General features: G+C 42.6%; 1 protein-coding gene across 1 annotated transcript; it reads right to left on the reverse strand.

The window, feature by feature from the left end:
* Positions 1–1,536: 1,536 nt before the first annotated feature.
* Positions 1,537–56,496, reverse strand: LOC125467381 (transmembrane channel-like protein 3). Its single transcript, XM_048563148.2, has 22 exons — positions 56,129–56,496; positions 54,915–55,061; positions 44,565–44,640; positions 44,059–44,140; positions 42,683–42,789; positions 41,140–41,238; positions 40,882–41,024; positions 39,316–39,463; positions 38,825–38,868; positions 37,708–37,855; positions 37,515–37,624; positions 35,053–35,131; positions 24,909–25,130; positions 24,213–24,341; positions 24,060–24,127; positions 21,045–21,173; positions 16,853–16,963; positions 16,599–16,724; positions 14,993–15,071; positions 14,851–14,893; positions 12,197–12,452; positions 1,537–3,789 (listed from the first exon to the last, which is right to left on the reverse strand). The coding sequence occupies exons 1-22, from the start codon at positions 56,242–56,244 to the stop codon at positions 2,925–2,927; spliced, it is 3,327 nt and encodes a 1,108-aa protein (XP_048419105.1). The 5' UTR covers positions 56,245–56,496; the 3' UTR covers positions 1,537–2,924.
* Between the last annotated feature and the right edge of the window lie 15,593 nt (positions 56,497–72,089).

The raw sequence follows: 72,089 nt of genomic DNA on the forward strand, positions 1-72,089 counted from the left end.
TGTAGGGTCGGCCAGGCTTTGTTTGTTGGTGTGACTCTCAGTGCCTCATTTGATGTCAGGTGATCTGGTTTCATTCCTTTCTTTAGTTTTTGTAGTGGTCACCAAAATTGCTGAGGGTCTGGAGTCACATATATACTAAACAAGGTAAAAATAGCATATTTCTTTTTGTAAAATACATTAGTAAACCAGATAGGTTTTTACGACAATTAATACTGGTTAGACAGTCACTGACTAGTCATTAGTCACTAGTCATTAGACTAGCTCTTTATTCGGGTCTTTTTCATTGAATCTTATTGAAACCCATGGTGGATTTGAATCCATGTCCCTAGAATGGTACTGTAAAGTCTCCCAGGCCTGCAAAGGACTTCTCCTGTTTTTTTGTTCCCTCTCCCAGTACTATAAGGTTCTGGATTTGTAGTAATTACCTGAATGCTGCCATCTTAGTGCAACAAAGAATGCACCAGATGGGTAATAATTGCTAGTTAACTGCCGATGTTGGTTTAAATTGGTTGACCAGGAGGGTTGACTTTGATTGCCCTGAGAAATTAACCAGACAATGGTTGCCACATGGTTTGGTGAATCGAAGCTGGCATATGGGGTATAGTGAGAGGTGTATAAAGCACTTCAGTTCTGCAGAAGTATCTTACTGGAATTGAAACATTAACTGTGTTTCCCTCTCTACAAATGCTGCCAGGCCTGCTGAGTTCTTTCAGCTTTTTCTATAAGAGGTATTTAGACCTTGACTGAAGAGGTGCAGGGTCTTCTGTATTAATACAAGTAGCTTCTAGTATGTTCAAGCATGTCCTGCTGCAATCCTGACTGATAATTTTAAGTTGGTTGTCAAGGTCATTCTTCGCCTGGTTCAGCCATTGTTCAGTAATTCAGCAATTGTTGTCTAAATATGTAACATTTAAATGAGATTTGTAATCGGGGCGGGTTGGGAACAGTTAGAACTTGCTTGAGGCGAACAGCTAAAGGGATACCCTGTTTGACTGGATCCATAAATCTCTGGGATGTACAGCTTACATCCCTAGCATTACATGCACTGAAATTCATATTCATACATTGTGGGAGTTTCCATGGCAATTCTAATCAGAGTCTACTAGCCAACAAATCAACAAACTCATAGCCACACAGCGTGGAATGTTACTTTCCCTTTGCTTTGGTATTATTGTGAATTGTCCTGATGAGTACAAGACAGAAAATTTTGACACAATCTGACATTTTTCAATAATTCTCAGGTTCTGTCCTCCCAAATGGCCATGTTGTGTTGTTAACTGTCCTTTTAGTTTTTCTCCGAGACGCTGTTTGTGTTTCGAGCTCTCCATTTTTACCTGCAGCTGGTTCCCTGTAATCCAAACCCCAACGCTCTCTCTCAATGCACTGGGTACTACAGACAGCAGCAGAGATCTAAATGTGTAAGTGAGCGGATCCCAGGGTAGAGTCAAACACACTTCCCTACCATCACCATTGTGCCACTCACGGAACAGAAGATGAGACGCTCAGCTTTTAAGGAATTTGTTTTACTGACCGTGTCTGAATTCAACAATATTTCTGGATCTTAGTTATGTCTATTAGCAACAGCAATAAGTCTGAAATTCAGAGAGAGGGCTCCAAACATGTAATAAATAATTTACAAATACATTCTAAGTTACAGACATGGTTGATGATGTGACTGTCAGAAGATTGAGTGGTTAAACAATACATTTTCATTTGCTTTACAACTGACATGTTGTGAAGCCAGATTTATTTTTTATACACCACCAAGTTCATTAACGAGAACAAGCCAGCTCAGCAAGGAAGTCAACAACCTCATCAAGTTCATGTTCAAATTCAAAATGCAAAACCAAAAGATACTGTACCCAAGCCTCAGTTAAGTTAAATTTTGCCCTTGTCCCGGGCTAATGGGGGCTAATTCTGGAATTCTACCCCTGCTTCTTCCTACTAAACCTGCCTTTGTCCATAAGACCGTACGAAGTAGGAGTAGGACATCTGGCCTCTTGAGCCTGCCTTGACATTCAACAGGATCATGGCTGATTTAACATTCCTAATGTCTACTTTCTTATGTTGTCTCCATTACCCTTGATTCCTCTACTGTCCTAATAAAGCTTTCTGTTTCTCACTTCTGTGAAGCATCTTGGGAAGCTATACTAAAGTAAAAGGGCTGTATAAATGCAAACGATTATTCTGAAGGCGTCTCAAGTGCCAATTTCTGAACGAATGTTGCGACTGCCCAGAACAATGTCCTTTTAAATGAAAACTGAAAAATGCCAGGGTCTTTTTTTCTATTTTTTAATCTAAGGAATGACATTTCCAATTTAAGGCAGGACACCTACTGATTCACCGTTATCCAGAACTCAGCAGTTCTAACCTCTTTACTTGCAACGTGTCTAAATGTGAAGCTTAGTTAATGATGGGTGTGAGTTAATTAAATAATCAGCACGATCTCCCGATCTCATTAAATTATCTCCAACTGTTGTTAATTTTGAGAATGCAATATTGGAATAGGAGGAGGCCATTCAGCCCTGCCAGATGCTTCCATCATTTAATAAGATCATGGCGATCTGTATTTTAACTCTCTTTAACCTGTCTTTGATCGTTATTGCCTCATGCTCTTCATCCGACAAAAAGCCATCTATGTTTGGAACCCATCCTTAAGTTATAAGCAATCAACTAAAAGAACATACAGTATTTTTTAAAATTGTCAGGCGTCCCACTACAAAGTAGATCACAGACATCAGATTTACATTGAATTTCATCAAATAATCCTAACAGCCCTCCAAATAAGTAAACTCTCAATTCTTCTAACGCTACCAGCATATCCTTTTACTTTTCTCTCTTAATTCTACCCATCTAACCTCTCCTTAAGTCCCTCTCCTATATATCTCACAACTACTACTGTTGTGCACATGAACACACTGATTCTAGACATTGGAACAGATCAGTTCATTAGCCTCTGTCTCAATCAGTTCAATGCTTACTCTTGACTTGCTCCTGCTTAGATTCTCATTGGAAGTTTTCAAATACTTATCCTTGGTGTGAATGACCTGAATGTACTGGTCGGTGCTGCTGTTCTGCTGGTCACTGCTTGATGCGATTGAGGCAGAGTCCGATTCCGTCAATGACTGATCTGCTTTGTGTTTCGTTTTCCATTTGATGGAAGCTCCAGCACCTTGCTGGCTTGGTGCCAGACCTTTGCTGTTCCACTGAACGTGAGATGACCCAGGGCCTGCACAATCCTGCTGCGGCTCAGAGTCCTCGTACTCATACCGGATCTGGGCCACATCCTTGCCGACCAATATCCGGCTATCTTTGCTGTCCCCGATGTAGAAGCGAGTGGGTTGGTGGAGATCGGAGAGCGAGTGCGGGCGTGGAGACCTGCTAAACGTGCCTTGCTCCAGCTCGTCCTCATCCTCCTCCTCTTCGCTGACGTGCAGCTGTGGGTTGGTTCTGTGCCCTGCGTGAACCGCATACCTTTTCAGATTCCTTGGCAACATTTCTACTGCGCCCCTGGTCTCGTCCACCTTGTAATGCCTCGGGATTCGAGTGACTGAGCGCATTAACCTCTTCCTCGGCTCACGCTCATTGACTAATATGTAACGTGCCGTGTGCACCCTGCGACCTAGAATCATCTGCGGACCCCCTTCTGCAGGTGAGTAATGTAGTGGTCTGACACACTTCCTAAAAGGGGCATCGAGATGAATATCTTCCGGTAATTTGGTGGCACGGCTGGAGGATGATTTTCCTCTGTGGTGCCCACTTGTGGCTCCCTGTAATCCACCTGGATTCCTAGGGAGAGGGAGTAAAGGGAAAGCATCAATAATGTCCAAACTCATAGAAACTGAGAGATTGTGAACAAAGATCTCTTCCACACGTGCATTAGCTTTGGAATGTGTTTGGTGGTACCACGGTAATGTCAACTAATCTGTAAACCAGACCCCCAGTTTATTGTTCTAGGAACATAGGTTCGAATCCCACCACGGCATAGTGTGAAATTTGAATTCAATTAAAAAAAAAATAAAATTAAAATTGTTAGTCTAATGGTGAATGTGCAACAATTGTTAATTATCATAAAAACCCATCTGGTTTATTAATGCCCTTTAGGGAAGGAAATCTGCCATCTTACCTGGTCTGGCCTATGTGACTCCAGACCCACAGCAATGGGGTTGACTCCGAACTACTCCCTGGGCAGCTTGGGATAGGTAATAAATGCTAGTCTGCCTGTCCAAAAAACAACATATTTTTCAGGGATATTCTCCCAGACATGACCCCCAACTGAACTTCTTGTGCCCAACTGGAAGGGTATTTGCTATTTTAGTGTAAATATTTCAGTGACCATTGACACTAATGGGTTAGCTACTGGAATGAGACTGTAAAAATTTTCTTTGAGTTTGTTTTATTGCAAATGATAAACAAAATCTATTTTACAGCAAACAAAGTTGTCAGGCAGAATCCTTTTGAGGCTTTGGGGTCTTACCTGCAGACTGGAGACCAGAATCAACGAGATCCCAGCAAAATGGAAGGCAATATGGGCACAGGATTCTTGGATTGATAGGACCGAGGACAAAGAGAATCAGGAGGGTCTGAAGCAAATATGGGGGTTACTGAGGGATGACACCTTGTCTCTGTCTCCACCCTCTTCCCCCGGGTAATATGGTGCCAGCAGCATAGGGACGTGGCCCTTAAGTAGTCCATTATTTTATTAGTCAAGTGCCTCAATTGGTGATAGAGCAGGAAGGTCACAATGGTCCTTCTCAACCAAAACCTAATTCTGATGGAGGCAACAAAGTGGTGGGGTTCTGCTACATTACCATCTCGCAAAGTGAAATTTCTGTTGTATATGGGCCTGAAAAGCTCAGAAAGGGTTAATCTTGAGGAGTGTCTTCATTATCACCCACTATCATGTCATTCCATGGAGTTGTGGGAAGAATGGTGTAGGATTTTGGAGTAGTGAGACAGAACATTCAGGTCCACCTTGTCATTTCTGGAACAACATCTATCCCAGTTACATAACCTGTAACTAGCATTTAACATACATTAAACAACTTGTCTGTGTGGGAGTCTCTTCTGGTTAGATCTGTAAGTGGTTTACATTTGCCACTATAGGCCAAGTAGGCCCTACAGATATCTATGCCGAAAGAGGTTTATAATAACAAATTACCCACAGTGAGGAGCAGACGCTGTTTAGCTGCATGTAGACTCCCCATTTCCGAACTTGCCACTGTTGGGAGCTGAATGTACAGTAAACAGAGTCTACTTTACAACAGTGATGATGGGAAATGAACAGGTGATCAAAACTAAGACAGAAATCATCTGATAAAAGCAGACTCATTTCTCCAGCAAAGTGTAATGACTGCACAACAGAGACAGAGAATCAATGATATCTGTAAAATCAGTCCCACTCACTTAGAGCAAAGTAGTCTGCTCATGTGACTGACGTGGGAATTTACTAAATATCACTATTCTGGCTGGGATTTCTCACTGTCTCTGTATGTAGCTTGAATACAAACGCTAAGTTTTGAAATAATCTTGGTCATCTTGATATGACACAGGCTTCACTTTTCTGGATTGGTTCAACAATTACTCAAAGTAAGGACAAGGAGATCCCAGGGAAGCTGTACAGAGTGGAAAAAGGAAGCGGCTATATTGTAACATCAGAGACAGATATCTCCTGCACTACAATACAATTCAAAACAGCCCAGGAACAGGTCCTTTGGCACACTAAGCCTGCTCTGATTCTAATCTTTATTCAGACTTGCCACTGCTTGCCCATGCATGGTTTCTATCTCTCTGTTACCTCGTGTTCATGTGTCTATCAAGTTTTGAACTCTTAAATGGGACAGAGAAGAATTTCCAGCTTTATTCCCTGGCTAGGATTTTAACCATTTTTGGGTTCTTTCTGGAGATCCCAGAGTTTTGGATGGAATCGGGAGCCTGTATGTTGCAAAGCACAAGGTGTTGCAAGTTATGTGGGAAACACTGGATGGACCAGAGGATCTTTGTACAATGGTCGAGGTGATTATTTGGACTGTCTGCCAGGGAATCCAATTGAAGGAGAGGATCCCCAGTGTGGATGGACCACTTGCATGCCAGGGACAATGTGGAGCAGTCAAAACATATACCAGAGAAGGCCATATTCACACCTCATAGTTGAGATGATGAGCACACTGGAAGATCCTGGCCCACTTCCTGACCCTTGTGTCAAACTCCCCTTGGACTTTCACTGAGAATGAGGTCAGCTTTAAATGGTACATTTTCAAATACATAAACTTGCTGATATCTGCAAATAGTTTATCCACCGTCTTTTCTTGGCATGTTGTTTATTGTATGTTAAATGCCACTTACAGGTTATGTAACTGGGATAGATGTTGTTCCAGAAACGACAAGGTGAGCCTGAATGTTTTGTCTCACTCCTCCAAAATCCTACACCATTCTTCCCGCAAGTCCATGAAGACTTCGATTAGATCACCCCTTAACCTTCTAAATCCTTAGAGAAAACAGACCTATTACAGACAAAGTTTTACTAAGGAACTGGACACTACTTCATATAGATGAGGAATGGGCAGTTGTCCATCAGGTGATTGTTTCATCTGAGTATCAAAAGTTAGTGTGAATGAAATGCATATAGCAGATCATTTTATTATTAGGATAATGCAGACTAAAATATTAAAACTGGTTTAATGGCCAGGTTTACTTAAAGTCATTATTAAGTTTTGCCAGGTAGTGGGGAACCATCAACCCGAAATTAAAATTTCCAATACTAGCTTTTGAAGGACTGTAATAATGGTAAAACATTAAAGCTTAAGGTTTGATATTTGAATGCATGCAGCATTTGTAACAAGGCAGATCAGTTACCTACACAAATAGAATTAAAGAAATATGACTTGACAGCTATTACAGAGGCATAGTTGCAGGGTGGCCAGGACCAGCAACCAATATTCAAAGGTATTCAACATCCCAGAAGAATAGACAAAAAGGAAAATGAGGTGGGTTAGGTATATGAATAAAAATAGGTATCAGAATAATTATCTCGGTACAATACATCACGCTGTAAAATCATTTTGATAGGAGGTAAGGAATAGCAATGGAAAGAGGTTAAGGGTGGGAAGTGTGTGTAGAACACCCCCACCATCAAAATTTTCTTAACTGTGGGCCAAAGTATAAGTCAGGAATTAATAGAAGTGTGTAAGAAAGACATGCTCATTGTCATTGGCGATGTACTCTGAACATTGACTGGACAAATCAGAAGGGCAAGGTTAACGTGAAAGTGTTTTTGTAGGGTGTGTTTTTCAGAGCAGTGTATTGCAGAATTTACACAAGAACACATTTTGTAAATCTAATAATATGTCGCAGAATCATAGAATCCCTACAGTGTGGAAACAGGCCATTCAGCCCATCAAGTCCATACCAAACTTCTGAACAACATCTCACCCAGGCTCACATGCTTACCATATCCTTGTAACCTTGCATTTCCCATAGCTAACCCACCTAGCCCGCAAATCCCTGAAAACTACGGGCAATTTAGCATGGTCAACCCACCTAATGTGCACATCTTTGGTCTGTGAGAGAAAACTGCAGCATTTGGAAGAAACCCACGCAGACACGGGGAGAATGTGGTCACCTGGAGACAGATTTAGTTCATGATAAACAATGACATTATTGAAGAGTCACAGTCGCTGGGGCTCGCCTATCATAATGCTGCCAAAACCAGGTGGGGCACAAAGATTTTATATTAATTATCACAAATTCAACATGGCAACACAAGCAGATGTATATCCTATTCCAAGACTGGGACTGCACTGAATGAATGGACATGCTCAAATTGGCAGTCCGTGTTCCCAGCTCAGGAGAATGACACAGTCAGGTGGGTTCTGCAATGGATGGGCGATCCGCTCCTCCAGATTAGTGCCAAGGAAATAAAGATGGGCATTATCAAGCAGACTGAGTCCATTTGGGTCAATGGGGAAATGGGCAATGGCTTCTTGTAGACCTCTTTAACAGGAAGATCAGGATTGGAGTGTAAAGATGTTGATGCTCCATTGTCAATGTCTCTGAGCCACAGCCTATGGAAGGATTCACCTCCGTTATTGTTTCACAGTGAAAGGAAGTTCATTGTGGGCAATTTGCTAAATTATTTTATTGCCTTGTAACTTTTCATTTTATATAAGAGCACCACGGTGGCTCAGTGGTTAGCACTGCAGCCTCACAGCACCAGGGACCCGGGTTCGATTCCACCCTCAGGTGAGTGTCTGTGTAGAGTCTGCACATTCTCCCTGTGTCTGTGTGGGTTTGTTCCGGTTTCCTCCCACAGTCCAAAGATGTGCAGGTTGGGTGGATTGGCCATGGGAAATTGCCCAGTGTCGAGGGATGTGTAGATTAGGTGGGGGCAGGTCTGGGTGGGATGCTCGAAGGGTCAGTATGGACTTGTTGGGCCGCAGGGCCTTTTTCTGCACTGTAGTGATTCCATAAACTGTAAGATATCTGTATATCACTGCACATTTGCAGAAATGATCCAGTAACATGGAAACGGAAGTAAAATTTTAGGTTGGTCATGACAGCATAAAATAGTTATTTCCTCCAATGAAACATCTTTAATATAGTTTATATGCCAATTGAGAAAATCCATCAACGTTTGTTCTCCTTTGTTCTTTCATGGAACGTGGGCATCGCTACACTGATTGGCTTCGAACTGAATGACTTTCTCCACCCTTCCAGAAGGCAGTTAAGGGTCATAAATGTTGCTGTATGTCTGGAGTCACACATTGGCCAGACAGTGTAAGGAGGGCAAATCTTCTCTAAAGGACATCAAATTTCTAAAGAGCTGGCAAATCTTTTAAACTTTGGCCTTAAGACACACGAAAAGAAAAATGCACAAAAGCACAATTCAGCAAAATTGGGTACTTAATATTTAAGTGTCAACATTAACTTGGATGTCTGTAATCATACATTTGTAATCTATTGTATGTTTGTTGATATCACCCATCTCCCTGTTAGTTGAACAGTCAATGCTCAGATATGGAGAGTACTGGCTCACTCTTTTCTGATTGTCTCATTGCAGGAAGATTTATCTTCATCACAAAGCAAAAAGTGCTTTCAAGTTTACAGATCACAGCCAGCACATTCCACACATGAACACTCTGGCCTTCTGCTTCATTAATAGGTCATATATTGTAATAAAACCCAAAACATTTTGATTTGTGTGCTTCTTTGCCATTTCAAATTCCTCTCCTGAAGGATGAATGTTGCAAAGTGCAGTGACAGAGCCCTTCAGATAAACTCAGTTAAAATTTACCCACAGATAAGAATTCCCATTAACTCTGGAGAAAATGAACCTTCACATTACTGAAGGCACCAAGTTCAAAAGAGTAAAGATAATGGCGTGGATAGTGGAGTGGAAGCTGTACTGGAAAGTGTTTCAGAGATATAGGAACTGCAGATGCTGGAGAATCTGAGAAGAATTAGGGCCTAGGCCCGAAACGTCAGCCTTCCTGCTCCTCCGATGCTGTACTGGAAAGTGCAGTGTTAGCTGTTGATGCTGCAATATGGGCAGCCAATGGCGGGATTCATGAGATCCCGTGATGATGGAGATACTGATCGGAGAAAACCATGGCCCCTTTGCAACAGGACAGAGCAATATGGAGCAAGCCATCAGGTTTGTTGAACCTGCTCCACCACCCAATATGAGCTTGGCTGATCCTCTATTTCAATGACATATTCACATTTTCTCTCCATAACCCTTCGTGTCCTTAGCATGTCTTTTCATGTGTATTATCAATCTCTTTTTTGAATATACTCGGTGATGCAACTTTGACAGCCTTCTGTGGTAGCAAATTCCACAGGCTGTCCACCGTCTGAGTAAAGAAATGCTTCCTTATCTCAGCGCTAAACCGCTATCTCCATATCCTGAGAGTGGGACTCCTGATTCAAGATTCTTCAACCGGGGAAAAGATCTCCTTTGTATCTAGTTTGTCCAGCCCAGGTGGAACTTTATATGTTTCAGTGAATACACACCCCCCTTCTTCTAAACCATAGTGAATACAGGCCGGTCAAGACAACGTTTTATCACATGACAGCAGTGCCATCCCTGGTATCTGCCTCGTGAATCTCCGCTGCACTCCTTCTATAGCAAATATGTCTTTTCTTAGGTTGGGGGACCAATACTGCAAACAATTTTCCAGGTGCGGTCTCACCAAGGTGCTGTATAACTGCAATAAGACATCCCTACTTCTTACAATAAAAGCCTAGATACCATTTACCTTCCTACCTGGGGCGGCACGGTGTCTCAGTGGTTAGCACTGCAGCCTCACAGCACCAGGGACCCGGGTTCGATTCCAGCGTCGGGTAACTGTCTGTGCGGAGTTTGCACATTCTCCCTGTGTCTGCATGGGTTTCCTCCGGGTGCTCCAGTTTCCTCCTACAGTCCAAAGATGTGCGGGCTAGGTGGATTCGCCATGCTAAGTTGCCCATAGTGTTCAGGGGTGTGTGGGTTATGGGTGGATGGGTCTGGGTGGGATGCTTCAAGGGGTGGTGTGGACTTGCTGGGCCAAAGGGCCTGTTTCCACACTGTTGGGAATCTGATCTAATCGCTTGCTGCACCTGCTTGACTACTTTCATTGACTGGTGTACAACGGCCCCCAGACCTCTTTGTACATCCACACTTCCCAATGCATCACCATTTAAATAATACACTGCCTTTCTGTTTCTCACACCGAAGTATATAACTTCACATTTATCCATGTTACAGTGCACTTACCATGTGTTTACGCACTCACTCAAATTGTCCAGATCTTCTGGAGGTCTCCTTGCAACATCCTCACAACTGACAATCCAACATTGCTTTATGTCAACAGCAAACTTGGAAATACGGTATTCATTTCCCTCATTGAGTCTTTCTTTTATATATTGTGATTAGCTGGAGTCTGATCCCTGTGAACCCCACTAGTCACTGCATACCATCTGAAAAAAGATCCTTTTATTGCCATTGTGTTCCCAATCCTCAATCTATGTCAATATGTTACCTCGATCCCAGGTGCTTTCATTTTGCCCACTAGCCTCTTACGTGGGACCTTAACAAAAGTCATTGTGAAATCCAAATACACCACATCCACTCTCTTATCTATCCTATTAGTTAGACTCTCAAAAAGACCTCATTGATTTGTTAAGCAGAATTTCCCCTTTGTAAACCCAAAGCAACTTTGTCTCATCCCATTAATGCTGTCCAAATGTTCTGTTATCACATCTTTTATAACAGACTCTAGCACTTCCCCACTACAGATGCTAAGGTAGCTGGACTGTAATTCTGTTTGTTCTCTCTCACCACCACCAACCAATCGAATACTGACAAGTAAAGCCCAGGATGTGCAATGCATGAGTGTGTGTATGCCGGGAGGGGAGATAGGGAGAGCGGGAAGGGACTAAATCAAATTGGAGTTGGAGGGGGAAATAAAGTACCCTATCCCCCAAGGTGCCCACCTCTCTCTAAAGGCATTGATAACACTGATGGACACCACATGCTCCTTCTCCAATGACACATGGGCACCAGTTTAATCATGGAAGAGGGGCACTTTGTTACATCACCAGACTTTTTTCTCTGTCGGAGTAGCCTAAGTTGCAAGTGAGCAAGCAAGTAAACACTCAGAGGAATTGGGTTCACAAGAAAGTAAAAGCTCCCACCTGCTTATTCCTCTGTATCTCGATAACCTCCCCTGGTCCTATAACCCTCTTCCAGCTCTACAACTCTCCAAAATCTCAGCACTTACCCAATTTGGATAACTTGCACACCCTAATTCTCATTGCTCCATCATGTAGCTGTCTAAATCCTAATGTCTAGAATTCTGTCTTTAAAGCTCTCCATCTCTGTCCACCTCTTTCCTCCTTTAACGTGTTCCCTAAAATCTACCTCCATTACCCAGCTTTCAAGCCCCTATGAGTGCACTCTCGATGGGAAATCCAAGGAAACCGGGAAAAAGGGGCAGGCAAAAATTTAACAATCTTTCTAGTAAATGCAGCTCCAGCTGTGAGATCTGAATGGAGGCTCACTCTTTGCTCGGTTATCAGGCAGTTACTTAATATCAGTAGTGGGCTTGGTAGTGAATCTTAGCAAAAGACATTTCAGCAGGCAGACTGCTGTCCTCAGTGCATCGTGAAAGATGGCAGTTAGTAAGTTAGAAAGAGAGGAATTAAAGAGTGATCTGACCTCGGGAAGCCATGCTCACGCTTGTGTCGTGAAGCTGCTGCAGTCGGAGTATGAGTGAGGCTGGGAATCTGAGGCACATCCGCATGGGCCAGCTGTTGTGAAATACTCAGAATGTGGCTCCCTGCGCTGACCGGGGAGTCAACATTCGCAACACTCCCATTCCTTCGAGGTGATGATTGAATCAAGGACTCCTGGCTGTCCACCTCACTCTCACGTTCCGTTTTCTTGTCGCCATCCTCCAAATGTTGGAATCGTGCTGAGAAGGGAAGACAATGAAGCCCTTCAGCAAAGATTTTTCCACTTGGTACTTACTCATTCATAAATGATTGCCCTGTGTGACACAAGGACACCACTGTTTCACCCGATCATAGCACAATATGTAATGTGTGCAAGCCTCTGTGCTCCCAAAAGGTTGGATCCAAGTGAAAAATAAAGTCATGGTTAGATTGCTGAACCACAGCGGGCTGGCTCTGTGCAAATCAGCAATCCAGCCAACTGAGCTAAATGACCCCCAACATACAAGATCCATGTCAAATAATAATCCTTATTATGATTCGGGTTCTGCCACTGTATCTTAGTGGGAGCACTCGAGAGTTCTGCTTCAGGTATCTGAGCATCACCAACAAACATCTGTATTTCTATAACATCCATAAATATCCAAATCTTTATAAAATCCAATATTACACCCACCATTTCCAAATGTAAAAATGAGCAAGGAATCTGTTTTTCTGTGATATGGCCAGGACTTTTTAAAATTCATTCACAGGGTGAGAGCGTTGCTGGCTTGGTGGCATTTATTGCCCATGCCTTTTTGCCCACAGGGCAGTTCAGAGTCAACCACATTGCTGTGGGTCTGGAGTCACATGTAGGCCAGACCAGGTAAGGATGGCAGTTTCCTCCCCTAAAAGAACATTAGTGAACCAGATGGGTTTTTCAACAATCAGCAACAGATTCATGTTTAACAGTAGATGACTCTTTGTTCCGGATTTTTTTAAAAATTGAATTTAAATTCCACCATCTGCTGTGGCATGATTCGAACTTGGCTCCCCAGAACATTCGTGGGTCTCTGGATTAACAGTCAAGTGATAACACCATGAGGCCATCACCTCCCCTAACACTTAATAGAGTTAACTCTTCTTTACAATACTGCTATGGGATCTTGGGTGTTTGCCTGGACAGGCAGCTGGAGACCCCCCTCAATTGCTCCCTCATTTCCTCCAGATGGGTGGGAGCCACTATTAAAGGGGACACTTCTATTGAGTCAGAAAGTTTTGCAATCCACCCTCCCTCCTTCAATGAATACTGAGGCCAAAATGTCAACGAGATGTTGATATTCTAATGAGTGTCAGTGCACTCCCAAGACCAGGGAGAAAATCGGGGGGGGGGGGGGGAAGAACGGACTCATTTTCTTCGAATTTCACTTGGGCAGCTCCAGGCAGAAGATTCTGGATTTCTTGTAATAAAAACGGGGCTGGGATAGGATCCTTTTGAATCTCCAAATTTCCCTTTTGATGAATAAGGCTCTCACTTGGGTGCATAAGATTATGACAACACCCCTTACACTTTGCTGCTACAACGGGTCGAGGACTGGCTACTACCTTTCCTGAGGCTCTTGTTAATCTGAGGTTTCGCTCGCCTGAATATGCAGGAAGATATCTACGGCATTATTTCTCATATGTAGATCTTTCAGGTTCCACAGCAACTGCACACACTAAGCCACATCAACAATGGCAGCAGTCAAACAAAAGCCAGCTAACACAGCTGCTCAAAATCTGAAACAGACACAGCGAATTCTGGAGAAACTCAGTAGATCTGGCAGCATCTGTGGAGAAAGAAACATTATTATAATGTTTCAAATCCAACCTGACTCAGTATTGATTAATGTCTGGAGGAACAGTCATCCCAGATTCAAGATTTCTGTTTCTCTCTCCACAGATGCTGCCAGACCTGCTAAGTTTCTCCAATATTCTCTGCTTTTGTTTTAACACTGATAACAGGTTTGACAGAAAATAGAAACTCTTCAGTCCCTGTGATGAGTTATAAAGGAGAGGCAGGACCTTTTTTGCCTCCACTGGAGTGTAGGAGGTTAGGGGTGACCATATAGAAGTTCATAAAATCACAAGGGGCACAGATAAGGTGAACAGCTAAGGTCTTTTCCCCAGGTTGGGGGAGTTCAAAACTAGGAGGTGTGCTTTTAAGTTGGGAGGAGAAAGATTTACCGGGAACCTGATGGGTGACTTTTTCACACAGAGGTCGGTTTGTGCGTGGAATAAACTGCCAGAGGACGTGGTAGATGCAGGTACATTTACAACATTTAATAGATATTTGGACAGGTGCATGAATAGGAAAGGTTAAGAGGGATATGGGCCAAATGCAGGCAAGTGAGGCCAGTTTAGTTTGGGAAACTTGGTCAGCATGGACAAGTTGGGCTGAAGGGTCTTGTTTCCATGTTGTGTGACTCTGTTAATGGAAAGTCTGCTCTGTTTAATATATTGCATGAAGTGGTAGATTTGTTAGAGTCATAAAGATGTGCAGCACAAAAACAGACCCTTCGGTCCAACTTGTCCATGCTGACCAGATTATAGCACTTGGGTCTAGATTAATTTAAGATATCCACATACGTAAGCCAGATATGAAATGAGAAATTCTCCTACCAACTGCCATCTGGAATACTTTCTTTTTATCCTCTGTTCTTTCCTGCAGATAGAAAGGACACAAATATTGACATCTCTGTTCTAATAGGATTCAAACTGTGCAAAATCTTAAAGGTTTCAAAAGGTCAAATCTGATACATACAACTTGGAGCTGCATCCTGAGCTGATTATTGGTAAACTTTAGCGAGCGTGCAATTGATTGGAGATAATATATCAACATACTAGAAGAAACATTATTTAAAATATACTTGTTAATAACATGTTGCATGAATCAGTACACTATGTCAGGGTTAGTTCTTTGCCAGCTCAAACCGTATTTAAACCAACGTTTTGTCACAGCAAGCATTGGCTGTGTCCATCAAAATCTTCTACCAAACAGTTTTAATAGAGAAGAAAGAAGGCAGCTTTGCATTTACGTAGCGCCTTTCACAAACTCAGCACATCCTAGCAAAGTACTCTCAAAGCACAGTCACTATTGTAATGCAGAAAATGCAGTAACTAATCTAGACCTAGTCAGTTCCCACAAAACAGAAATGTAATTGTCACCAGACAACCTGCTTGTTGGTTGAGTTGGTGAAAGAAAAACTCAATTTTTAAAAAATAGTTTTATGGGATCCTTAACACCAAATTGTAGTGGGAACCATGTTTGTGTAACTGAGTGGGAAGGGCGCTCCGTTTCCAATGAAGTTACAGCAGCAGAGTGGATTAGTGCCGACAAAATCTGTGGACACCTCTGTAGAATGTCGTCCAGTCACCACCGACTGCTAACAGTTGTAACTGAAGCTGACAACATTCTCTAATACCAATCCAGAAACTTGAGTCAGGACTGAGGCTGACAATCCCAAGCAGCAGCAAGGGAACACTACATCAGCGAGACTGCCTTCTTTCAGCTAAGACGTTAAAATGAGCCCCTATCTGTCCTCTCAAGTAGATGTAAAAGATTCCATGGAATCAGTACAGGCATATTGGGCCAAATGGCCACATTCTGCACTGTGACCTACAATCCCGTAGATTAGCAGTTAAGAGTCAATCCCATTGCTGTGGGGTCTGGAGTTACATTTAGGTCAGAACAGGTAAAAATGGCAGATTTCCTTCCCTGAAGGATGAGCTTGTACAACAATGATTGCATGGTCACCATTAGGTGGGCCTTTTGACTCAGATTTTATCATATTCATACCATAGGATTCAAACCCATGTCTCCATAATCATACATTCCCTGCAGTACACAAAGAGGCCATTCAGCCCATCAAGTCCTGCACCAACCTTCCAAACTGCATCCCACCATATCCCCATAACACTGAATTTCCCGTAGCTAGTCCACCTAGCCTAACATTTCTGTACACTACTGCAGAAACCCATGCAGACACAGGGAGAATGTGCTAGCTCCACACAGACAGTTGGCTGAAGGTGGAGTCAAACCCATGTCTCTGGTGCTGTGAGGCAGCGGTGCTAACCACTAAGCCACCTTGCGGCAGAACATTAGCCTGAAGTTCTGGATAACTCCCCAATTACACTTCCACAACACCAAAACATGCAAAAGAAAATGCAATTTGTCGTTGCTTCTCTTTGGTGAAATATCAAATTGTAGAAATAACAAGTACCCCACTTATTCCTCTCATCCTGTCCAGTGACATTTTAATGTAAAGTCACTCCTGGTGTACTTGCACACAAAGGACAATGAAGACTGCAAAGTTTATGATATGTAAAGAACCATAAATATAGTCTCACAGAGCTGTGTTTGTACTTACAAAAGCAGCAGCAGTGCAGGAAGAGCCACCACAGGGCTAGTGACATAACTCATCACAGTGTTAAACCAGACAGGGAAATCATTGACTATTGTCTCTGACACAATGTCATAAATTTTATCTTGGCCACTGTTTGAGAAAGAGAACAAGATCTGGATGAGCATTGCTGTAATGGTGCTTCAATGAACAGGACTTACTGTTCTATCATTGATAAATAAGAGCCTTTATATGATGAGTTTTTAATCAAAGTCTGTTACCTAAATGGTCCACAACTTGGAGAGGGTCTATATCTTGCTATTGCAAAGACGGTTGGTAGCATACACAAGAAAAGCATGAACAGAGTCATAGCTAGGTAGAAATTGTTCGATCTGGGAGGAGAAAAAATGCACAATTCATTACATCTATTAGAGATAAGGGTCCCGACCCAAAACGTCAGCTTTCCTGTTCCTCTGATGCTGCATGGCCTGCTGTGATTCTCCAGCTCAACACTGTGTTATTGTTAAATCTATTTGCTGTTTATCACTACTAACTGCAAAATTGGGTAATATCATGAAGCCTTCACTCTCAATATAAAATGTATCTCACTGTCACAATGTGAAGAACTGGGGGGCAGGGGAGAGAAATCAGTGCTTTTGGATTAGGGAGAGATAGCTATTTGTATACAGAGTTGGCTTGGCTTGAAGGTAGAAGACAGAGGGTGTGTGGTAGAGGGTGCTATCTGGACCGGAGGCCTGTGACCAGAGGTGTGTCTCAAGGATCGGTGCTGGGTCCACTGTTTTTCACCGTTTAGATTGATGATTTAGATGTAAATATAGGAGATTTTGTTAGTTTGCAGATGGCACCAAAGTTGGTGGTGTACTGGATAGTGAAGAAGGTTATCTCAGAGTACAATGGGACTGTGATCAGATGTGCCATGTAGTGGCAGATGGAGGTAAATTTAGATAAATGTGCAGTGTTGCATTTTGGTAAGGCAAAAACAGTTAATGGCAGGGTCCTGGGGAGTGTTGCTGAACAAAGAGACCTTGGAGTGTAGGTTCATAGTTCCTTGAAAATAGAGTCGCAGGTAGACAGGATAGTGAAGAAGGTGTTTAGTATGCTTGCACTTATTGGTCAGTGCATTGAGTATGGGGGTTGGGAGGTCATATTGTAGCTGTACAGGACATTGGTTAGGCCACTTTTGGAATACTGCATGCAATTCTGGTCTCCCTGCCAAAGGAAAGATGTTGTTAAACTTGAAAGGGTTCAGAAAAGATTTACAAGCATGTTGCCAGGGTGGGAAGCACTGAATTGTAGGGAGAGACTGTACAGTCTGGGGTTATTTCCCCTGCTGGGTCGGAAGCTGAGAGGTGATTTTATTGAAGTTTATAAAATCATGAGGGGCATGGGTAGAGTGAATAGACAAGGTCTTTTTTCCCAGGGTGGGGGGAGTCCAAAACTGGAGGGCACAGGTTTAAGGTGAGAGGGGAATGATATCAAAGGAACCTTAGGAGCAAGGCTTTTACGCAGAGGGTGAAATGGAATGAGCTGCTAGATGTAATGGTAGAGGCGAGCACGATTACAACATTTAGAAAGTATCTATAAGGGTATATGAAGAGAAAGGGTTTAGAGGGATATGGGCCAAATGCTGGCAAATCGGACTAGATAAATTTAGGATATCTGGTCGGTATAGGTGACTCTATGACCCCCAATTTTCAGGCAGCTAAAATAATTCATAAATATGAAAACAACAGGCTGTAAATGCTGAAAATTTGAAATAAAAACAGAAAAATGCATAAATACTCTGGCAGCACATGTGGACAGAAAATATTTCAAGTTGATAATCTTTTATCCAAACAGAAAACTCCCACCTCAGAATCGAATTCTCCACTGTACCGGACTGATGCTAGAGTGTGGTCTCAATGAATTTACCCCCAGTCAAGGTACTCAGTACTCACTCACTTTATCCAACTTGATGACCAAAGTTCACTGCTCTGGCCCAGTGAGAACGAAGGCTAAATGATCCCCATCCTATGGAAACAGCCTACTTAATTTAAACCGTGAGGGCTGACATGGAAACAGAATAACAATCTTCTGTTGAGGTAAAAGATTCAAATAAATTCTATTCTTGTATACACGAACTGGAACACTATAAAAAAGAGGCTATTTAGCACATCCTACCAGCTCTTTGAAAGGGCTACTCAATTCTCCAGTTGTTTCTTGTCGGCCCTGCCATTGTTTCCCCCGTTTTTCCAGTGTTTTGGATATGCCTTTGAACTGCTTCTATCATCTATTCACTTCCATTCCAGTTCTGAATGACCTGCTGGGTATAATTCTCTCGCTTTCTCTCCCTTGGTTCTGTGCCAATTGACTTAAATCTGCCTCTTCTGGTTGCCAAATCTATACAAGGCAAGTAGAATAAATTCTGTCCAAAAGCAACTAATATTTTGTGAATTAATTCTCACAGGAAGAGCTGGATTAATATTTGCTTTACACTTGGGAGAAGGGAGCGCAGACACAAGCTACCCTTCAAATCTAAGGATGTTGCTGAAAGCTTGATCTCTGCTTTTGTCACCTGAGTTCTGACAATTCCAAGACACTCCTGACCACTCAGGCAACCTGATGTCACCTCAAACTCTCCCCCGCAATCTCAATATGCACGAAGTCCTTTTTACACCTCTCAGTCTGAGCTCCCTGCTCTGCCACAGCTCCCAGTTTGGCAACTGTTGATTTTAACATTCTCATCCCTGGCTTGAGTTTTATGGAGGTAGCAAGGGTCTTGGATGTTGACAGTGAGAGATACACACATACACACACAAAACACCTTGCCTGAAAAGATCACACTGGTGCTATGTGTAACTCAGGCAGTTGAGACTGGCCCTTCCACTGGATCAGGACCCCATGGTGAAAGTCTCATTTGCCAAGATCTGGCATCCACTCATGACTGACAACAATGTTGCTCTGCTTATAGGAACAAGCAGAACAAGCACTAGGAACCTTGAGGCTTCCCACACAACACTAGGCCCTACTACCACTGGGTTAATGCCAAAAACTATAAGAAGAGGCTAATTGGGCATTAATTGCCTATTTGAGGGATTTCATTAGCATGGGGACAGAAAGACCATCAATGGGCCTTTCCAGCATTTCCAGACCAAGTAAGGAGATCTTGTAACAAAGGAATCCAGGGATTGTAAACTTTGAGGTTCTCCTTTTTTTTGTGAGGGGGGTGCTGGGGTTGGTAGCTTGGTGGGTTGTTTGCCCCTTCATTAAATGAGCCCCAGACTCAAAGTCCACACACTCATCTCACTACATTCACCTACTCTATGCCAATTCACACTTGGCTCAGGGAATAAGGAAGCTAAGGAATAAAAGAAGTCAGGAACAGATTGCAAAGACACATCTTTCTCTATCAAGGTCTTCTGCATCGAAATCTGAATCCAGCCAAGAGTAAAAAATATTGATGGGATAATCAAAGTAAGGACATTCTGTTTAAAGAAGAATCCAGAGATTGCAACTTTTGAGGTTCTGCTATCTAATTTAGTGCCACCTCCTCATACCCTCTCTGCAGAGCCTCTTTCCGAGTTCTACCTCTAGCCTTCATACACACATGGAGCATGACCACCTGATCCTCCCTGTCCCACTGCAAATTCCTTTCCATCCCGAGCAGATGTCCCACACCTTGGCACTGGGCAGGCAACACCACCCCTCGGACTCTCACTCTTTGCTGCAGAGAACAGAGTAAATACCCTGATCTATACTGTCCCATACCATTACTACTACATCCTCTTTTGTTTCTACATTTGAATGGTGTCAACAACAAAATAAAAAGAACAGTACAACGCAGGGGCAGACCTTTCAGCCCATCAAGACTGTGCTGATATATGAAGCCTTTCTAAATGAAAAATCTTTTACCTCTATGCTATCTGTTTCACTCTATTCCATGCCTAATCAGTTTTGTCAAGATGCCTCCTGAACAGTTCCCTAGGATTCATTTCTCTAAGGAAATTAGGTTCGTGGTATTATAATTCCATCATTCATCTCAGCCCTCTATAGACAGTCTAATTGCTGGATTATGGAATCAGGGAATTACCCATGACACATCTTTAACTATTGAACTCGGCTCCAAGACTCTCAGAAGATAAATAGAAGTCATATAAATCCAAATGACTTGAATTGTGTGAGCATTTTCATATTCTGATCAAGGGAATAAGAAATAGAGTTGACAAGCATCTATACCAATTACATGGAAATGAGGGAGCAATGTAATTAGGATGTTATTTTAACAGGAGTGTTTATTGTAACAAATATGCATCAGTCAGGACATGATTGATCACAAAGTATCAGTAGCATTTTACTGTGCTAATTAAACTAATGATTTCTTGATACCTTTTAACTGGATTCAAAATTGAACTAAGTAACAATGTCCATTGCAATTCATTCCTGGTGAACATGGGATTTAAATAGAGCACTGACCTTGAAGCACGGAAAACCTGCTGATGTGGAACATTACAAGTCAAGACTGCCCAACTCCTTAAATACATGAGGCCAATCAGTTTGAGAACATTGAACGCTGGAAGGCACGGGGAGAAGAAAGCACCCATCCTAAAGATTGAAGGAAATAAGAAAAGAAGCTGGAAGTCTGAGGTAAAAATGTGCAAGGAACGTCCAATAGGATAGTCAGTGTCTGAGGAGAAGGAATGCAGGTTACTGTGATGGGTTAGGCCCCTTAATCAAAATCTGTCAGAAGGCCCTACACCCTAATTATTTATGGCCTTCTCTTTTCCCAGATGCTGAATGAGCTGATGCTTATTTCCAATATCATGCATTTTTAGTTCAGAGTATCAACAATAGCATTTACTACACAGAAGTTACAAAGCAGGAATAAATCACAAATTTCATCTTAAATTTTCCTTTCCTGTTTCCGTTTCATTTTAACCCCCTTTCCTCCATTCATTAAATCTAAACCTAACTGTTGGTTTAGTTTGCGATAGTAAGAACTACAGATGCTGGAGTCAGAGATAACACGGTGTAGAGCTGGATGAACACAGCAGACCAGGCAGCATCAGAGGGGCAGGAAAGCTGACGTTTCGTGTTGGGACCCTTCTTCAGAAAAATGACTTATTGAAGAAGGGTCCTGACTCAAAACATCAGCTTTCCCGCTCCTCTGATGCTGCCTGGTCTGCTGTGCTCATCCAACTCTACACTGTGTTATCTGTTGATTTAGTTTCTTACTCAACCAATAACCCTGAAATATATACCACAGAATTACACTCTGTTGTGAAGACATTTCTTCTGTCCTAAACTTCTTGCATCTCTGTTCCCAATATTTTATTGAACCAATCTGCTTCTACATACTTACTCAGTTCCGGTCTTTCATAATTTTTAATATCACCAGAAAAAGGTGCCTCAGACAACAATCGCATTTCTGCTCAAATTGTTACTGTTTTTTTTGTGAAAGTGGGCAAAGGTAGAATCAGATAACTGCTTCACTAATCTGACGTAGCTTCATCTTCTCTGTGTGTGCACAGAATATTGGAGTAATTCTGATATTTGTGCGAGGTACATGATCCAGTTGTTGCTCCAGGGTTGTGAGATGGGAACAGAAGTCACCAGATGGAGCTGTCGAGCTCATCTTCGGATGTGAATTCCCAAGAAAAAGTGAAGCCTTGACTAAGGCATCACACACAAGCCTGAACTAACAGCAAAAAACTCATTACTTTCATAGATTCTTGATGACCAAGGGGATTGAAGATTACTGCGGTATGCAGGAATGGAAAGTTGAAGTTAAAATCGGATCAGCTTATTGAATGAATGAATGATTTTAATGTCACACATATTTTATAATTAAAAATATAGAAAAATCCGGTGGAAAACTTCTACTGTCGCCATCCTTCCAGTGCCATTTTGAACAGTTTAAGAATAATGTAAAATATAAAAAGATATAGCTGAAAGGGAGTCCACTACACAGGCTCACAAACCACTTTTCCACCGTCCAGGAGGCTTGAAGAGCCGAGTGGCCTACTCTTGTTCCTTGCTTGTACGTTCATGTATTAAATTAATTTAGAGTACACAAGCACAGTTCAGGTCACTGTACTTTCAGAAGGATGTGAAGGCTATCAGAGAGAATACATGAATGGTGACTCATTGCCACTTGTACTCGATAATGAACAAGGCAGTAAAACACAGTCAGAAGCTTCAAATGTCACTACAATCTGGCGCCATTTGAATACTTAGAGAATAAAAAGATAAAACTGGAAGTAAGTCCATCTTCGCTCCTCCGCCTCCGCTGTCAGCCCCAAGCCTCGAGGTGGCCGACCAACGACTCCTCCCCCGAACACCCTGTGGCGGTATCACCAACATGGGAGACGCCAATCTTCACACACCATCTCTTCATTGCAGGGGCCACCTCACTAATAGTGCTGGGTCCCGTGCTAGACCCACACTCAGCTTGCAGCCAGGGGTCCCTGGCTCCCCTGACGCTACCTTGCGGATAAATCAGGAGTCCCCACTCCAGGGCCACCACAACCAGGAGTCCATGGCTCCACCATAAAGGCCAAGCCACCATTTTGCTAAGAGTCTTTCTCCAGTTGCTACTCCCCTCCCCCCTCCCCACCTAACCATGATGTCAGCCCTTAGGCCCTGCTGACCGGAAGAAGGCAAACAAAAAGAAAAAAAGAAAGAAGACACGAAAGGGTAAGGGAAAGAAGGAGGAAGTGGACACTGGGCCCAGGAGCCTGAATGCTGCCTAGCTTGCCAGTGCCGCCATCTTGGAAAAATATAGGAAAGGAGAGCAGTTCCAGGGCTGAGGAACCTCAGTAATGAGACAGATTGGAGACGGCTCTTATAGAAGAGGCTGAAAAGAAATATGATACTGTCATTCAAAATGCCGAGGGGTCTGGGCAGTGTAAACAGGGAGAATCGATCCCTACTGGTGGAAGGATTGAGAACCAGAGGGCACCGATATGAGGCAATTGTTTAAAGAAGCGACGGTGACATGAGGGAAAATATATTTTCATGAAATGAGTGATTAGGATTTGGAGTGCACTGACTGAGAGTGGGGTCAACTGAGGTTTATTATCTGAAAAGGCATACCATGCACAGCTACGGCGCAAAGGCACAGGAGAGATGTGAGATACATAGCTTCTTCATACAGCCTGCCCAAGTACAATGCACTGAATGGGCTGCTTCCGTGTCCCAACCAATCTTCGGTTTCAGTGGGAATGGCAGTGAACTCTGATATTATCTAGTCTTGACTCACAATAATCGTAAACTATTCACAATTCTTTGTTCACATTTACAGCAATAGGGCAGAAACAACTCAACCTCTCACGATTCGGATATAGACAAATCAGGATTTAATTGAACAGTGGAACAGGTTTATGGGGCTGAAAGGCCCCATATTCTTCCTGTTTTGGTTATAATACATTTTGGTTTGTTCTAATATCCCAATAAGAACAGATAACTCTCATAGAAGTTTTTGCTACATACCATATCATTCCCTGATTGTATATCAGATGTAAAACATTTTCAGCAATCTTGAATTCTCCATACTCAGGCTGCAAGAAATTGGAAATGAACAGTGAGAACATAATGCGACAAGTGGCGAAGACGGTACCATGTTCAAATCTGCACAATACTCACAAATTTACTCTCTAGATCCCAGCACCAACAATCACTCAGGAATCGCACAAACAGCCCTCGAATGAAGTCAATGAGTAAGATGCTACCCACAGTGAAAAGCATGTCAATAATAGACAGCTTCAGCATCTCCTAAAGATAGAAACAGTTGATTAGTTAACTTGTGTTGGACATATGAATGATGGTTTTCAGGAATAGCTTGCTGTAAAGAATGAAATGAATTGTGAATGGATTTATTGTTGCATTCATGAGACTGTCCCTCAGAACACTCAGCAATGTAACCCTTTACCGTGGTTTTTCAATGAAGTTCAAAGAGTGACAGACTGTGCCTTTTCCTTAGCAGGAGCCTTGCTCACTTTGGAATCAGAGAGTGTAGGGCTCAAACCCCAGTTCAGACCGATAGTCTCAGGGAGTAGCAAATGTGAATGAATAAAAACTGGAGCGGACTGCATGTAGGTGTACTGGGAGGTACAGTCAATGGACTAACTCAAAAGGGCATTGAATGATTATTTAAGTAAAAATGGCAGACAAGGGCACAGGAAAAAGGCAGGAGAATGGTTGGGGGTGGGGGAATGGATATCAATGGTGGGAGTGTGCAGGAGGAGCCGTTCATGGTTTAGAAAGTCACACGATGGAACTTCTATGGACGTATGGAAATCTATAAAAAGGTAATTTGCTGGAATGTACACAGTAACAAACCTGTCCAACATAGGTTTCCCAACATTGATCCTGCTGAGGTAGTACGTTGTAATCAAACAGAGCCGTCCTGTTATATTTAGTTAATGGTTTTGTTTTGTTGTCCTCTGAACCGAAGGAGCTGTTCTGCCTCAGTCTAATCTCAGGGACAATGGTTGAGAGGCTCTCTTCCTCAGGGAGGGCTCGAGTTGCCAAAAATGCTGTGCCCGTATCATTGGAATTATCCTGCAGCAAATGGTTCAGACCCAACAGGAAGATTCAGTAATCTTGGAATAAATTTTTGCTCTATTTCTCCCATATAATTTCAAACTCTATTCGTACAGTCCACAATCAGTCAGATTTGCTTTCATTTTAGATTTCAGACCAATTTTAAAACAGAAAAAAAAACAATACACATTCACTCTGCACCGTTTACATCTACAGGGTGTCTCAATGCACCTTATAGCTGCTGTGCTTCAGAAATGTAGTGAGTGTTGCAACTTAGGGAACACAGCAGACAATTCACATACAACTAACTTGCACAAAACAGCAATACAGTAATGACTAGGAGGGGGAGTGGTGTTTTTTGATTAGGGAAGACATTACTGCTGTACCCAGGGAGGATATTTTTGGGGGATTGTCCAGTGAAGCTGCACGGGTAGGACTGGGAAATAAGAAAGGGAAGATCACCAAGATGGGATTTACTATAGGCCCACCAGGAGTCAGTGGCAAATGGAGGAGCATTTATAGAGAGAGATCTCAGATTTGTGTGAGAATAATAGGGTTGTAACAGTAGTGATTTTTAACTTTCCAAACATAGACTGAGAGTGCCATAGTTTTAAAATCTTGGATGGGGAAGAATCTGTTAAATGTGTTCAAGACTTATTTTTTTAAAATCAATATATCTACTAGAGAAGGAGCAAAACTTGACCTTCTCTTTAGAAATACGGCAGGCCAAGTGACTTAAATGTTAGTGCGGGAGCACTTTGGGACCAGTGATCATCATTCTATTAGTTTTAAAATAGCTATGAGAAGGATAGTCCTTGTATAAAAGTTAAAAGTTCTGTATTGGAGTAAGGCCGATTTTGACAGTATGAGATGAGACGAGAACATGGGCATGGACAGAGGGTTGGTTGACCATAAGAAAGCAAAGAGTAGGGGTAAATGGGTGTTTTTCTGGTTGGCGGTCAGTGGCTAGTGGTGTGCATCAGGGATCAGTGTTGGGACCTCAATTGTTTACAATTTACATAGACGGTTTGGAGTTGGGGACTAAGTGTGGTGTCAAAATTTGTAGATGACACTAAGGTGAGTGGTAGAGCAAAGTGTGCAGAAGACACAAAGTCTGCAGAGGGATATACATAGTCTAAGTGAGTGGGTAAAGGTCTGGCAGATGGAGTACAATGTTGATAAGTGTGGGGTCATCCATTTTGCTAGGAATAACAGGAAAATGGACTATGTTTTAAATGGTAAAAAATTGTAGCACACTGCTGTGCAGAGGGACTTGGGTGTCCTTGTGCATGAATCACTAAAAGTTGAATTGCAGGTGCAGCAGGTAATTAAAAAGGCAAATGGAATTTTGTCTGCCATTGCTACAGGGATGGAGTTTAAAAACAGGGAGGCTATGCTGCAGCTGTATAGGGTCCTGGTGAGGCCATACCTGGAGTGCTGTGTGCAGTTTTGGTCTCCTTACTTGAGAGCAGATATATTAGCACCGGACTGGGCGCAGAGGAGATTCACTCCGTTGATTCCAGAGTCGAGAGGGTTGGATTATGAGGACAGACTGAGTAGACTGGGGTTATGCATATTGGAATTCAGAAGAATGAGGGGAGATCTTATAGAAACATATAAAATTATGAAGGGAATAGATAAAGTGGAGGCAGGGAGGTTGTTTCCACCAGCAGGTGAAACTAGGACTCGAGGTCATGGCCTCAAAATAAAGGGAAGCAGATGTAGGACTGAGGTCAGGAGGAACTTCTTCACCCAAAGGGTTGTGAATCTGTGGACTTCCCTGCCCAGTGAACTGGTTGAAGCTACCTCGCTGAATATGTTTACGGCAAGGCTAGATAAATTTTTGAACAATAAAGGAATTAAGGGTTATGGTGAGTGGGCAGGTAAGTGGAGCTCAGTCTCAAAGATCAGCCATGATCTTATTAAAGGGGCAGCACAGAGGCTAGCTAGTAGTTAACACTGCAGCCTCACAGTGCCAAGGACCCAGGTTTGATTCCAGCCTCAGGCAACTGTCTGTGTGGAGTATGCGCATGCTCCCCGTTTCTGTGTGGGTTTACTCCCACAGTCCAAAGATGTGCAGGCTTGGTGGATTGGCCATGCTAAATTGCCCATAGTGTTCAGGGGTGTGTGGGTTATAGGGGGATGGGTCTGGGTGGGATGTTTCAAGGGGCAGTGCAGACTTGTTGGGCCAAAGGCCTGTTTCCACACTGTAGGGAATCTAATCTAATCTAATCTAATGGCAGGCCAGGGTCAAGGGTCCAGATGGCCTACTCCTGCTCCTTGTTCTTATATTCTTATGTTTATGTTATGTTCTTAACATTCAAGAGTTGCTTGGAGTAGACTGTCCATAAGTAAAGAGATGATTGATAAGTGGGAGGCTTTCAAAAGTGAGAAAATAGAGTTCAGAGACATGTTTCTATTAGAGCGATAGGAAAGGCTGGTAGGAGTAGGGAACAATGCATGAATAGAGCCATTCTAGTCAAGAATAAGAAGGAAGCATATGTCATGAATAGACAACTGAGAAGGGGCATTCTTAACAGGGAAATCAGCAAAGCAAAAAGGGGATAGGAGATAGTCTTGGCAGATAAGGTTAAAGATAATTCAAAGAGATTCTAAAAGAATATTAAGGGAAAAAGATCAATAATGGAGAGAACAGGGCTGCTTAAAGATCAGTGAGGTCATTTATGTGAGAAACCACAGGAGATAGAAGAAATATTAAATTAATATTTTATTTCAGTTTTACTGTGAAGAAAGGCATGAAAGCTTGGGAACTCAGGGAAATAAATATTGAAAACAGTCCAAATTATGGAAGAGGTGGTGCCGGAGGTCTCAGAAAGCATAAAAGGGCAGATAAATTATAGGGACCTGATCAAGCGTAACTTAGGACCAGTCTGTTGCTTCAGGCTCTCCACTATGATCACGGCCATTTCGCAGGCTTTCCATGTCTGGTGGGTGTATTGTTCGCCCTTCTCCCTGTGGTGTCAGAATTTAGTTACCCCTGCTTACCTTTGTTTAATTCTCAACGTCAGCCCGTGGCACCATTCCCATTACTGAGATGCTAGGTTCTCAGTTTGACTACTCAGAGATGGACGTGGGGTGTGTCTTTTGGACCAGAATCTCTTATTCAACAAAATATAAAATATGCTTTGCAGTGAGTGATCCCTGTACAACCCGGTTATGGGAATTACTTTGCAAAATGGCTCATCACATGAGCTGATGTGATGCTGTTTCCTTTACACTACACCTTTTCATTTTTGAGCTTGTTTATCTACCATTATTGCACTCTCCACCAAACAGTAGCGTTAATATGAGACACATAATGAATTAGGACGTTACAGCCACATTTAGCAAGAGCAATGCTGTTGTTACAGTGTCTACAATCTGCATACTGCTAGGAAGGGGAGGTCAAACTCCTCTGATAATTAACATTGAAAAAAAAGCCCCCAATCTGTTACAGTGAGAGTAGAGGTCCCCTCCTAATCATTAAACCGAAAATACCCAGAGAAGCTCATCACATCTGTTAAACTGTTACAGAGAAGGGGAGGTTAAATGAAAGAAAATCCATGATATTGTTGTCTTAAAATAACAAGTAACAATTTATTTATTTAACCCTAACAGTGAACAAATTAGCACTACTAACCAACCGAACAATTCCCCTTAACTGCTAACTGTTTGCTAACGGAACCAAATTCTATTGGTGTGCTGTTCCAATAAACACAAATCTGACTTACGTAAACTCAACTTATAATAAAAAATTAAAACTTAGTCTCTCAAAATCTACACGTCTTTCTTCTGCCGTTCTCAAGTCCTAAACGGCTTTTTTCTGCTGAAGTAACTGTTAGCGATGTTTTCTCTGTGACGTGGGTACTTTATTGGGTAAGGGCCAATTACATCCACATTAGACAGGAACTGGGAAATGTGGATTAGGAGCAGTTATTTGAGGGCAAATCTACATCTGGCATGTGGGAGGCTTTTAAAGACCAGCCGATTAAAGTGCAAGGCATGCTTGTCCCTGCAAAACTGAAGGACAGGAATGGAAGGATCCAGGAACCATGTGGTAATTGTAACTGGGATATTGTAAGCTTATTCAACAGGATGAAGGAAGCATACGATAGTCTAGGCAGCTGCAAACTAGCGAAGTCATTAGGAGTATAGTGAAAATAGGATGAAACTTCAATGTGGAATTAGGAAGGCTAAAAGGGGCCATGAAATGCCTTTAGCAAACAGGGCCAAGAAGAATCCCAAACATTTTTTGCATATATTAGAAGAAAGAGGGCAGCAAGAGAAAGTATCGGTCCACTCAAGGACAAAGGAGGGAAATTATACGTGGAGCCACAGGTAGTGATCCTGAATGAGTACTTTATATCAGTATTCACGAAGAAGAAGGATATGACTGATGTTGAGGTCAGGGATGAGGGTGTGAATACTCTAGGGAATGTCAATATATCGCAGGAGGAAGTTTTGGATATCCTAAATTGCAAAAAGGTAGACAGAACCAGATAGCATCTATCCTGGGTTTCCGCGAGGGGCAAGGGAAGAAATAGCTGGGGCATTAGCAAATATCTTCACATCCTCTTCGATCACAGTTGAAGTTCCAGAGGACTGGATATTAGCCAACATTGTTTAAGAAAGGAAGCAGGGATAATCCAGGAAATTATAAACTGGTGAGCCTGACGTCTATGGAGGGGAAGCGCTTGGAGAAGATACTGAGGGACAAGATACATGCCCATTTAGAAGAAAAATGGACTAATTAGTGACAGGCAGCATGGTTTTGTATGGGAAAGGTCACGTCTCACCATCCTGATTGAATTTTTAGAAGAGGCGACAAAGCTAATTGATGAGGAAAGGGCTGTGGATGTAGTTTATGTGGACTTTAGTAAGGCATTTGATAAAATCCAACATGGCAGGTTGGTACAAAAATTAAAATCACATGGGGTTCAGGGTGGGCTGGCTAGATGGATACAAAACTGGCTTGGTCATAGAAGACAGAGGGTAACGGTGAAAGGGTTTTCAGAATGGAGACTGGTAACTAGTGGTGGTCCACAGGGATCAGTCTGAGGTCCTCTGTTTTTTGTAGTATATATAAACGATCTGGAAGAAAATGTGCGTGGTCTGATTAGTAAGTTTGCAGATGACACAAAGATTGGTGGAGTTGCTGACTGTGCCAACAATTGTGATATAACAGGATATAAATAGATTGGCAACTTGGGCACAGAAGTACCAGATAGAGCTTAATCCAGACAGATGCATTTTGGAGGATCAAATTTAGGTGTGAATTATACTGTAAATGGCAGAACCCTTTGGAACATTAACATACAGATGGACCTGGGTGTGCAGGTGCACAGTTCCTTAAAAGTAGCAACACAGGTGGCCAAAGAGATTAAGAAGACATCTGGCATGCTGCATTCATCGGCCTGGGCATTGAGTACAAGGATTGGCAAACCATGTCACAGCTATATAAAACCCATGTTAGGCTGCATTTGGAGTATTGTGTTCAGTTTTGGTCGCCACACTACTTAGAAGGATATGGAAGCTTTGGAGAGAGTACAGAGAAGGTTCACCAGGATGTTGCCCGGTCTTGAGGGCATTGGCTATGAGGGAAGGTTAAAAAGACTATGAATGTTTTCACTGGAAAGATGGCGACTGTGAGGACACCTGATAGAAGTCTACAAAATTATGAGAGACATAGACAGGGCAGATAGTTAGAGGCTTTCTCCCAGGGTTGAAGTTTCAATTACAAGGGGGAACAAGTTTAAGGTGAGAGGCGGAAGGTTTAAGCAAGATGTACAAGGGAAGTTTGTCACATAGAGTGGTAGGAGCCTGGAACACACTGCCAGGAGAAATTCTGGATGCGGGCACATTAGCGACATTTATGAGGCATCTGGATGGTTACATGAATGGGGAGGTAATAGGGGGATATGGAACAAATAAGAGCAGAAGAATTGTTTTTTAGTTTAGTCAGGATATGATGATGATCAGCACAGTCTTGGAAGGCCGAAGGGCCTGTTCCTGTGCTTTACTTCTCTTTTGTTCTAAGTCTTCTGTGATGGCTCATAGCTAGAAGTGCCGCAGCACCTTTTATGGACAGATGGTGCTTTCTTAGAGATGGCTGTTCTCTTTCACACTAGCTTTCAAAACCCTCTCCTTATATACCTTGGATGACATATCAACTTTCTTACAATAACATTGGTCCGAGGTTGTCAAAACCATCAGACTTAAATTCAATTAGCTTCTAATTGCTAATTTAAATTGGCTAATTCCAGTTCTTTTCCAAAATATCAAACCCACTCTAAAGTTTCCAATCACACAGGCAATTGATACATGTTTCCATTTCAAAACTGGCTATACCCCTTCAGCTGCTTAGACATATTTTCTGTATAGATCTCTAAGCTTAGAAGAGTACTTTACCTCTTAAAAAGGAGCCACACACACTTCTCCCTTATCATTTTTAATAAAAAATTCTAGCTTCCGCTTTCCAATTCACGATTACACTACACAACTTTGTAACAATATTGTCTAGGTAAGACTAACGAAGACAAATGTCGTGTAAGAATAATTCCAGGAATATGTTTAAGAGTTTTATAGATTAATACTTTGAGGAACAACCATACAGAGCCATTTTTAAGACCAAGTATTATGCAATGACGAAGGGATAATTGATAATCTTGTTGTAAAAGAACTGCTGGGGAGTACTGACTCTGGTATGATAGAATTTTCCATTAAATTATGAAAGATGTTATTCAATCTGAAACCAAGATCTTAAATCTAAATGAAGGTTATTTGAAGACATGAGAAGGAAATTGGCTATGGTGGATTGAAAAGAAAAAATAAAAATGTGTCAAATTAGTGAGGCAATGGTTAGTTATGCTTAGTTTCCGAAACAAAACAGTTATCTTAGCCAAGAAAAAATAAAATTCAACAGGAAATGTGGGACACCTACAGATAACAAGGAAAGTTAAAGGTAGCACTAGTGTCATCAAGGTTTACAGACCTTCAGTCCAACTTGTCCATGCCACCCACTTTTCACCATTAATCTGATCCCATTTGTCTGTATTTGGCCCATATCCTTCCATACCTATCCCATCCATGTACCTGTCCAAATGTTTCTTAAATGAAAAAGTTGTACTCAGTTCCACCATTATCTTTGGCAGCCCGTTCTAGACTCTCACCACCCTCTGAAAAAATGCCCCTCTGGACCCTTTTGTATCTCTCTCACCTTAAACCTAGTTTTAGACTCTTGTGCTACAGGGAAAAGCTGTTGGCTATCTACCTTATCTATGCCTATCATGATTTTATAGACCTCTATAAAGCCATCCCTCATTTTCCTACACTCCAACGAAAACAAGTCCCAGCCTATCCGGCCTCTCCTTATAACTCAAATCTCCTAGGCCAGCTAGCATCCTAGTAAATCTTTTCTGCACTCTCTCTAGTTTAATAATATCCTTTCTATAGTAGGGCAAGAACTGCACGCAGCACTACTTCAAAAGATAATATTTATAAAGTTACCAACGAGGTAGAAAGCCTGAGGACTGGGTACATTTTTGAATTCATCACAGAAGGATAAAGACATTGATAAAGAAAGAAAAGAATACAATTTGAATATTAAATAGCGAGGAAAATGATTGTAATAAACAAATAAAAAGTGACTGTAAAAGCTTCTAAAGACATATAAAATGGAAAGAATAAGCAAAAACAAATGTGGATCCTTTACAAGCAGACACAGGAGAAATGGCAGACATTCTAAATAAGTATTTTGTATGTCTTCACGGAGGAAGACACAAGGAATCTCCTTAAAATAACAAAAATCCAAGAATCTGGTTAGAGTGCGGAACTGAAAGAAATTAGTAATAGTAAAAAGTAGTATCAGAGAAATGGAACTGAAAGTTGTCAATTTCCTGGGATGTAAGGTAAGAGAATACAGGGTGACTTGGACAGGCTAGGTGAGTGGACAGATGCATGGCAGATGCAGCTTAATGTGGATAAATGTGTGGTTATCCACTTTGGTGCCAAGAACAGGAAGGCAGATTACTATCTCAATGGAGTCAAGTTAGGTAAAGGGGAAGTACAATGAGATGTAGGTGTTCTTGTACATCAGTCAATGAAAGCAAGCATACAGTTACAGCAGGCAGTGAAGAAGGCTGGCCTTCATAACAAGAGGAATTGAGTACAGAAGCAAAGAGGTCCTTCTGCAGCGTACAGTGCCCTGGTGAGACCACACCTGGAGTATTGTGTGCAGTTTTGGTCTCCAAATTTGAGGAAGGACATTCTTGCTATTGAGGGAGTGCAGCGTAGGTTCACGAGGTCAATTCCCAGAATGGCGGGACTATCATATGTCAAAAGATTGGAACGACTGGGCTTGTATACATTTGAGTTTAGAAGGATGAGAGGGGATCTGATTGAGACGTATAAGATTATTAAGGGATTGGACACTCTGGAGGCAGGAAGCATGTTTCCGCTGATGGTTGAGTCCAGAACCAGAGGACACAGTTTAAAAATAAGAGGTAGGCCATTTAGAACAGAGTTGAGGAGAAACTTCTTCACCCAGAGAGTGGTGGATATATGGAATGCTCTGCCCCAGAAGGCAGGGGAGGCCAACTCTCTGGATACTTTCAAGAAAGAGATAGATAGAGCTCTTAAAAATAGTGGAATCAAGGGCTATGGGGATAAGGCAGGAACAGGATACTGATTGTGGATGATCAGCCATGATCACAATGAATGGTGGTGCTGGCTCGAAGGGCTGAATGGCCTACTCCAGCACCTATTGTCTATTGACCACATTTTTCCTTTTGGATTATAAACTGGATTACAAGTCAGATACTGCCATATAACTGAAATACCAGAAGAGTCTTGCAATTTAGAAGAATCGAGTGATGTACATTTTTACTGTACAAGACAATGTCACTTTTTGAAGCAGTAAGGGGGACCACTTTGAGAAAGTGGCATGAAGACTCGCTCCATTAAAGGAAAGTCTGCCTGATGACAGCCTGCCAATTGGTTCAGCTGCAGTTGGATACAAAGCAGCAAGTGCAAGACAATCACTGGCATTCAGGGCCTGCAAACTGAACATTTCTCTCTCTCTCTTTTGGTAAAAAGTACATAACAACCAAAAAAGCATAAAAGTATGAATCCTAACAAGAACAAATTTAAGTCCAATGCATCAACTACTGAAGCGAAAAATGCATATCACTTTACTGACTACAGGGGCAGCAAGTAATTCAGAAGGCAAACTATATGTTAACGTTTATCACAAAAAGATTTCAGTTCGGCAGCAAAAAAAAAGTCTTGCTTCAAATTATATAGAACATGGTGAGATCACGCCTGGAATACAGTGCGTAGTTCTGGTCCCTTTAGCTAAGGAAGGGCAAGGCCTTAGACAAATGCAGTAAGAGGTTCAGGAGACTGATTCCTGGTGGCACTGTGCTATGAGGAGAGATTGATAGACTGGGCACGTAATCTCTGAAGCTTAAAAGAATGAGAGACAATCTCATAGAAACTTATAAAACTCTTCAACGTAACAAACAGAGTAGAGGCCGTGAGGGTGCTTCCCTTGGTTGGATGGTCTTGAATCAAAGACTAAAGACCAAAGACAAGCCATTTAGGACTGAAATGAGGAGGAATGTCTTCAGTTAGAGGGTAGTGAATCTTTCTCTTCAGTAATACCTCCTGACTCTCATGTTCTTAGTTTAAACCCTCCCCATAAACAAAAGCAATACCCCTCCACACAAAAAAAATATGAAAGGCTCTAGTTGTCTGGGAGACCTTGCTGGAATCTTGCTTTAGCTATTTCCTAACAAGAAGCAAGATGACGGTGAGGAAAGGGGTGGGAGAATTGACTCTAATAGAGAGGTTATCATTCATACTGTGACTGTCAAAGGGTTCACTCCCCTCCCCAGGTCTGCTTCATCTGCTGGGAACACAAGCACAAAGTTCCAACGCTTACCGTCATGCTCATACTGTTCACCTTGTCAAGCAGTGCAATGATCAAACTGTAGAGATTGCCCAAATACAGGACCAACACCCTGTATGACAGAAAAAGATACATTTAAAAACTCAGTAATTAGAAGTAACACCACAGGTCAGAATTAAATTATTTCAGAAAATGTAAAGCTCTAACTCTCTAGCAAACATTCATTTAGACAGCAGCAAAATCTGTAGGTATTATAGGGAGATTAAAACAATTCCTTTAGGGCTAAAAAAAAATTGTAACATAGAATATCAGATGGTTTTATGATGGTTATACAGATAGTTCTACAATTCCATGGTTTGAACTATCTTAAGTTAGTAACTTATGTTCTACCTGGTCATTTATTCAAAACACAGTCAAATCTGTGCTATGCAGTGCCCCATTAACTAGAATACTCCACCACCCAGAATCTCCAATATCTCTACATGGCCCTAGCTGACACAGCTACTTTAAAAAAATACCAAGATTATCAATCTGGAGATTGTACTAGAAGTGTATTCCTTGGTGTATATGGTGAAAGGTGTCAAAGCTGGAGAGGCTCGGTGCCTCTGTCTGTAACATTAAGGTGTGTTTTTAGTGAATTCTAACACCACCATGTGAAGAGAAACCAGGATGGGTAGAGTCCCTCTGGGCTACGAGGCCTGGGTTCAAGTCTGAGTTTTGAGGAAGGGTCACTGGACGCAAAGCGTTCACTCTGACTTTTTTTCTTCACAGATGCTGCCAGACCTGCTGAGCTTTTCCAGCAACTTCTGCTTTTGTTCCTGAATTACAGCACCCACAGTTTATTCTGGTTTTTATTGGGTTCAGGTCCTACCTGCTGCAGGTGCATGCCATGACAGGATGAATAGAAAATATCTACAACTGGGCTTAACAAAGGCAGAAATAAAAAGAAAACCCTCTTGCAGAGCAGTGGTAGTGTCCCAACCCTGGGCTGGGAGACCTGTGGTTCAAGTCCCACTTGCCCCAGAGGTGAGCAATAACATGACTGAATGGGTTGGTTAGAAGAAAATAGAAAAAAAAATCCACTAAAGCTCACAAATGACATACTGGTGCAATGCATCTTTTATAGCTCAGCATGGTGGACCAGTACATTCCTTTTCAAGTAGATGATTGTTTTGTTTTACTGGCTTTCCCATCTGGGATGGGTTAATCCACACACTTAATTCACCAGCACCACTCGTTGCTGGATGTGAGCTGGATATCACAACTTCTCTCCGCAGAGTTTGCAATATTTCACGCGGCTGTTCAGCTTCATCTCCTCTGTTACCCTATTTTTCCAATTAACCCATTCAGAGATGTTATGAGAGATAACACGGTGTGAAGCTGGATGAACACAGCAGGCCAAGCAGCATCAGAGGAGCAGGAAGGCTGACGTTTCGGGTCGAGACCCTTCTTCAGAAATTTAGAGATGTTATTATACACTGCCAGGTCAGGTGAGACTTGAATCCATGTCTCCTGGTCCACAGATAGGGAATTTTTTTAAAATTCATTCACAGGATGAGGGTGTCACTGGCCAGGCAGCATTTATTGCCCATCCCTAATTGCCCAGAGGGCAGTTGAGACATGGCTGTGGGTCTGGAATCACACATGCAGGCCAGGTAAGGATGGCAATTTCCTTCCCTAAAGGATATCAGCAACAACAGATGAGTTTTTCCCAACAGTTGACAATGGATCACGATCATCTTTAGACTCTTAATTCCAGATATTTATAGAATTAAAATTCCACCATCTGCCACGGTGGGATTTGAACCTGGGTTCCCAAAATGTTACCTGGATCTCTGGATTAACAGTCCAGTGATAATACCACTAAGCCATTGCCTCCCCTCACTATCACTTTGCCACAAGAGGGACCTTCTGCCCTCCTCCGAGGCCACAGCAGTTTACAGCAGCTGTAATGTTTTCGCTCTTGACTCAGAGAGTGGATGGCGGGTATGGGTGACTGAATGAGTGCCAGTGAGTGACTGATCGCTGAAGGAGAGTATCACTTTGGGCGGAAGAGAGGGTCATAGCCATACATCAAATAGTTATATAGCACGGAAACAGATCCTTCTGTCCAACCAGTCCATGCCGACCATAATTCCAAACTAAACTAATTCCACCTGCCTGCACTTGGTCCATATCTGTCCAAACATTTCTTATTCATGTACTTATCCAAATGCCTTTTAAACCTTGTAACTGTACTCATATCGATCACATTCTCTGAACGCTCATTCCACACATCCACCACTTACTGTAAACAAGTTACTCCTCATGCCGTTTTGTTTTTAAATCTCTCTCCTCTTACCTTAAAAATATGGCCTTTTGTCTTGAAATTCCCCACGCTGTGGGAAAAAAAATTACCTGTCATTCACTTTTAAGCATATCCCTCATGTTTTTATAACCCATTATAGGGTCGCCCCTCAACTCCAGCAAAAGAAAAGTCCCACCTGTGGTCCTACCTGGCGAGCTGGAAGCGCAGGGTGGTTCTCGGGTGTAACATCTCCAGCTGGGCCACGAGCTCGAACACCGAGGGAGCAATCATGGTGATGAGGGAAACGACGACACTCACCTAAACAGAAACCAGGCAGTGTATCAGTGTATTCATGTGATAAACACTGTCTGTCCAGAACACCTCAAGAACAAGGGCTCTACCTCATTCTTTTCCCAAAGCGACAACTCAGCTTTCGTGCGCTCCAACTCTTGTGAGCGATCGACGACAAAATATATGATGTAAATACTGCCAGCCAGTGAGAGGAGCACCAGAATGTTGGCAAGGATCCTTAAGCTTATTACCACTGCCCTAGAGAAACAAGGTGGGGAATGTTACCATAGATAGTGTTATGTACCAGATCAAACCCCCTGAAAATAAATTAAAAACGTAGCCCGGACCCTAATGTTTTCTTATTTTAAAGACAAACGCCAGTTTTTGCATTCCAGATGCAATTCGATTGGTCAAACTATCAGTCTTGAAGCAAAACATGCTTTATTCATACGCTATACATTAAAATACAACAAAAGAAAGAAGCAATTGGAATAATGTAATTCTACTGGAAAACATAACAGAGTAATAGATTATTTAATCACTGAACAGTAACCTATCTAATACACTAACATCCCATAATCATACCCTCAGCAAAGGTAAATGCAGCAAAATAGATTGCCCCACATGCAATTCTCCAGTCCAGGAGGAAAAAGAAACAAAAGAAAACTCAGAGAAAGTAGCAGGGAGAGATTTACCGCAGCTTTCAAACCTAGCTTCAAGACCCCAGCGACTGAAAACCTAAAACCTTCTGCGACTGAAAATCTAAAACTAAAAATCCTGACTCTGCAGGAGCTTGACCCCACCCATTCAGGCTGCTTCTCTTGTTCCAACTTAAAAAAAGCCCTCATAAACTGTTTACTTTATTGGACTCAAACAGATAGCTCTCCTCCTTAGTCTTAAAATGTCTCTTCGAAACAAGAACAAAATACACCTTGTCACAATAGGCTGGTGCAGGCTTGATGGGCCAAAGGGCCCCATCTGTGCTGCATGACATTACTTCTCACTGAGTTAAAGCACAGTCTGATAGATAGTATCAGAGATAATGGGAACTGCAGATGCTGGAGATTCCAAGATAATAAAATGTGAGGCTGGATGAACACAGCAGGCCAAGCAGCATCTCAGGAGCTCCTGAGATGCTGCTTGGCCTGCTGTGTTCATCCAGCCTCACATTTTATTGTCTGATAGATAGTGTTGGATTTTCACATCTTCCCTCTGGCTGATACCTACAAGCTTCTGTCTTTCCTCTTCACTTGCTCCTCCAGAATTGCTTCCTTCAAAAGAAAAACGGACAAGTGTGATTAATCTGTCAGCAACCATCGCTGACTCTTCCACAATACAGACAAAACAAGCTCTGGGTTGAAATACAAAGATTGAACGACACCAGAGGTGTTGACAGTGAATAAGGAGGATCAGTTACCAGAAAACACAGATTGATGACAACAGCGCAATCATGAGAGGGGAGCTTCTTTTTCAAGTGTAGCAAGTAACTGCAAGCTGGACGAGATTGCCTGAAAGACAGATGGGTGTAGCTTCCCAAATAACTTTCAAAAAGGAATGAATCTTGTAAACGGAAAGGTGTGTGGGGAAAGCAGAGAAGTGGGACTGAGCTCATTCCCAAAGCTGGCACAAGGGGACTGGGATGAATGGTATTTTTCGACGTTGTCTGATTCTATGACATATTTCTGAGAGATGGGGATGGGTCATTAGCAGCACCTTACCCGAATACTGTTGATTACTGCAGCCGTTTTACTCTCTGCAGCTTCTGGATTACCAATCAGATAATCCCAGGCACAGAAGATCTTCCAGCAGAAGGTGTAGTTCTCATCAGAAGCACTAGCCATGCTTAACTGGGAATTTTTCGCCATTCTAAAGAATGAAGCAATTAAGAAATTACTGTGCACTTTGACAGGCAAGTGCACACACACACTCTCACACACACGCAAAAAGGCACACACATACATACAGTCACAAACACAGACACACAAACTGACACAGACACAGAAATATATGCAGACACACAAAACCACAGTCAGATAGACACACAAGCATATACACAAACAGATGCACACACACACACGAACATATATGTATAGATGGACACACACAGAGGTGCGCACACACACACAAACACAAAGACATACATACAGGCAGACACATACATACAGAAACGGCCATACACACACATACATTTCCTTGATTCCCTGCCAATCAGTATTTATTTCAGACCTTGCAAAAAACATAACAATCTGCGTATCTTGTTATTGGATGAAGTGTGATGAAAGGAGCCAGAAGAAATAACTTGTACGAGTCTCTGATAATGACCTCAATTTTAACCCTCCTCCCCACTAATCCCACATAACTTACTGGTTCAAGATGAAACTTAAATTTTGAATCATCAAATTAAGTTTAAAATTAAATAATAAAAAAAATCAGGCTGTTGACCTGGTTCTTACAAATGGCAGTTGGGGCTTGAAGGCTCAAACTAATGGTATTGTTCTTTATTTATTATTCATAAACAGGATGCAGGTATTGCTGGCTAAGCAGCATTTATTGCCCATCCTTAACGGCCCAGAGGGCAGTTCCGAGTCAACCACATTGCTGTGGGTCTGGAATCACATGTAGGCCACACCAGGTAAGGATGGCAGTTTCCTTCCCTAAAGTGAATCCAATGGGTTTTCCCTCGACAATCCCCAATGGAATTATGGCCGTAATTAGATTCTTAATTCCAGATATTTATTGAATTCAAATTCCACCATCTGCTGTAGCAGAATGAACCTGAGGCCCTAGAACATTATCTGGGTCTCTGACTTAACAGACCAGCCATAAGACCACTAGGCCATCACTTCCCCCTTGTGGTCGCCATGATGCACAGTTACGCTTGGCAAGGTCTGTCGAGATCTAAGCAGCAGATCTGAGGCAAAGGGATCTGTTCAGTGAAAGCACTCATTCAAGCTTGTGGCCTGACACCCATTGCTGCTGACCTGACGCCATCCAGTCCGTCCAAGAGCTGGTATTGCTGCCCAATGCTCCTGCTCTCTGGGTGTGTGCTCTTCCCTATAGTCTGGGGTGTCTGTGTGACCCCCCATTGCCCATTCTGCCAATCCAGCTCCTGTGGGCTTGGGGGTTCTAGAGGAGAGCCCTGACGATGAGCTTGGTACGGTTCGAGTTCCCCAAAACCCCCTTTGATTCCTTGTTAGCATGGCAACCGCTGCAAAACCTACAGAAAGTCCATGAGAGAACTCAGACGCTGTGATGGTACATGAATATGTAAGCACAATAATTACTTCCGCAGGAGAATGATGAAGCTATAGGCAAACACAGCCATTCCCACCATGAAGTAGGCCAGAGGCAAACGGTAGCCTGCCCTCCCAATCTTCCTCTCATTGCCGTAGTAACCGTAGAACATGACGGAATATTGGAGGTAGCCCTGCATGATGGACAGAATGAGAGTCAGAGAAATGGCAGCACGGTCTAATTGAATGTTTGAGCAAATCACTGGGGTGCAATGTTGGTAAAGTAATAAAGGACACTGAGAAGCTTGCCCCAAGTGACCAGATGGTGTCCAGATCCTGTGCTGATGCTATGTATCCTGCAGGAATTGTTTTGCTGGGAACACTTCCAAATGGTGCGCCGGCTAAAAGCTTGTAAAAGAAACACAAAACAGATGCAATCTCATTAACGACTTCGCTGAACTGATGTCAATGCACATCAAAGTAATTCAAAAGGGAATTGGATATGTTAATTCCTGCAAGTTGATAACAGCCCATGCCACACAGTAAATTGTTACATTAGAAAATTCTTTGAAGGATCTGCTTCCTTTTCTAGTTATCAATGAGACATACAGACTATTATAAATGCAATCCAAACACGAGATGACCAAGTATGGAATGGGCGTCCCTTTTGGTTTAATTTATAACAACAATTTCTGCTATTGGGCTCTGGTAGCTCAGTCATTAAGTGTGAGAATAATACATTTCTAATGGGCTGCATGGTGGCTCAGTGGTTAGCACTGCTGCTGCACAGTGCCAGGGACCCAGGTTCAATTCTACCCTCAGGGTGACTGACTGTGCGGAGTTTGCACATTCTCCCTGTATCTGTGTGGATTTCTGTCCAAAGATGTGTAGGCTGGGTGGATTGGCTATGGGAAATGCAGGGTTACAGGGATTGGGTGGGATGCTGCTCAGAGGGTCAGTCTGGGCTGAATGGCCTGCTTCCACACTGCAGGGATTCTGTAAAAAAAAAATTAAAGGGTATGGGGACAGCACAGAAAATTGGTGTTTAAGTAGAAGACCAGCCAAGATCAGACTTTGCAGCAAACTGGGATGAATGACTTCCTCCTGCTCCCTTTTCTTTATGCGCTTAGTCTCAACTTAACTTTATGAAATGTCTTTTAACATGGAAGGAGTTTGCAAAAGGGAAGGGGAACAAAGAGAGGGCCTCCCTGGGAGAGCTTGGAGAGGCTTCTTTTGAAGATGGACACTGCGCTAATGAGAAGCTAATGAAAAGTGTTGGGCTGAGACACTACACGTTGATGGGAGACCTTATAGAGGTTTACAAAATCATGAGTGGCATGGATGAGATGAGATTTCCCTTGGGTGGGGAATTTCCAGACTAGAGGGGGCAAAGTTGAGAAAGATTTTAAAAAGACATGAGGGGTAAACATTTTGTGGGTGGAACGAACTTCCAGAGGAAGGATATGGGTGCAGTTACAATGTTCAAAAATCATTTGGGTGAGTACATGAATGAAAAAGTTTGAAGGGATATGGGCCAAGTGCAGGCAGATGGTCAGCATGGACTGAATAGTCTGTTTCCTTGCTGTATGACTCTGTAACAGATGGCAAAGCAACACGAAGCGGGGAGGGGTGGGGTGGGGGGCAGAGTGAGAAGCTGCCTCAGCCTTATGGAAAGGCTTTATAATAGCTTTTATCGAAGGCGATAGTCAACCCCCCCACCCCATTATAAACAAGGCAGAATTGTGATAAACAATGAGAACAGCAATTACAGTCCTGTGTATGGGACAAAATACAGGCAGACAATTTTGACCAAATCAACTGCAAACACAACGCAGTTAGCAACTGCACCTACCTCAGGTAATATAACAAACGCTCCAGTCATTATGGTCAGCACAATGTTGATGCCAAACATCCATCTCAAAAAGATAAAATACGAGGCAACTCCAGAGCCAAAGTGACCTAAAAATGACAACATTAGTCATGAGTATGTACAACAGTTGAACACTTTCAGTGCAGCAATGCTTTTGTTGTGATGATAGAACATTGGAGAGATTAGCTATTTTCCCATAGCACTGCTGCCACATAGGAACTTGGGCTTGATTCAAGCCTCAGGTGACTGTCTGTGTGGAGTTTGCACATTCTTCCTGTGTCTGTGTGGGTTTCTGTTGGATGCTGTGGTTTCCTCCCACAGTCCAAAGAAGTGGGGGTTAGGTGGACAGGCCATTCGAGATTGCCTGTAGTGTCTACAGATGCGCAGGTGAGGTGGATTAGCCATAGAAAATGCAGAGTTACAGGAATAAAGTAAGTGGGTGGGTCTGGGTGGGGTACTCTTCAGCAGATTGATGTCGACTCGATGGACTGAATGGCATCTTTCTGCACTGTAGGGATTCTATGTTCCTTTGTGCCTGCATCGCCATTCAATAAGATCACAGCTGACCTTTTGCTTCAATGTGAAATTAATGTTCAGTGTTAATATAGATTGCAAAGTGTAACCTGCAACACTGCTGTTTGCAAAACATAGGATTATGGAATGGAATCTGGAGCCAGCATCAAACAGAGACGGGGCCAGGGTGAATCAACAGTTCTTTCCACTGTATTTGTGACAAATGCATGTGACAATAAATAAATCAAATCAAATCTTCCTCCATCGATCTCAAAAATTGTGCTTCAACACCAATTTTAAAACCATGCACTTATTACTTTCCAATGCCATCATTTCTCATCAGTGTAAACTATACTCATTGCAGATTAAATTTACCAAGCTCATTTCATCTATAATTGTTTGATTGGCAAAGGCTTCTATCACTGCAAGATCAGAACCAGGGCCCAAGCGACATAACTCATTGCACTATCCAGTTCACCATTATTGCTGTTGGAGTCCACGCTCAGTTCCATGTTGTTAGCCAGTAGTTAGTCAAATTAACATAACATGGCAAGGGGGATACTGGGTGAGAATCTAACCTCTTAATTCACTTAATTCATGCACAAAACATAAATTGTGATACATACATGATCCTGCCTCTTCTTCCTGTGAACACCAGTTTTGGAAAATGCAATGAGCTAGAACTTTACCATTGTGACAAAGCCTTTGGCTCATGTTTCAATCAGTGCCAAAGTGCAACAGGGTGACAGTAGATTGGTTGGTCAACGTTAGCAGCAGGGGACCATGTGAATGCAACTGTGATCTGACAAAACATGCATTGTGAAACTTTTGCACAAAACACATACTTTCTATCTTCTTGATTCTCATTTCCCAGGGGATAAAGAGCACAGTGAAATTACACACGAGTCGCCCAAATTTTTTCCATATCTGCAATTTTAAAAATTGGCAGTTAATTACAATTTAGTAGCATTGAACTGTCAACCATACTTCTGTACAAATTTAAAGCAGAGTGGAGTGCTGAACTAAACAAGATGAGCAGAGTGCTCACTGAGTCAACTAAAATATTAGCATCAAGCCCAAGCTAAAGAGTTATTTTAGCAGAATTCAAGCAAAGGACTCAGACTACATCTTTCAAATAATTAATTACTTAGCCAATGAGACAACAGGATCATAAGATCTTTGTTGCACCATTCAAGACAACTTAATTAAACCCAGGGCATAAGTATGCAACAGATGGGAGAAGATTAAAAAATATCGAATACAGGAAACTCTGATGCACATGTTTTAATGATCTTTCATAGGACAGTCAGTTCCAATATCCTCTGGGTTCCCAGTGCACAAATTAACTCACTTCAGCCCCTGCTGCCTGATAGCCTCTTGTCCTTGTCAATCTGCCTTCATATTTCAATACAATCTCCTTGGCTTGTCTGTAACAAAAAGAAAATTTGATTACAAGCAGCAACTTGTACTGTGCTCCCTTCCAGCCCCAGGTCACAGTGCGCTCCACTCCCGCACTATGCAGAGTACCATCACACTGTACTGCAAACAGTGTATTTTGCAGGAAATACTCATTGACTGATACAGCAATAGGACTGTTTTGTGGCTCTGAGGAAGGGTCACCGGGCCCGAAACTTTAACTCTGTTTTCTCCCTCACAGATGCTGCCAGACCTGCTGAGCTTTTCCAGCAGCTTGTGTTTTGGTTCCTGATTTACAGCATCCACAGTTTTGTGAATTAGAATCAGTCTGGAAGGTGACATGCAATTGGTAATCCTGCAGTGGGAGTCTCAGAAATAAATGTCACTAACAGCCATAAGGCTGCTCCCAACACAAGAGTTCCCATTCCAATAGATATGCCCAGGATGATGATGCCCAGGTTTGAAGGGGTTCCCTTTGAATTCAATTCCTAACTTGGTAGATCACCACAAGGTTAATATAAAAAGGATTCTATCCCATGTGGATACCATCTCTCAATCTAAATATATTTATATTTGAACAAGAGCAAATTAGCCAAACCTTCTAAGTTAAAGGAAGGTAGACTTATTCGCCACTAAGCTGCAGGAAAGGTTATGAAACACAGCGCCTAGGCACACCGATAAGAAATGTGAATTGACTTTAACAGATAAAAAGATATATGAGTTACTATCTGGATCCAGCAAAGAGTATCATAGAATTGAACCATTGAATCCGTACGGTGTGGATGCAGGCCAATTGGCCCATCAAGTCCACAAAGACCATTTGAAGATCGTCTCATCCAGACCCATCCCTCTACCCTTTCCCTGTAAACCTGCATTTCCCATGGCTAACCCACCCAGCCTGCATATCCCTGGACACTGTGGACAATTTAGCAGGGGCACCTTTGGGCTGTGGGAGGAAACTATTGCATCTGGAGGCAACCCACACAGACACAGGGAGACTGTGCAAAACAGTTAAATGCTATTATCATTAAGTTAGAGGAAACTAGTAAGACTGATACTGGTAGTGAGGTAAATACCAAATAAAAACTGAAAGAACTGTCGAAATCAGAAACAAAAATAGAAAGTGCTGGAAAATTTCAGCAGGTCTTGCAGCATCTGTGCAGAGAAATCAGAGTTAACGTTCAGGGTGCAGTGACCCTTCCTTAGAACTCAGCAGACTCCATTAAACATTTATCAAGTCCTTTTGGAAAGCTACTGTTGAATCTGCTTCATCACAATTTCGGGTTCATTTCAGTTCTTAACAATTCTCCAAGAGAGAAAATACCATCTCGTTTTGCCTCTACTTTCTTTTACCAATATATTAAAATCTATGACCTTTTGTTCCTGACCCGTTCAGCACTTTCTTTGTGTTTGCAGTATCAGAGCACTGCATCATTTTCAAGGTCACTCTTCTGCTGCTTTATCATAAAATATTATAGCATACAGGCTCAATAGCATCTGGTCAATGCTCCCCACTGTGTGAACCAGCTTGTCTACTTGCAATCCCTTGCTCAATGTTCATAACTTTTTAAACTTCATCTATTATAGAAACTAAATTTTATTTGAAAGGATTTATGAGGGAGGGGACAGTGAAATTACCCTTCACCACAAATGCAAGATGGACAAACATGATTCAGTGTCTTGTCACAGTGTCAACTGACCTCTAATCTTTTCTTAATACCACACTGTGATGGACCAGTGTTAACGAGGAAACATTTATATATAGATTAATGTTTATGAAATGAATTTGAAATGTAAATATTGACAGGCAATTATTATTCAACAATTCAGACAACTGGATGCATGTGTGTGTGTGTGTGTGTGTGTGTGTGGGTGTGTGTGGGTGTATGGTGTGGGTGGTGTGGGTGGGTGGGTGGTGTGTGTTTGGGGTGTGTGGGTGGGGTGTGTGGGTGGTGTGTGTGGGTGTGTGTGGGTGCGTGTGGTGTGGGTGTGGGTGCGTGTGGTGTGGGTGTGGGTGTGGGTGTGGGTGTGTGTGTGTGGTGTGGGTGTGGGTGGTGTGTGTGGTGTGTGTCTGAGAGAGAGTATCTGAGTAGGAGTTGTGTGTGTGTGAGAGAGAGACAGACAGTGAGAGGGAGAGATGTGTGACAGACAGAGTGAGAGAGAGAGAATGTGTACGTGAGAGAGAGAGAGAAAATGTAAGAGAGAATGTGTGTGTGAGAGAGAGAGATAGAGAGAGAGAGAAACAGAATGAGAATGAAAGAGAAAAAGAATGAGAGACAAAAAGAACCATGTCTGTGGTGGGGGGAAGGGGTTGCATGCAAGGTTCTTTTTTTATAAAATATGATTAAACTACAGAACAACCACAGATGGTTCCTAAATGGGCCCAATATAATTGACTGACCTGACATTCCCAAGCAGATGGCTGCAAATTAGACTTTTGAAAATATGACTCCTGTTAGTAATTAATAGATTTTGTCATAAAAAGCCCATTCATTCTCCACAAATTTAAAGAAAGAGGTTTAACCAGTTAACATGCATCTTTTAACATTCTCACGTAATTTGTAAAGTGGAGCACTTTTGACTTTGAAAAATATTTATATTAAAAACAACCAGAGGAGTTCCTAATTAACATGCGTTTAATGACATCATATCATACAGCCGCAGCAAGATGATATTTCACTCCTTCAGGTTGTTCCTTCATTAGTGAATTGTAGTTACCCAGTGTAGCAGTTTTATTTTAGACCTTGCTTGCTATGCAGTAGTTTTAAAACTGTCACTGTATGTTAAAGAATGGAACGCTATTGTCGAAGTGCCAAGGCTGTATACTGGTTGTTTCCTATATTATGGAAGCTCAGCACAAAGCTGAAAGTTGAAAACCCTTTAAACATTCTCATTGAATACATGACGACCTTCTGTATTTTTTTTTGTTCAATTCCCTTTACATTGGAGAAACTAAAATGGAATTAGATATCAAGCTCTATTGAACTTTGTGCCAAGTCTAACCTTGAGCACATTGGGACTCAGATTTTGCAAAATATTTCTTCATATTCCAAGCCCAACCTTGGCCTCCTGCATTCTTCCAAAGAAGCTCAAAGGAAACTTCAGAGACAGTCTCTTCCCTGCCTCTTTCGCACTCTGCAGCTTTCCAGCCTGTGAGCAAATTCGATGCCTGTTAATGAAGTAGAAAGCTAGGCACATACGGCTAAATCTCAGCTGAACATATTCAATTTGGAGATTTTTGCAGGAGATTGCTTCTGCGGGTCCGAGACACTTTTCTCACCAAACCCACCTCTTTAAACACCTAGCCCACCCTGCAGGGTACCCTGTACCAGATTCTGGCACCATCTCACCGCTGGCTATTCCCAGAACAACTCACTACTCAGGAGATATCCAGCTAAAGACTGGCAGTCAGGCCAGTGTGCAGCCAGATGCGCACTGGCATTTTGATGCTGGTTGCTTAAGTACGGATTGTGAATGTATTGGAGATTGGGAAGATAGCATCACAGTTCTCAAATCGGGTCCTGGAGATCCCAGTCATAGGGGGCTGCTGCTGAGGGCTATCCTCTTCCTCCAGGACCAGCACAACAGGCCATAACATCAGAGCCTGGCAAGCACACCACCCTGTGTCAGTGCCATGGCCACAGTCCAAAGGAATGGCCAGCAGGTGCTGTCCTTTTCCACTCTTCCAGGGTAAGTGCCACACTCTTCTCTCTACTACCTCATACTCTATCTCTGCAACTGCATCCACGTCCCACCCAAGGCTAATGCTCTACCACTCTCACTGTTCCCTGAAACGCCTTCCCTCATTCGCTCTCAACCCCATGAACCTCTCCCTGCACAGTCTCTGTGTTGCCTCCTCACTTGCTCAGAACACATTCACCTTCACAGCACCCCCTCCCTGCAACCCCAGCACTAACAGCAGTGCCTGCCACTGCCATTTCCTTCATTTCCTCCCTCTGTCTCTCTCTCTCTCTCTCTCTCTCTCTCTGTGGAAGATGGCCATCATAGGGTAGAGAGAGCCCCTACAGGTGGAGGGGGTACCAGACATCAGCCACCTCACTCTCTATGAGGGAGAGAATCCTGGCCCTGACAGGAGAAGACTGGGACCACTCCTGCAGGGAAGCAGAGACATGGTGTCCCACCCACTGAATCAGTAACTTTGTCTCTCTTCAGCATCTCTCACATTAACACCATTGTCAGTGTCACTCATTGCTCATCCACTGGCCACAACACCTTCTTTCTGCTCTGTCTGGTCGGTACCAACAGGGATGTCCTTGGGAAATGCCCAAATCCCCCCAGAAAGCATCTTCTCTGCCTTCGAGGGAGGGATAACTATAGCCGCAGAGGAAGCACCAGCGAGTCTGCCCTCTGCACCCAGTCCCATCCACCCAGAACCTGACAGCTGGTGGGGGGAGCATTGGGCTGAGACTGTGTGGGCCCATCAGCTGGTGGGCATCTCACTGTGACAGCTTCTCAGCTGGCAGAGGGAGAAACGCTCCAGGCTGCTGGCACTCGGATGTGTCCCAGAGACCAGGCTCCTGCTCAGCGTCAGGCAGGGGAGGGCCCTGTGGTGTGGGCAATCAGGGACTTTGTCCACATGCGCAGGCAGACGCAGCAGGCAGCGATGTGGGACACAATGGTCCTTATTGCCCAGAGGCTGCAGCAATGCAGTGAGTAATGCTGTCTCCACGGACAGAAAGCCAGACCCAGCACCCTCAGGGGCTGCTGGAGAGGGACACACACCCACACTCCATTGTTCTAGACATTGGTCCTCAGGACCAAAAGCACTGTGACAGGGGGATGGGGAGCCTGGTGTCCACTCCAGGGGCCCTTTTCTCACAAGGAGACAGGGCAGTGCCAGGGGACTGCAATCAGGACCCTCATGAGACTCCTCTCAGGGCAATCCAGAGGAGCCGGGGCCCTCCACCCCCACCTTCACCCTGCCTGCCCTCACGTTGGCCCCTGAAGATTCACAGTGAGCAGAGTCCACTTGCCTCTGGCTCAAAGACCATCAGCACATCTGGGACGTTCAGAAATAACCATCCCTGAGTTCATCTGACCAAACTTCCAGGGCCAATGGGGTCCACATCAGAGTATATTAAGACACAGTGAGATATTGAGAGGGAGAGAGAGAAGAAAACACATTGAGGGCACTTTGCTGTCATGGACAACAGTGTGGTTCTTGGTTGTACACTTTAGTATGTGTGTCCCTGATTTCACCAGATACCATCTTTCTGTTGAGGCCCAAATCTTACGTCGACCCGGCATGAGTGAGTGAGCAGAGATGGTGCTCTCTGGAAGGACCTCAGTGCTTGAGAGTTTGCTGCCTCATCAGGGAAGAGAAATATGGTACTGCTGACCTCTTTGGACCTCCTCATGCCACATCCCCATCCTCACCCTGCCCACCACCAACCCCCACCCCCCCCCCACATCCCCTCATGTCTGCTCTGCAGCACTTAGTGAGTATCTGCATAAGTGTGGTGCAGTACACAGAGGGCTCAGTGCGTGACAATGTCCAGTACAGCTCTGGGTCCTATAGATTGCATGTGTCTATGTGCATGTGTGGCCCTTCCCCTTTAAAAGCCCTAACATCAGTGGGTCCAGCAGCACCCCCCTCTCAGGCCCCTCCCACCCAAACTCTAGGTGCAGCCATTTTCTCCTCCATTGCTCACTTTCCATTTCCATGATGACGGGTGCCCTCCACGGCAATGGGTGTCCAACCTCCACCTAAAAAATGTTGGTGAGGCCTCCAAATATCAGGAGCCCCTTTCTCATAGCCCTTCCTATGATCCCCAGCAGCTTCACACCTTCCAAGGTGCGCAGCCAACCTGTCAATGACTGTCTGCATTGCCCAACCTTTCTGAGCCTGGTACTTCAAATGGCTATGCCAGGTATGGCAATCACTGCCTCTCCATTCTGAAGCCAGGATGTTACTGATTGGGTATGGCATGCTTTATCGAATTCCCCTCCCGCTTTGCAGATACTGTTGTATTCTCTTCACAATTGTTATCCCACCTTCTCCCCAGCCCTTATTTACATCTGTTCAAAGCTAATTAGGATTCTCTTCCTCTTCTCACCAGCAATGACTTTAATGAACATTAACAATTTGATTAACGAGATCTTAATATGGCCTGAATAACGATTTTCCTAACCTTGGATGTTGCCATTTTCATTCTGACAGGAGATGTTACTCATGGGAAACTGATCAATAGAGCCACAAAGCTGTACAGCACTGAAACAGACCCTTCAGTCCAACTCATCCATACCAACCAGGTATCCTAAATTAATCTAGTCTCATTTGCCAGCATTTGGCCCATATCCCCTTGAAACCCCTTCTCTTCATATATTCCTCTAAACCCTTCCTATTCACATACCCATTCTTTTGATTGTTGTGATAATACCAGCCTCCACCACTTCCTCTGGCAGATCGTTCCCTTCAGACACCATCCTCTGCATGAAAACGTTGCCCCTTAGGTCTCTTATATCTTTGCCTCTTTCACCTTAAACCTATACCCTCTAGTTTTAGACTCCCCTACCCTCCAAAAACGACCTTGGCTATTCACCCTATCCGTGCCCATGATTTTATAAACCCTTGTAAGGACTGCGACCCTCCAAGGAAAATAGTCCCAGCCTATTCTGATGCCTTGAGCTAATCTTGTGTGGGGAGTTCTTTGGCCATTCTTCATTTGTCCAGATTTTTTTATTCAGAAGGGTTCAAGACCACAATGTAAACAATGAGCACTGTGCTCTTTCTGTGCCTCGGATCTAAGGCCCACTGCGGAGTGTTGAGGCCAAATACCTCTGTTGACTGTCCCAGCTGGGGATTGTCCGAAGTTCTCTCTTTCATATGAAGTGTTAAGCCAAGCGCATGTCTGCCTTGTCCAAATGCATTTGAAAGATCTCATGACACTGTTTTACAGAGTAGCGGGGGATTTATTTCCATTGTCCCAGCTCATAACTATCATCAGCCAACTTCACTAAAACAGATTATTTGGACATTATCAGAGAATCCTGTGCGTGGGAGCATGCTATGCGCAAATTACATGCTGTGGTTCCTACCATATAACAGTGAGAAATTGTCAAACATACTCCATTAGCTTTGGGGTATTGAAAGTTACGAATGCATTGTATATACTTTCATTTTTCTCTTCGCTAAATCAGGACACCAAAGTTAGTACACTGGTTAAGATCAGCATTTTTTAATTCATTCACAGAGTGAGGGCATCACTGGCGAGCTAGCCAACATTTATTGCCTATTCCTAGTTGCCTAGAGGAAAGTTAAGAATCTCCACATTGCTGTGGGACTGAAGTCACATGTCAGATAAGGATGTCAATTTCCTTCCCTGAAGGACATTGGTGAACCAAATAGATTTTTCATGACAATTGGCTATGGATTCATGGTCATCATTAGATTCCCAATTCCAGACTTTTATTGAATTCAAATTCCGCTATCTGCCATGATATGATTTCAACCCAGATCTCTAGAACATTACTTGGGTCTCTGGATTAAGCTTCACCTCCCCTTTCTTGTGATTAATGGCACTTGAACTAAGTTTACCCAGTCAGATGTGATGCAACATTGGAAATATCTGACACTGCTCTGTTGGCAAGGATCAGATTGCAAATTGAAGATTTTCAGATTATTAAGGGATCCAATTTTTTTCTGAACATCTTAAATTTTGTACAAAGCTATGTAGGAATGAAATCAGGAAGCAGTTATTCAAATAAAGGATAGCGAACATTTTGTAATTATGTTTAAATTTTCAAGATTAACTTGAATAGATTTTTGAGACGGATGGCTTTAGGGTTACAGAGAAATGGCATATCATTGAAGTTAAGAGATGTATGGTTTCTTTGTGTTCCTAGCCAGCTCGCATTCTGTCCGGAACAACGGAATACTAATACATCACCTTAACTATTTGGCCACTGAAAGTCTTAATTTTCTTTGATTCCTCATTCCCAATGTAAACTTGAACCAAGTCAGCTGGCAATTTCCCCAGTTTCTTCAAAATATTTTTAGGCCAGTGCACAGACTGTGTCTGTCATCACTTCTCACCCATTCCCTATTGTTTCGATTTTATTTAAATACTTGTTCATTTTAGTTTCAGTCTGAGGAAAGACTAGAATTCAAAATTTCGGAGCCAAGATCAGATTCTAGCCCAAAGTCTGAAAGCTATTCAGACATCAGTCAATTTCTAAATAAAAAAATGAAAGAACTGCGGATGCTGTAAATCAGGAATCAAAACAGAAGTTGCTGAAAAAGCTCAGGGGGTCTGGCAGCATCTGTGAACGACAAAACAGTGCTAATGTTTCGGGTCTGGAGAGGAACAGTTCTGAGGAAAGGTCCAGACCTGAAACGTTAACTCTTGTTTTTTCCTTCAGAGATGCTGCCAGCCATGCTGAGCTTTTCCAGTAATTTCTGTTCTGTTTTCAGTCATTTTCTAACCTGCTTGATTTTCATGTCCAAAGTCACAGTGTTTACTGGCACCATTGCCTCTGACAAGTTTCACCCATTAACCTCTGACTGGCACATTCTAATTTTTGTTTCATATTTCCAGATTTGCAGTTTACTTATGTTTTCTGATAAATTAGCATGATCGATGCATATTTTATTAAATTCTATGATTTTTTAATTTTAGGATTTGATTCTGCACTGGCTGGCTATGATCTGTCTGCAGAGTTACATTACTGTAGATGGTTTGACAAACAGAATCAAAATGATACCTGCAGCGCAACAGTGTGGAACAGAATGACAACACAATAACAACAAGAACGGGATGAGGTTAAGTGATCCACCAAGCTTGTCCTGCACATCCACGATGACTGAAACAGCACAGTTAAGATTCCAGAGTAAGATTCCGCAAAGCTCACAGAGGACAGCACAATCCCTCACATCGATCACAGACTGACCCAAAGTGAACTATCAATGTGGAATGTCAATTTTAAATTTTTGCTGTTTCTCCCTCAGCCTTTCAACTTCCCCTTTCATCTCTTTCACCTTTCACTGACTTCACCCTTTTTCCATACAGCGTCTCTCACTTTTCATCTTTGTTTTCCCCTCTCTTCCTCCCCTTGGCTGTCTTCTCATTCTAGGAGAAAGTTGAGAGACTTGGAGACATCCTCAGCCACGGCCAATTGTGTAATCACCAAGAATAATACGGATACAATGACTTTACAGCAGAACCAATTTGAGAAACAGAAAACAATTGCAAAAGGTGAAACTGTAGTTGAGAAGTTACATATCTAGATATCTAGCATTGTAAATGGAGCTGAACTGATTCAGCCATTAGACTGGCAAGTTATCAGAAACCAGTTAAACTCTCAAATTTGTGACCACGACAGTATCAGGTTTGTGTGGTTCAGCGACAGTGTCCCTATCTCTGGACCAGGAGGCTTGGGCTCAAGTTCCACCTGCTCCAGAGGTGTGTACTGATATCACAGAACAGGTTGTTTAAAAATACCTAAGATTGGGAAGTTATTTAAGCAAGACAAACTGAAGTAATGGGAGATTGAGAAAGATATTTATTCTCAGTTTCAATTATCATCTTGCAGTACTCTACTATAAAATCAGAAACTGCTGGAGAAACTCAGGAGGTCTGGCAGCATCCATGGAGAGGGAAAGTCAACTTTTTGAGTCCATTGACCCTTCTCTATTTTAAAGTACTCTACCTGTTTGTGTGCTTGATGGCATGTATAACAGTTAATGGCAGTTCTGAAGAAAGGTCACTGGACTCGAAACAATTAACTCTGTTTTTTTCTCTCTACAGATGCCGCCTGAGCTGTTGAGCTTCTCCAGTAATTTTGGTTTTTGTTTGTTTTAGATATCCACCATCTGCAGCTCTCTGTTGAGTTGTTATTCAGATTATGGCATTGTTTGTACTAGAGAGGTGACAAATCTGGGGGTGTCTGATGCTGAGCAGTTGGAACATTGTTCCAGTGAGAAAGGTGACAACCTGAAATAATGATGGGACGTTGTTGGTGCAAGTGTCACACAATCTGAATAAAGGGACATTACAAAAAGCAAACAGATCTCTCAGGTCTCTCCTCAGTTGCCCCTTTCATGTATGCCTGAAACATTTTTGACAGAGATGAAACACAAAAGGAGTGCAATTGTAATCGATGGGCGTCCACCAGCTGCCGGAATACCAAGTGTCCATTAAGTCTTTAGATTTATTAAATCTGAGCAGAGTCAGGCAGGGAAAGAATAATTCTGCACAGGGCTCAGAAGGAACAGTGGTGGGAGCTTTGCCCTGGGAACCAGTGGTGCAAGATTTTCTTTTCTTACCTGAGCGCCTTTAACTTCTGACGCATTGGCCAGGGTCTGCAGCGAATGTTAGAGATAATTTCTTTCTGAATCTGAATATTCTGGAAGATTTCTTCTGGATCCCTGCAGTCGGCCTTTTCGTCATCCTGCTCATCATCCTCTGAGTTACTGTGATTGTATGAGACAAACACACAAAGGCACTTCTCTCAGTCTCAAATCCAAGAGCTCGAAAGCATTAAACTCACCAAAGGAGGCACTCAGTTAGAAAGCACTTCCAATCCATTCCTGTTCTGGTTTTGCCAATTACTGCAGTTTGTAAAAAGCAAATGATGTCCAATCATCTTTCTCAAATAAATTATAATTTAGAGGCATACAGCGTGGAAACAGACCCTGCAGCCCAACTCATCCACACCAACCAGGTTCCCTAAACTGAACTAGCCCCATTTATCTGCATTTAGCCCATATCCCTTCAAAACTTTCCTATCCATGTACCTGTCCAAATGTGTTTGTAAGTGTTGTGATTGTACTCACCTCTACTAGTCCAAAGATGTGCAGGTTAGGTGGATTGGCCATACTAAAAAATTGCCCGTAGTGTTCAGGGATGCCTAGATTAGGTGGGCTATAGGAGTATGCATCTGGGTGGGATGCTCCAAGGGTCAATGTGGACTTGTTGGGCTGAAGGACTGTAGGGATTCTGTGATCTATGACCTCTGGCATCTCACTCCATATACCTAATCCCCATGTGTAAAAATGTTGCCCCTTAGGTCCTTTTAAATTCTTACCCTCACCCCCTCCAAACCTTAAACCAATGCGCTCTAGTTTTGGACTCTGCGGGGGGGGGGGGGGGGGAAGACCTTACCAATTCACCCTATTTAGGCCCCTCAGCCTCCTACACTCCGGGGAAAAAAATCCCAGCCTCTCCTTGTAACTCAACCCCTCCAGTCTCGGTAACATTCTCTATAAGTAAATAATTATTAATTTAAAATTTAAAACGACGAAGTACATCTAATGACCTAATTATACATCTGAGTACACCTCAATTAGAAAGAAGTGTAAAGATTTATTCTGAACTTGGGTTAGATCCCAAACAACTCAAACCTCTCCAAATGCTGGAAATTGTAGTGAACGTTTTTGGGACGGAATTAGTCACAAGCACCACTTTATTTCTCTCTTAACTAGACTCTCTCTCCCCCCCAACCCCATACAAAACACACATTCCCCAAACTCGGTCTTACCTGTTCTCATGCTCTTCATAAGCTGCCGAGTATATCCTGCGGCTGATGGAGTTTTTGCGGATATTTCTGAGCCGCTGCGATGCCTTTGAGGATTTGTTGCTGGCTGTCTCAGTCATTGTTGTTGCAGTTACACCGTGCGCCTAGCTCCACACGGTAGACCCTCTCTCCTCTCGCCAGTCTCTCTGACGCGAACTCACTGCTCCAAGCAGTCCCTGGCCAGCACTAAACAGCAGCGAGAACCTCACTCACCGCCCGCCTCTTAAAGGAGACATCAACCCTCAGCTCTTCCCTGCTCTCAACTTCCAGCTCAAGCAAAACACTCGATTTCTTCCCAGCGCTCGGAGAGCTCAAATTGACCTAGCGCCCGTGGAGAGAGGGAGGAACAGAGTTAGCAGTTCAGCTCAATACCTGGACCTTAACAGGAGAAAGTACCATCGACTTGAAACGTGAATTGTTCATTTTCGCTCGCTACACTCAGTTATTGCTGAGCGTTTTGCAGTACTTTTTAACTCTTTCAAATTTGCTTAATAGCACATGAGCAGAGCCAAAAATGTGATCAGTGTTGTTTTGGAGGGATATGAGCCAGGAGCAGGCAGATGGGACTGGTTTAGAGATAATGGGAACTGCAGATGCTGGAGATTCCAAGATAATAAAATGTGAGGCTGGACGAACACAGCAGGCCAAGCAGCATCTCAGGAGCACAAAAGCTGACGTTTCGGGCCTAGACCCTTCATCAGAGGGTCTAGGCCCGAAACGTCAGCTTTTGTGCTCCAGAGATGCTGCTTGGCCTGCTGTGTTCGTCCAGCCTCACATTTTATTATCTGGGACTGGTTTAGTTTGGGATTACGATCGGCATGGATTGGTTGGATGGAAGGATCTGTTTCCATGCTGTATGACTCTATTACTTACTAATGACTCTATGTCAATTTGAATTGAGTAAGAGCAATGACACCATGCACCAGCAGGAGAAGTCTAACATAGGAGAGTTTAATAGAGTTAATGAAAGTTACTGATGATTCAAATCAGTGGCACAACATTCGTCTTCCTGGGTTATTTATTGCCTGGATGATTAGTCAAGTCGAAATGTTGGGCGCACACAAATAAAAGATGGGATGATTTGTCAAGAATTTTCAAATCAATTTCCCAGCCAGCCTCTCCTCCCCACGCTAGAGAAGATTTTGTTCCACATGTAACAAAAATGCAGATGCTGAAAATCTGAAACAAAATCAAAATAGTTCTGTAGAAGGGTCACAGAATCCGAACTGATAACTCTGTTTCTCTCTCCACAGATGCCGCCAGACCTGCCCAGCCTCTCCAGTACTGGTGTTGTTTCGTGTGCACTGCTTTCAAAGCATGTCCTATGTTCGTTCTCACATATTTACTCCAGGCTCTTGCACAAAAACAGAAAGCGCAGGAGAAGTTCAGCAGGTCTGGCAGCATCTATTAGGAGAGAAGCAGTTAATGTGTTGAGTCCTCTTTTCTTGCCTGCTTTGGTCAGCCATTGCCTTCCAATCTCAGGGGAAGGTTTAGGAGGGATGTCCCAGCTTCAGTCTACTTCAGCCAGACACCAATGGAACTCACTGTGTTGGATTGACTGTGAATCATTGCTTAGCCAGTAGGCAAACTGAGCTAACCAACTCACTAATACAGACTAAAACACTGATCTAATCACAAGTAAACATTAAACAAAGCTGCCAGGGCTCTGGTGACACAGTGGTACTATCTTTACTTCTGTCCTAAACAATCCGGGTTCAAGTCCTATCTGTCTCAGGCAAACATGTCTGAACAGGTTGTGTTGTTTTATTTTGAAGATATCTACAACAAAATTGCTACAATTCCTGGAATATAGCCATTGACTGATGGCATCTTCCCTTTAACAGCAATGACTGAAAGCATTCCACAAATAGAAAAAAAAACCTTTATTGAAAAGCTCCTTTTTGAAGTTGATGTGCTAGCAGGACCCTTTACCCCACAACTGTTCTGGAATTTATTCCTGAGCTTTGCCATTTTTTGATATGTTCATCTGCTAAAAAAAAATTTTTGTACATTCAGGTTTCACGTAATTCAAATCTTTTTGAATCAGGAACAGTATTGTTAATTGATAATCCACTGTCCCTGTAAATGAACTCATCAGCACATGCGAATGTCATTATACCAGCTAATTGCTGAATTCCAGTCCAAAATTGATGGGCTATTGCATTTCAGCTTAGATACCATGAGAAACAGAGGATCAATAATTCATTCATTGGTACAGATGCTGGGTGTGCCTGCTTCACATATGTTGAAGTAGAAAAGCGAGAAATTATGTTTCAGCTTTAACTTCTGAATCTTCCATACTGCATCCTAGAAAATTTTGCTGCAGATATTAGTACAGAACATTCAATGAACCAAATAATGTTCTCCTGTTATTTTAAACATTAAACTGCTGATATAAGAGTTGGTTAATTTGTTGGTTAAAAGAGTTGACTCGGAAATATCAAGTGAGTGCGTACAGTGGCTTGTTCAGTCCAGTCATCCCCCAAGCTACAGCGCTGATGAACAATTTCCACTTTTGAGGACAGAAAATGAATTGTCAGAGATGGATTTGGGTCAGAATGGACCGGCATTCAGTCTTGATGAAAGTATGCATAAAATATTGCAGTTAAAATCTGGATAAAGTAGCCATATTGTATAGTTCACCCAGCTGTAGCAACATGCCCATTCACGGGGACAGTGCAGGGAAGTGGAGTTGAAATGCCCATCAGCCATGATTTAAATGGCGGAGTGGATTTGATGGGCCAAATGGCCTTACTTCCACTTCTATGTCTTATGATCTTATGGTCTTATGATGTTCCCTAGAGCTATGGTCATGGTTGACCATGAATTTCTTCCATTCATAACCTGCCTTTGGTGCGTGTCTTGGAAGAATTTACAAAGTGACTCTCAACCTTTGTGGCAGCATTACGAAGACACCATTATAGCCATCAAGTTCAGGAATAGAGCATTAATCCAAAACTTCCCGCTCATTGATTTGAGATGTGGCATTATGCCGCAAGATCTCAATGGGAGGATGTACAGAAAGAAAAATGCAGGCAGTCAGTCCAGTTGTCAGACCAATATTCTGGGTAGTGACTGTCAAGGCTGTGAAAGATGAACCCGTGATATTTATTGCATGTTTTCTTTTGCACTCTGAAAATCCTGATGCTTGTTTGCAGCATTTTCTGGTTTTTAAGGACAGAACATCACATTGCAATCAATACAAATACGAGAGGAAATATTGTTTAGAAAATGACTTGATTTGCTGCCATTTGGAACCAAAATAAAAGCAAAGCCTTCTTGCAGTATAATGCTGCAGCCAAAAAGCTTTTCTCCAGATTACTTTGTTTTTAATCCAATCGTATTAATCAGCCAGGCCATTTGCTGTTTATTTATGTCTATGTACATGGTATTGGGTGTATATTTTTTTAAAAACAAATTGTTCAACATCGTTGTTATTATTGTCATGATCCCATTTAAACCTTCCAGCAGCTCCATTCATTCTTGTTCAAATGTTTGTGAAATATTCAACATTAGTGAGTTGCCAGTAGCTTTTTAATTCACATTTCAATAATAAAATCTGTAATATAAAATTTGAAAGCTTTTACAGAGGCTGCAGTTAAACTACAATTTGGGCCAATTTCAAATCATTGCTTGTTCAGAATGATGAAGCCAGTGGTTATGTTGCATTTTTATTATGTCTTCTCAAGCTAGAAGACCGAGAGACAATCTCGCAGAAATCTGTACAATTCTTAGAGGCCTTGACAACTTAGGTGAAAAACGGTTTTCTCTCGTGTTTGGGGAGTTGAGAACTAGAGTGCATAATCATGTGACAAGGTGTGACTCAGAGGACAGTGAACCTTTGGAACGTGTCACCTGACTGGATCATCAATACATTTGTGGGCATTAGAGGAATCAAGGGGTAGTGCAGTTTAGTGGAGGTGAAAAGTTTGAGTTTAGCTGTGATCCTATTGAATGGTGTCACAGTTTCCAAAGTTCAAGTGCTTTGCTCTGACTCCAAATTTCAAAAGTTCTAATATCCTCTGGCTCAGTGGTACAAGAAATGAATGATATTATTGCAATGTAATATAACTGCACCAAGATCCTGCATCAGTTTAATAGGTTGGCGATTGATGGCAGATTCTGAGCTATATTCTGAAGCATATAACCACCTTAACCTTCACAACTGACCCATCTTCCTGAACTCCCTGACCACAAATTCAAACTGTCTTGACGTTTTTCATCATTTTCTCTTTGGACTTGAGAGATTGGTCAGCCTTTGACTCAAGAACTGATTCTGATTCTTTGTCAATCATTTCTTCACTGGGAGAATTTTTTTTCTTTTAGATGTCCTTTGCAGAGGATATTATTCTTGCTCAACCTGGCCATGTTCCACTACTCCATCTGGAGAATCTTTATTCTCATTCATGGCCAGTGTGGTAGTTGACTTTTTTTGTTGAAAGGAGTTCTTTCTTCCACACAGTATCCTGAATTTCAGATCAGGTCATTTCTTCTTTCTGACAATGTCTTGAATTGGTAGACATTGGTCTACCTTCCATGGAGTCATATGCAACTCTTAAGCATTTAAACACAACTTAGTGTTAAGGTTGCATGTTTTCCTTCATTGCCTGTGGTTGTCTTATTGATTTAATTTGCTTTGCTTTGATTTGATTTACTGTTGTCATATGTACCTAAGTGCAGTGAAAACTTTTGTTTTGTGAGCAGTATAGGCAGATCATAGCAAACAAGGACACACAGTTCACAGGTTCCTTGTCAGAGTTAGGCATACAAAGTTACCGCTTCTCAGGAGGTGCACAAAGTAAGATCAATATGAAATTTGAAATTAGAGTGGTACATTCAGCTGCCTAATAACAACAGTGAAGAAGCTGTTCTTGAGCCTCTTAGAGCATACGTTCAAGCTAATGCATCTTCTACCTGACAGAATTTCCAAATGTCCACACATTACTGGTGGACTGCTGCTTACTTAGCATTATCTTTTTTCACTGGTGCTACTCATCCCTGTTCGGAAGACAAAGAATTGAAAGGTTACTCCTGAACTTATGTTCACTCATAATCCAGCATCAAAGTGAAATCTGTTATATTATTTTGTTTAATGGGCTGATTTGGTGGCTGAAAAATCTCAGTTACAGGTTCATCAATGAGCTCAAGTGGGTTGTATTGCTGATGCTTGCTCTCAGTATTTTCTTCTTCTGGAAAATATTGTTGATTATTACTATCTGAATGTTCTTCAGGTATGATATCAGTGGAAATATGAATGGAAACATTTTGACCAGTCCTGTCTATCTTTATTAATGGAGATATGTTGTCTAATGCAAGTCTCTTTCCATAAGAAAAGGTTCTACAACATTAACCTTTCTGTATTAATAAACATTTGTCTTATTTTCTCTGAAAATATGTCATAAAACAGATGTAGCATTCTTTTGTCATAGCCGGGCACTGTTAGTGCTTGTGAGGCTTTGTTGTTTCACAGCTCTGACGCTGACTTCTAGTATCTACCATCTGACCTATACTTTTTTTTGGTTTGTCACAAGTCTGTCAAGTAGAGACAACGCAATGCAGAGCTGGAGGAATACAGCAGGTCAGGCAGTATTAGAGGATCAGGAAAGTTGGCTTTTCGTGTTCAGAAAGTTCGACTTTTCTGAAGATGAGTTCTGATCCAAAATGTCAACTTTCCTGCTCCTCTGATGTTGCCTGCTTTGTCCCTCCAACTCCACACTATGTTATCTCTGACTCCAGCATCTGCAGTCCTTGCTATCTCTGTCAAGTGGATGTTCTTTATAAAGTGTATAGGCTCCGTTGGTCTCCTAATGTCACAAAGATTCGTCAATAATTATGGCAAAATTCTGTCTCTTATGAATTCTAATTTCAAAGCTCACTGTTAACAGTTTTACACTAATCTGTAGAGGTCATTAAATAAATTAAAAAAAAACAGATTCCCCAGTTGTTTCTGTTAAATAATGCTCTTTAGGACAATTTGTTTTCAAATTAAAGTAGTTATTGAAAGCTGTTTTCTTTTTCCTCAATGTATCTGTGCCTTATTTTATAATTTGCTGTTTAGCTCAAAGATGTAATGATTTTGCAATGGATATTGTTTTGTTGCACCTCTTACCAGCTCTGAGGTTACAGATTTCATTTGGAGTGCCCTGTAAATGAACCTTCCCCCGGTCTGCAGAGCACGGTGAAGATAATAAAAGAGTTGGAGATTGGTACAACATCAGGACATCGGGAACAGCTTCTTAGACCAGTGCTGTCCATCAGAATGGCAAGAACATCACTCTAGGGGCTTATGGCCCCTGGGAAAGTTACATCCACCCATAGGGCACTTCCTTCCAGGGTGCAGGGCCCAAGGCATTTAACCCAATTTGCCCTTCCACAGGGCAAAGCAAAAATTCAGCAAAGACCCTGTACTTGTCCAACACCTGTCCAAGACCGACTCTTTCAAAGTGAAGAAACATTAATGATGGAAATGAACACCATTTTTTAGTACTGGCTCATTTTATCAACAGAGACAGACAGATGCGTGTTATACAAAAATTTAAACTTAATTGCTTGTGAGGTAATTAATTAATGAGAGCAACATTAGATGATATAGAGTATGACAAAGTTTGTTTTGGCCAATCGCATCCAATTGAATTATTCTTATAGCAGTATGTTTGATTCTCCATTTGACACTGGTCCCAACATTATACACCAAAAATCCACTGCTCCGATCTTGGTATAAATGTCAGACAATCATCCTCATTCTGTTCACCAAGGGATTTGTATTAACTATTTAAAACTTTTAAATACATATCACTGAGACTAGTTAATTTGTTATGGCCCATTAAAAAAATCACCATACAACACACATGGCTGGTTTCTTGAACAGTGTCTTTTCAGCCTGTGTGCAGTATAGGCACTGACTGGTTCTTCAGGCTCATAAATAAATTATAGAACTCTGTGGATAATTAATTCGCAAAATGTAATTATCAATTTATAGGAGGAGTTTTAATTACTTTATTATGGAACTCCTAGATAAAATGCAGTGTAATTAATCATTTCAATGGGGAACATTAAATTACATTTTGCAGACATTTTTATTTGAGATGAACAACAGCCTGGGAAATCAGTCCCAGTGTGAACACCATAAATTGAATTTCCAGTTGATACTGTTAATATAGGAGGGATTTTCTCCAATCAAGTCTCTCTCTCTCCCTCATTCCAGTCTCTCTCTCTCTCTATCCCAGTCTCTCTCTATTACCCACTCCAGTCTCTCTCTCTCACACACTCCAGTCTCTCCCACACTCCAATCTCTCCCACACTCGCCTCTCCCCGCTCCAGCCTCTCCCCACTCCAGTCTCTCTCCACACCAGTCTCTCCACTCCCCATTTCAGTTTCTCTCTCTCTCTCTCCATGATCCAGACTTATTACTCCCTACTCCAGGCTTTCCACATTAGCCTATCTATTTCCCCACTCCAGACTTCCCGCACTTTCTGTAGTCTTTCTCTCTTTCTCTCTCTCTCTCTTCCTCGCTGACCCCCCCCCCCCCCACCAAATCCATCTCCACACTCTAGTCTTGTCACTCCCCTCCCCTGTGTCTGCCCACTTCAGGTACGCTGTTACCTCAGAACAGTCTCTCTCTCCACACTACAGTCTCTTTGAAAAGTTTCCTGTCCCGCTTTCCACACTTCACACTCTCACATGCTTCATTCTAACAGAGACTCCCCATTCCAGACCCTCTCTCCAGTTCTGGCAGTTTTGGTTTTCTAGGCTTTCTCCTACAATGCCCTACATTATACGCCTACCTGAGGAGATCTTTACTCAGACAGGATGGCATTGAATAGACACAACAAGGTCTAATATGGTGAGTGCTGTAAACACCCACATTCTGTGCCAGACCTGAGGCACCATTGGCAGTGGCCTCTGCTTAGGGATATAGGGCATACACCTGAAAAATGCAATAGACCCTTGACATCTCCAAACCTGGGAGGTTGGGGAGAGGGTGGTGGTGGGACAGCTGGAGATTTTAACTCTTGCAACAGAACGCTTTACAACCTCTGCCAGTACCTGATAGTGTGCCTCGGTAGCAAAGGGGGCGTTGGAGACTATCCTGAGAAAGGTAAGTAAAAACCGAAAGGACTGCGGTTGCTGTAAATCAGGAACAAGAACAAAAGTTTCTGGAAAAGCTCAGCAAGTCTGGCATCAATGTGAAGAAAAAATCAGAGGTAGCGTTTCGGGTCTGGTGACCCTTCCTCAGAACCGTTCTGAGGAAGGTTCACTGGACCCGAAACATTAACTCTGATTTTGTATCCTGAGAAAGGAATGTTTTGAATTTGCCTATTTGTTTCTAGTTCTGGCCTCTCTTGTTCCTCTGAGCATCACCTCTTAGCCACTCAGTTCCATTGCCCTTCAAGCTGACACAGCCCTGGAACAGCATCGCATCCCAATTAAATTCCAGGGCAATTACTAAACCTAATTTCCACACTCAAATATTCATATGCCAGCCCAGAATGTGACACACAAAAGCTTAATTTAAAAAGAGGCGTTTATGAAATTGGGGGTACCAATATTAGCCTGGAGAATGCATTGTTTAATAGACAGGAAGCAGAGGGAGGGATGAATAGGGCATTTTCAGGTTAGCAAGGTGTGACTAGTGGAGTGTCGCAACTGTTAACAACGTAGATGAATGACTTAGACAAAGTTACCGGAAGTCGTTCTGAATGTAAGCTTTCATACGAAGGTTATGTTTTAGCCTTTTTCATTCCAGCCAAGATGGAGCAGGTGACGTCTAACTAGTTATGCTTGATGAAAAGTCTAATGTGCCCTAGTTACTATGGAAACCAGAGACTCAGGCCACCCTGCTGAAAGTGCCAGATTTAACATCTTAGCACAAAGAAAGGAGGAACTGGCCTGTCTTTGTATCAACTTCTAAACTCTCAGGGCTACTGAACCAGAAACTCTGGGACAGAGAGAGAGAGAGACAAACAGAGAGAGATCCCTTGAAAAAGAGACAAGAAAACAGCATTTGCTGTGGTCTGCTGGAGAAAAGTTGCTCTCTTTTTAGCTACTAGGTGGAATTTTTTTGATTGACTCACAGAATGTTACATTTAAAAAACATCTGGCTGAGCACACGAAAAGGGAGGGTTTAAATGGGACTGGCTCAGTTTAGGATAACTGGTCAGCGTGGACAAGTGGACTAAAGGGTCTGTTTCCATACTGTATGACTCTATGAGGATCAGGGCATCTCTGGCTAGAACAGCATTTACTGCCTATCCCTAATGCCCCAGAGGGCAGTTAAGAGTCAACCACATTGCTGTGGGTCTATAGACCAGACCAGACCAGGAACAGCAGTTCCCTTGCCTAAAGGCCATTAGCGAACTAGATGTGTTTTTCCAACAATTGAAAATGGATTCATGTCATATTACACCCTTAATTTTGGAATTAAAAAAGGAGATTTAATTCAAGCCCCACCATCTGAGATGGTGGGACTTGAACCCAGGCCTTAGATCATTAGCTGAACTTTTTGATTAAGAGCCTAGCAATAATTCCATTCAGACTAGACTACCAGGTGCTCACCCTTTCATTGAAGAGACAACATCTGCAGAGATTTAAGGATGGTGGAAAATTGACTGCCATGTGGCCTGGACAATGAATCTCCAGAATGGAGCATATCACTGAAAGGGATTCTCAGAACACTGAGCAAAACGACGTTTGATCAGCATTGGACGAACGGGGAGAAGTGGGTCTGCCAGAAGCTGTGAGTAATCTTCTTTAAAGATTAGAATTCTAGACTTCACAGTAATTTCTAAACACGTCACGGGGTTCTGGTCATATTTATTGGTTAAGGGGAATATCTTTTCTGTTGTTTTGTATATTTTTAAAGGTTATCAGTCTTCACAGGGATTGTAACAGAGTAATGTGTGGCAACAGTACAATGTTAGGTAGGAATTAAGCTGTGAGGAGGACATGCAGAGGCTGCAGACTGGTACAGATGGATTAATTGAGTGGACCAGACGCAGCATAATGTAAGGGAATGTGAGGTTATTCACTTTGTAACAAGAACAGAAAAACAGAATATTTTTCAGAAGATTTGAAAGTTGTTGATATTCAGAAGGACTTCTGTGTGTTCACGTAGGGAACAAGGTTGGTATGCAGGTAGACTGAGGTGAGCAATTAGGAAGTCAGAAGGCAGGCTGGCCTTTATTGGAGTACAAAAATAAGGAGAATTTCGGACAAACTGTGTGGCTATTTTATGAGACTGCACCTGGATTATTGTGTGGATTTGCTCCTCATTTTTAAGCAAGGGCTTACTCACCTTGGAGACTGAACAGCAATGGCTCACCAGATTGGTCCCTCTGATGAAAAGCTGAGTAAACTGGGCCTGTACTCTCTGGAAATTAGAAGAACAAGAAGTGATCTCATTGAAACTTACAAACTTCCGAAAGTGATCAAGAGCTTTCCAAACTGTTTCCCACTATGATTCCATTTTAATGCTTTTGAGTTATCATGATCCCAGAGTTGATTTCAGTCGAACTCCTGGAACTCTCCAAATTATGTAAATGCATTCAGAGGAGAATAGTCCAGTGGAATCTGCAATTTGCTGGCTAATTTCTTCAGAGTCTGCCACAATGGGAATTCCACAGGGTCTCCGGTACAACTCCCATATACACTGCAGAAAGGAAAGTTCGGGATGCTGCTTTCCCTGTCTGGGGGGTGTAGCACACACGGAAATAATCTCAAGATAAAGGTTCAATCAGCTCCGACTGAGTTTGGGAGAAATTAGAGAGGGTTGTGAATCTTTGAACTCTCTAGTTCAGAGGATTGTAGATGTTCAAATGTTGAATATATTTATGGCTGAGGCAGACAGATGTTTGGTGTCCTGGGAAATCAAACGGGAACGGAGGGCAGGTGGGAATATGCTTTTCTGGTGAATGATCATCCACAATTGTATGGTCTGGCAGAATATATTTGAGGTGTGGAATTGTCTACCCCTGCTTTTATTTCTCAGAGGAAGTTAGTTCAAATCCCACCAGGGTACTCAAATCAATAATTCTGGAGAAACATGCTGGTATCAATAATACTGACTATGTAACTATTGGATTAATTGTAAACCCATGTTTGGTTCACTAATGTTCCTCTGGGAAGGCAATCTAGCATAGATGTTCAATCTGGTTACATGTTGTTATAGGATCTCCAAACCTAGTGGTGGGCAATATCCTGAAATGAGAATGCTTCCCACAGAGGTGATGAGTAGAATCTTACATAGGCCTGAATGTCGTGAGCTGTGACAAGAAATATGGCAGAATCACATGAAAAATCAAGCGAGATCTTTATTAACAGCGATTATCGCTTGTTAACAATTAGTTTCGCCGCGTTAGTATTGCAAACTTATAGTAAAGTCACCAGAGTACTGCCAGACTGTAGGACTGCTCTCTCATTAGAGAATGAATGAATGAAGTGTGGTGGTTTAACCTGAGGGTCACTGTGTCTCAGGCCAGGGGAGATATTGAGAAATGGTGTCCTTCATGGTAACCTCAGGTGGTACAGGTGTTAGTCACATGTACCCCATGTACAGAAACCCTGGCATCTAACATTTACCAGTTTCTCAGTCAGCCCATGAAGGCACCGGCTAGTCGGTAGTTGGTGTTGGGGGGGGGTCGTGTCTCCTTAAGTGAAAAGACATCCGCTGAGATCAGTCCAGGGGCTTGGACATCCTTTTAGGCTGCTTTCAGTCTCAGGGTTCATGCTTCTGTGTTTAGAAATGGGGTTCCTAAGTGGTCGGTTCAGGTGTTCCTGACTTCCGAGTATGGCAGCGTTAGCGCCTACCTGGCATCGTCGCCTCGTAAGTGAGGAACTGGAGGGGAAAGCCAGGCAGGTACAGGCTCACCCTGTTCAACCGGAGGAGGTGTGAAGCTTATGGGGTTCACGGAAGGGCAACTTGGAAAGGTATTTCAATGGTCGCGTGACAAGTAAAAGTGGAACTTGCTTTCCAATCCATCATCCTGGAAACTGCAACTGAGCAATAAGGAAACACATGGCTGCGACCACGCCGGGAGCGAGAGCTGGTTGTCACAGAGACAGAATGTTTTACAGCACAGAAGAGACCGTTTGGCCCATCAAGTCTGACCTATCCAACCTCGTCCCACATTCCAGCATTTGGGCCATTGCATGAATGTTATGGCACTTCAACCACTCGTCCAAGTATTATTTTAAGTTTGTGAGATTTCCTACCTCAGCTACCCTCCCAGGCACTACATTCCAGACCTGACCACTCTGTGAGTGAAAACATTGCTGCACAATTTCTAGATGGGTGAGTGTGCCCTTGCTAGAGACAGGAGCATCCTCCTCAGCTTGGAACCACACAGAGTGAAAGGGGGCAGACAGGGTAGAGGTGGAAATCCTGGCCAGCCCTGGAGTACTGTGACAGGAGGTTCTCGAAGGGCCTGTTAGTGGTTCTTTCCCATTGGCACTGTGAGGATGGGGCACCTAAAGTGAGCTCAAAGTTCCTCGGCACCCTCCGGCCCCGATCCCATCATCTTGCAGTTGGCCCTGAGCATCAATGGTTGGGCTGCTGGATTGCAGATCTATATAACTCTCCAGCCAAACTTCGGACAGCTGTATGTGACTCTCCATGGCAGCCCAATTAAATTCATGGAGGCCGCCAGACATGCTCCTTGAGTAAGCTGGGTCCCCATAGCGTAGCTACATTGCTGCAACCTCTGGGCAATGGGATCCATTGTGTCCCACATCCCTACCTGCTGCTCCTGGTCCTCCCTGTGTGTGAGGACAAAGTCCCTGATTATCCACACCACAGGGCCCTCCCCTGCCTGGCGCTGAGCAGGAGCCTGGTCTCCGGCACACATTCGAGTGTTAGTGGCCTTGGGCATTTCTCTGTGAATCTGCACTCTAATTTAGTTATAGATCTCCCTGAAGTATCTGCACCTGGGTTGCTGGAGGGTTGCATGAGGCAACATCGCTGATGCCTTTCTCTGTGACCGCTGAACTCTTCTTCTGAGGGCCCTTTTTTACAGGGCATCCCACTTCACTGCCAACACCATGGGCTTTCCATTGATACCTGCAAGTCACATGGGAGGCAAGACTTTAGGTACATTTAAGTCATCATTGGATAAGCATATGGACGTACATGGAATAGTGTAGGCTAGAGGGGCTTCAGATCGGTATGACAGGTCGGCACAACATCGAGGGCCGAAGGGCGTGTACTGTGCTGTAATGTTCTATGTTCTATGTTCTATGTTCTATTGCAGTCAAGGGTTGGAAATGGTGTGCAATGAGTGACCCTGACTGTGGGGTTAACGTGAGAGATGCATATGGATTGAAGAGAGGCATCTACTCAGCTAGCAAACATAGATGTCTCACAGGAGCTGCCCCTGTACTCTCTCACAAGGGCCAACCTTTTCCTTCTGGTTGACAGTTTGGGATGTTGGGTGGGGTGTTGGTGAAGAGCCCATGGTCATGCACCCAACAAACCTGGAATCATTGGGCTGATGGTTTGTGTGACATGTGCCAAATTATCTCCTCTCCTTAACATGTCATTCACCTCTGAATTCCCCTCTTTATTAACATTATGAACAGAAGAGAGAAACAGTTGGAGCTTTGTTAATTTTCCTCTCCTTTTGTCCGTAAGTAGAGATGTTTCAATGTCATTCTCGCTTTTGAAACAAACTGAGGCACATTTCCCCAAAAAACCTTTAATCATGAAATCCAAATTTTAAAGTGACTCACAATGAATCTCTTTTGAGTTAAGTAGAAATGTGGTTCATGGGATGATTATTGCAACATATGCAGAAACACAAACATACGAAGAAGAAAAAAAGGAAAGTGTGTATAATTAAGAATCAATGTAAATATACTAATTTGGATATACTAATTTGTCACTCAAGCCATCAGCACAATGATTCTGGGATGTTAGGAAATACAGAATATAGGGAATCATTGTGTAATACATCGGGAATCGGAGCTAACTTTAGGGCAAGAGTTGGTAATGAGGTTGCCGACAGATATTAATGGTAAAGGAAATGATCACTGACTGAGAGAATATGACCACTGGAGTCCAAGGTTCTGGAACGGAGCCTCTGATAATTTGGATAGTAATTGATGTGGTGGTCAGAGACGTTCAGTTAGCTGATGACAGGATATTACAGAATCTCTCTAAAGTTAGTGTTGACACAACATTGTGATGTTTATAGACAGAGAATCCATCCACTTTGTTTCCTTTTAGAACCATGTTTTGAGGAGGTTGAATGGATTTGAGGCATGTTTAGCTGTTGGTTTGGAACACCGCTCACGGTTTTCTGTTCCAATGTTAAAAGCAGTTTGAAGTCTGGCTGTTGTGTTCCCAACCTATTAGATTCTTAGCAGACTGAGGCAAGGATCCAGGCATGTGTAATTAAAGTTTATTCTATAGGCCAGAACAGTTTTGTTCATTTAATGGGCTCATTAAGGAGTCAGTTTCTGCTTATCTATTAGCTTGTAACCCTCTTGCCGAGAATCCAATGTTCACCTCTGCTGATAGATGGGACTATTAGCATCTCTGCAAGTATGATAATGTTCAATGACTTTTGCATTACTGTCAGATCCTACTGGGGAGGCACACCATCTACTATTGATTTGTGTTTCTGAGCTGCAAGGACCACACAATGCAAGGGTGTAGATTTCAGGAGAATGATGTCTAAGCTATCTCCTGGTAATTGCTACTTGGAACTTTCCAGAATTGTAAACAACATACATGATGCGGTGTCATGTTTGACATCAGCAAAATACATGCTAAAAATTAAATGAGAAAGTATAGCTTCTAAAACAATTCATTACCTCTTTGAAGTCTTCTGGGCCTATTAATTAGGTAATGGGGAAATGAAATTTCTGCGCCTCAGATTCAGATTTAGATTTTTGATATTATTATGACGTGTACTCAAATACAAAAGTACAGAAGTGCAGTGAAACACGTATAATGTTGCCACATGGTGCCATCTTAGATACCAAGATGCCCAGGTATGAAGAAAGCCGAGGTACAAAGTAGTGAGAGAAATGAGAGTTTAAAAGTTAAGGATTCCTTCATAGAATAGTAGAAAAATTAAGAAACAGCTAATAGTTTACATTGAAGTCTTTCACAGTTTAAACCAGGTAAATAAAGGAATAAGTTTAACAGTCTTTGATGAGTCTTCAGATTATCTTGGATAATAGTGATAACAAAGTGTGGAGCTGGATGAACACAGCAGGCCAAACGGCATCAGGGGAGCAGGAAAGCTGATGTTTCGGGCCTAGACCCTTCATCTTTTGCTCTGCTGTCTGTTCTTAATGATGCCATCACACATTCTGTCGTTGCTCCTGAAACTGCCGCCTCTCCAATCTTGCTCAGTGCCTCAGGAACATGCCCAGGCAACATCCACTCACACATTGAGCTGAGACACTGCCATAAGCCACTGAGAGACCAAAGGGGAGAATAGGAGAAAAAAAGGGGAGAAAAAGTCCCACTCCACCAATGTATTTGCATCCCATTATGTAGGTACAGCTCTGGGTCTGGCCTTTACATTATAACAACATTCCCCGTTAAATGAATTGGCAACACTGTCTCCAGCTGGAAGTGCTTGTAGAATCTCTGTGAGTGAATAGTGCTGAGACTTTACACCTTTACATCAGCATAGAGAGTACGCTGAATCTTTACACTGTAAAAGCTGCAGCCTGATTAATAGTTAGAGGCACTGTAGTAAATTAAAATCTCAAGCCAACTGCATGCCATTAACATTTATTATGTTGGCTTCTTTAGAATGAGAATGGACTAAGACCAAGTGAGATATGTAATATATCACCTGGAGTGTAAAATCATTATTCTAAAGAAAAAAAGTACTTCACCATTCTTTAGATTTGCCCATAAATATGAGAAAGTATTAACAGACAGTCTAAGGAGAAAGCTGCAAAGTTTTCATTG

This window comes from Stegostoma tigrinum, chromosome 33, assembly GCF_030684315.1.
Source record: "Stegostoma tigrinum isolate sSteTig4 chromosome 33, sSteTig4.hap1, whole genome shotgun sequence".
Lineage (NCBI taxonomy): Eukaryota > Metazoa > Chordata > Chondrichthyes > Orectolobiformes > Stegostomatidae > Stegostoma > Stegostoma tigrinum.

Excerpts from the sequence above, each read along its gene's own strand:
- LOC125467381 (XM_048563148.2), bottom strand. The coding sequence starts at position 56,244 with ATGACTGAGACAGCCAGCAACAAATCCTCAAAGGCATCGCAGCGGCTC. Across the intron at positions 24,128-24,212 it reads GGGATCTAGAGAGTAAATTT|CCTGAGTATGGAGAATTCAA; the intron begins GTGAGTATTGTG and ends AATTTCTTGCAG. Across the intron at positions 15,072-16,598 it reads CCTGCACTGCTGCTGCTTTT|TATGTTGATATATTATCTCC; the intron begins GTAAGTACAAAC and ends TGTTTCTTCTAG.